At 33.6% G+C, this 72,089-nt stretch overlaps 5 protein-coding genes across 13 annotated transcripts in view; 3 read left to right on the plus strand and 2 right to left on the minus strand.

Annotated features, from left to right (window-relative positions):
* EMB25 (DEAD/DEAH box helicase) overlaps positions 1 to 3,045 on the plus strand; it is an 8,435-nt gene extending 5,390 nt beyond the window's left edge. Inside the window, exons 7-8 of the mRNA XM_088209499.1 lie at positions 173 to 350; positions 469 to 3,045. Of these exons, the coding sequence (XP_088065625.1) occupies positions 173 to 350; positions 469 to 2,715 (2,425 nt within the window). The 3' untranslated portion in view covers positions 2,716 to 3,045. The remainder of the gene's footprint in view (positions 1 to 172; positions 351 to 468) is intronic.
* A 4,927-nt stretch (positions 3,046 to 7,972) lies between these two features.
* Positions 7,973 to 18,173, minus strand: SNL4 (SIN3-like 4). 4 transcript variants are annotated; one of them, XM_088208935.1, is made up of 24 exons: positions 17,760 to 18,173; positions 17,490 to 17,614; positions 16,747 to 16,911; positions 16,444 to 16,630; positions 16,265 to 16,363; positions 15,962 to 16,129; positions 15,509 to 15,857; positions 14,814 to 14,950; positions 14,574 to 14,649; positions 14,471 to 14,500; positions 13,648 to 13,910; positions 13,387 to 13,541; positions 13,027 to 13,154; positions 12,590 to 12,844; positions 11,308 to 12,003; positions 11,124 to 11,215; positions 9,884 to 10,537; positions 9,693 to 9,793; positions 9,473 to 9,611; positions 9,223 to 9,375; positions 8,958 to 9,121; positions 8,770 to 8,881; positions 8,461 to 8,655; positions 7,973 to 8,290 (listed from the first exon to the last, which is right to left on the minus strand). In XM_088208935.1, the coding sequence occupies exons 2-23, from the start codon at positions 17,561 to 17,563 to the stop codon at positions 8,488 to 8,490; spliced, it is 4,365 nt and encodes a 1,454-aa protein (XP_088065061.1). In that variant the 5' UTR covers positions 17,564 to 17,614; positions 17,760 to 18,173; the 3' UTR covers positions 7,973 to 8,290; positions 8,461 to 8,487. The 4 variants fall into 4 exon arrangements, with proteins under 4 accessions (XP_088065061.1, XP_088065059.1, XP_088065058.1 ...); XM_088208933.1 differs by having other exon boundaries at positions 7,973 to 8,250; positions 13,648 to 13,928; XM_088208932.1 differs by having other exon boundaries at positions 13,648 to 13,928.
* Positions 18,174 to 44,705: 26,532 nt separating this feature from the next.
* LOC110822794 (ARM repeat superfamily protein) lies at positions 44,706 to 48,836 on the plus strand. The gene is made up of 5 exons (XM_022053008.2): positions 44,706 to 45,630; positions 45,763 to 45,874; positions 46,236 to 46,795; positions 47,408 to 47,919; positions 48,413 to 48,836. The coding sequence occupies exons 1-5, from the start codon at positions 44,809 to 44,811 to the stop codon at positions 48,423 to 48,425; spliced, it is 2,019 nt and encodes a 672-aa protein (XP_021908700.2). The 5' UTR covers positions 44,706 to 44,808; the 3' UTR covers positions 48,426 to 48,836.
* A 5,153-nt stretch (positions 48,837 to 53,989) lies between these two features.
* Positions 53,990 to 56,376, plus strand: LOC110822837 (glycosyltransferase family protein (DUF23)). The gene has a single exon (XM_022053059.2). The coding sequence runs from the start codon at positions 54,330 to 54,332 to the stop codon at positions 56,169 to 56,171; it is 1,842 nt and encodes a 613-aa protein (XP_021908751.1). The 5' UTR covers positions 53,990 to 54,329; the 3' UTR covers positions 56,172 to 56,376.
* Positions 56,377 to 56,872: 496 nt separating this feature from the next.
* CCB4 (cofactor assembly of complex C) lies at positions 56,873 to 70,778 on the minus strand. 6 transcript variants are annotated; one of them, XM_088208900.1, is made up of 11 exons: positions 70,620 to 70,778; positions 70,316 to 70,488; positions 69,744 to 69,843; positions 69,519 to 69,592; positions 61,376 to 61,557; positions 61,199 to 61,269; positions 60,255 to 60,342; positions 60,088 to 60,167; positions 57,831 to 58,633; positions 57,303 to 57,637; positions 56,873 to 57,133 (listed from the first exon to the last, which is right to left on the minus strand). In XM_088208900.1, the coding sequence occupies exons 1-9, from the start codon at positions 70,731 to 70,733 to the stop codon at positions 58,547 to 58,549; spliced, it is 969 nt and encodes a 322-aa protein (XP_088065026.1). In that variant the 5' UTR covers positions 70,734 to 70,778; the 3' UTR covers positions 56,873 to 57,133; positions 57,303 to 57,637; positions 57,831 to 58,546. The 6 variants fall into 6 exon arrangements, with proteins under 6 accessions (XP_088065026.1, XP_088065030.1, XP_088065028.1 ...); XM_088208902.1 differs by lacking the exon at positions 56,873 to 57,133 and having other exon boundaries at positions 57,150 to 57,637; positions 57,831 to 57,900; positions 58,474 to 58,633; XM_088208904.1 differs by lacking the exon at positions 57,303 to 57,637 and having other exon boundaries at positions 58,474 to 58,633.
* Positions 70,779 to 72,089: the final 1,311 nt, after the last annotated feature.

The following is a 72,089-nucleotide window of genomic DNA, read 5'->3' on the forward strand; positions in this document are numbered from 1 at the left end:
TCTTCATAGCAACATTTTTTCACTGCTTATTTTGGTCAAGTCTAGAGACAATTGCAAGGTTATGATACAATACCATCTTGCTTTGGGCAATACTTTGATGTTTATTGTCCGTGTTTGCTTGTCTGTGTCTGTGACTAGTAAAATACATTGATGGACATTTTAATTGGAGCAGGAAGCTGTCTCTCAATTATCTTCAACTTTCTGCTTCAGAAGTTAGTTCTTATGAGCTTAATGGGTCTAAAAGGAGGACTTCAAGAAAACGTCGAGGAGATATGAGCTACAATAGTTTGATTAATATTCCTGGACAGTCTCTTTCCAAGAATGACATAAACAGAATTCGTCGTTCGCAGGTGTTAACTACTTTTTCTTGTGAATAAAGACCACTTATTTTTGGTTTTAATGTCTATTCGTAAAAATTCCTTTTGAATAAAAATTATTTAGTTACCTACCATAAATTATATTTTTCAGGTTCCTCAAGTTATTGACACATTATGGCACCTTAAGACACGGGATATGCTGCCTGCAATTTGGTTTATTTTTAACAGGAGAGGATGTGATGCAGCTGTGCAGTATGTTGAAAACTGTGATCTGTTAGATGACTGTGAGAAGAGTGAGGTCGAATTGGCCCTAAAGAGGTTCCGTATACAGTATCCTGATGCTGTCAGAGAAATAGCTGAGAAAGGGCTTTTGGAAGGGGTTGCTGCACACCATGCTGGCTGTTTGCCCTTGTGGAAATCATTTATTGAAGAGTTGTTCCAACGGGGACTCGTTAAGGTTGTCTTTGCAACGGAAACACTTGCTGCTGGAATCAATATGCCTGCTAGGACAGCTGTTATTTCATCTCTTATTAAAAAGGCTGGTAGTGAACGCATCCAGTTAAGCCCAAATGAACTGCTTCAAATGGCAGGGCGTGCTGGACGCAGGGGCATTGATAAAAGAGGCCATGTTGTACTGGTCCAGACTCCTTATGAAGGTGCAGAGGAGTGCTGCAAACTTCTATTTGCTGGAGTCCAACCTCTTGTATCACAGTTCACTGCTTCCTACGGAATGGTGCTGAATCTTCTAGCAGGTGCAAAAGTTACTCGTAGATCAAGCGAACCAGGTGAAAGTGTAGCTTTACAAGCAGGGCGAACTTTGGAAGAAGCTAGGAAGTTAGTTGAGCAAAGTTTTGGGAACTATGTGGGAAGCAATGTCATGCTTGCTGCAAAAGAGGAGCTTGCTAAAATAGAGGATAATATTGAAATGCTAACTTCAGAGATTACTGATGAAGCTATAGATAGAAAGAGCAGGAAACTTCTATCAGCAGCAGCATATAGGGAGATTGCAGATCTGCAGGAAGAACTAAAGGCAGAAAAATGCCTTCGAACAGAATTGCGAAGAAGAATGGAATTCAAGAGACTTGTTGCACTGAAACCGCTGTTAAAGAAGATGGAAGATGGACACTTGCCTTTTTTATGCTTACGTTATAAAGATTCTGAAGGAGTTGAAAACATAGTAGCTGCTGTTTATTTGGCAAATGTTGACTCACTCAATGGTTCAAAGCTGAAGAAAATGCTTTCTGACGATGATTTTTTTGCACTAAACGTAGCTGAGGCTAAGTTAATGGCTGATGAAACTCAAACTATTGAGCCATCTTATTACGTTGCTCTCGGTTCAGATAACTGTTGGTATTTGTTTACAGAAAAGTGGATTAAAACTGTTTATAGGAGTGGGTTTCCTAATGTTGCTTTAGCAGATGGTGATGCTTTACCTCGGGAAGCTATGAGCATACTTCTTGACAAGGAGGGAATGCAGTGGGACAAGCTTGCTGGCTCTGAATTTGGGGGTTTATGGTGTATGGAAGGATCTCTTGAAACATGGTCCTGGAGTTTAAATGTCCCTGTTTTAAGCAGTCTTTCTGAAAATGATGAAGTCTCACATATATCACAAGAATATAGTGATGCTATAGAACGTTACAAGGAACAACGGACTAAAGTTGCACGTTTGAAGAAAAAGATAGCCCGTACAGAAGGCTTTAAGGAATATAAGAAGATCATAGACATGAGAAAGTTAACAGAAGAAAAAATAAGACGGTTGAAGACTAGATCAAGTCGTCTAATAAGTCGACTAGAGCAAATTGAGCCATCAGGTTGGAAGGAGTTTTTGCAAATCAGCAATGTTATACATGAAAGTAGAGCGTTGGACATTAACACACAGTTAATATTCCCTCTTGGTGAAACTGCTGCTGCAATTCGTGGCGAAAATGAACTCTGGCTGGCAATGGTTCTTCGAAATAAAGTCTTGCTAGAGTTAAAGCCTGCACAACTTGCTGCTGTCTGTGCAAGTTTAGTTTCTGAAGGCATAAAGGTTCGTGCTTGGAAGGATAACAATTACATATATGAACCTTCGACTACCGTAATTAATGTTATTCATTTCTTGGAAGAACAAAGAAGCTCCCTTCTGCTACTTCAAGAAAAACACAGGGTAGAGATACCTTGTTGTTTGGATAGCCAATTTTCTGGTATGGTTGAAGCCTGGGCTTCTGGACTGAATTGGAGAGAGATGATGATGGACTGTGCAATGGATGAGGGCGATCTCGCTCGCCTCTTACGGCGTACAATTGATCTATTGGCTCAAATTCCTAAACTGCCTGATATTGATCCACAACTGCAACATAATGCAACATTAGCTGCAAATGTGATGGACCGTCCACCAATAAGCGAGTTAGCTGGATGAAACAACTGTGGCCATGATGATTTATTCTGTAAGGCTGTAGCTTATTCATTGCTATTTTTACATGAAAAGTTATACTAAAATATCTCTATATATCAAATTCTTTCATGTGCCAGCTGGAACACAATCCAGATAATGTGCTCCAGATCGGCCCATTACTCCTGAATCACAGATTTACTGTAGGGACTATTAGAAAGTTGTGACTTAAGGTTAAGAGAATTGTAAGTTCAATAGTATATGTGTAAGCACCACTCATACATTTATTACTCTCCCCTCATTATTTATGAATAGAACTTGGCAGAGAAAAGAAAGAAACTGCCAGACAAGTGTATATATTTTGTGTGCTTTGTTGCATAGGCTTATCTTAATAAACTTTTCTGAGAAGAGGTTCAAAATTAATAATTACTCGATGCTAATGATTCTTAACTATTGTCATCTTCTATTTTATGATTTGAAAAGGTCCTGGGACAACCATAATTTAGTTAAGTTATTATTTCTTTAAATCTCTCCAGGTGGACCTTATACACTTGAAATCTAAGCAATATCATGATTGACTAAAAATAAACTATTCAGCCAATGAAATTATTGCAAAAGATAGAGTCCTAATTTATTCTACTGAATATGAGATCAGGTGCAGTAATAAGACATTAGTTAAAAGTAGAGATTCAAGAATAACTAGGATGAGGAGGTGTTAGACACTGGTTCTAATGGTGTAAACTAATTATTCAAGACCTAATTTTCTTGCAATAGATTGTGTTCTAACTGTATGCGTGATTGTGCTATCCATCTATACATAAATCTATAAAATAAAGAGTAGAGAAAACACCAGTAAGCTGGGGAAAAGAACATCAACTACATCAAAATACAAATAATATAATAGCACTAACCTCCAAATTCTTGCTGGTTGGTGATGTTTCCTCAAGGCCCAAGCCAAATCATCATAACACCAAAAAAAAAAAAAAAAGAAAAAACGCGTGGAGAAAGAAAAGAGAAATATAGAAGTGAAACTTTTAAAGAATAAAGATAACCCAGACTTCTGCTTGTGATTTAGAGCTTCTCAACCCTTTTTTCTTCTTCTGTTACGGGCTGAATGAGAGAAGCGTTAACTCCAAACAGCCTCTGTTTGTCTGTTCTCTTATCTCTGTTCTTACCTCACACAGAAGTCATTCAGTCAACCCCCTCTTCCTCGGCTTTCTCTTCTTCTTCTTCCTTTCCAGCCAGAAGGCCATTACATTGATTAAACCATTATGAACTGAGTACGAAAGTATGTTCATGCCCTCTAATTAACTCTCATATTAGGTTTAAAGCTATGTTTGGAATGTAAAATTCATTTAAAAATTTAAACTTATCTTCACTATATAAGATATAAATTAATTCTAAATCAATAGAAATTGACATGCTGGACGATTTCAAACAGAATTGAGAAAGTACATTTAAAATTCCATGGTCAAAGTTGAGGTCCTGAATTCATGACTATGTTGCATAATGACTTCACTTGAAATTCTTTCTAATGACTTTAGATAATTATGCATGCATCTCCATCCAAAGATTCGAAGATACCAAATATATAATGTTGGGTTTTGGATTCATTCTTATGTGAAAAAACTCATCTTTTTTTCAACTCACTTATTTTTGGTCCATTAGGGTTATGAGGGTTTTTTTTTTTTGGTATACCATTTTAATTCTAAGGAATAGTATAAAAATAAGTTTTCAGTCACAAAAAAATAGAGAATAAAAAAAAATGAGAATGGTGGGTATTTAGAAAACTCGTTGTTCTTCATTCTGAACGATGGAAATCGATTTTGAACGGTTGAATTTTCAGTACTTTCAGTTCGAAGTTACTGTTCATGTTTTTCTTTCCTGCACCAATCAGTTTGACTTTCTCCAACGATCGGACGATCATTTGCGATCTGATGAGGCTGAAATTTGGTGAGCATGTTCAGGATAAGTTATTCTTTAATTTGAATGGTGAAAATTGGATTTCAACAATTAGAACGCATCTGTTTTGCATGAATAGTAGTTGTTTCGGTGATATTTCTCCATTCTCTTGTTTATCTCTTTTTGTTTGGTTGATTTGTTATTAAGTATTTGTTCGAGAATTATAGTAGTTACTTATTATTGCTGTAAATACTAATTTTTACAGTGGAGCTCTTTTTACTCGAATCAAAAGAGATTATGTGGTTTTTATCATTCGCATTGAAGGAGTTTTTTACGTTAAAAATTTTGGTATCTTTGTGTGATTGTGATTGAGCATTTTGGGACAGATTTTATCATATTTATTTAACTGAATTTTTACTTACATTTCGCTTCTCATAAATTCATTCAAGTACCTCCCTACAAGTGGTATCAGAACATCTCCACTTGAATTCATGACTATGTTACATAATAACTCCACTTGAAATTCTTTCTAGTGACTTTAAATAATTATACGCGAATCTCCATCCAAAGATTTGAAAATACCAAGTATATAATTTATACAACCCTTTGACGTTTATGTCTCTTAAAATTCTGTATGGAGCAGGAGTTACAAACAAATTATCATAAGCATCTATCATTGTACCATTTTTAGAAAATTGAGTCTCATTATGTCCCTTGTGACGATATGCGGATAATTATTTTACCAGGAACTTAAAGGAGGTTGTTGAGGTAGTCAGGTTGCTAAGTATATATGTTCTTTAGTTTTTAGTTTTTACTTGGTTGTTATCTATGAGTAAAGAATAAAGTTCTATAAAGCTATTAATTGCGGAGGATGGTGAAGGAGTTCGATTAATAACAGTGCTCTTTACTCTTGTCTTCTAATCTCTTCTCTTTTTTATCTCTGTCTAGCTTCCATCTCAAACCCTGAGAATTTTGGCATATACAAGTTCCTTGTATCATGTGGAGTTAGGGCCATTAACTATTGATGCACAAGAAGATCTTGATATTGGAATTCATTTTCTATTAAAGAAATTTTTTCTAGTTATTATGATTGAGTAACTTTAATTTATTTAGCTTGCACAAGTAGCTTTAAGTTATAAGAAACTTAACTATTTAGATAGATTTTTAGATTTTTTTACACTGATATTTTATTTATTGGGTGTAACTAATGCCTGTATAAAGGGTATTTGTCATTAATAAATAACATAGATAATGATGAATTAAGAATTTTTTTGTTAGGGCTTTATCCCCGCGTTTGTTCGTTTTTATTATTGTTCTGTCCAGTTTCTTTTGGTCTACTTTTGTTCTTCTGTTTTTCATCTAATTTTTTGTTATTTCTACATTTGTCTTAGAACAAGTTAGTAACACCAATACTTGTCTTGCATAAGTTAGTTTCTCACCTAATTATTGTCCTTGTCTTTTTGCCAAAATCTACAACATGAGAAGAAAAAATCAGTTTTTCACACCAAGAAGTCCAACAAAAAAAGAATCTTTCCCAAAAAAATTTCTTCTTAATAAAGAAAACCTTAACAGAAAGAAGATAAAGCGACACACCCATAATTTGCCACCATCAAAAGGTGGTTTACGCCACCCCCAACATCAGGTTTAGAGAGCTTCATCTGGTTATCTGGCTAATTTCAGCAATTGATTCAGTTGAAAAAAAATGGTTCACTCACCGTCAAATAGAGGACCAGAATTGCCCTGCAGATATCCTCCACCACAGACAGGAACGACAAACAATCCTGAATCCCTGTCACCAAATGAGCTGTCTCTAGAAGACCAACCCTCATAGGTGATTAGAGATTGGCATGGTTCTCACATGTCCCCGGTAGTGAGGGAGCATTGACTTAACCTGCTTTATTTTTACTTATTTTCTTGAGGTTTGATCAAACCGTTTTTTCTATACCTGTTCAGACTATTTTAGACCTGTTTTGCTTAAGTTCAAGCTGATTCTTGAAGTTTTCCATCTTGCTTCAACTATTTTTGAGGTTAGTTTCATCAGAGTTTGCACTCTATACTTTCTAGAGCAACCTGTAGTTAAAAGTGTGAGCGTGAAATCAACAAATCCTTAGCAATAATTCTTCATAGAACCTATAAGAATGCATCAATGTATTATCCTAAATCTTTTAGTCTGTTGTATAGATGCATGAAAGTATTGAGATACACTCACATAATTGGAATTTGTATCCTATACGCTGTCTGCTAAAATTCTTTACATGGTTCTTACATTTATGATATTTGTTGTTTATGAATATTGAGCATGTATTCGATCTATATGTGAAGGTGAAAGAATATGCAATGCCCTGCAAGAATATTGAACAGAGGGTAAAAACTTTTGAGGCTAAAATGTTAACAGACTTAGTTCTCTGACCCTCCTCGTGGCGCTAGTTGGTGGCGTTGAGGTCTAGTTTTTCAAATTTTTATTTTTTAATCTAATAAATTATTCACCTATCATCCTAATATTAATTTAAAATAATAAATATATATTATAATACAAATTATAAAATATTTATAATAAATTTATATATTTTTTAATTACTAGTTATTTATTATATTTAACACTTTTATCCAAATCTAGAACTATTTATTTTTTTCAATAAAAATTTATCTATTTTAAATCTCTATTTTTAATATAGCGAGTAGGATGAGATGTTTTGGCCTATCTTATTTGATGTATATTATATTAAGTCGAGCTTCTACTGTTTTAAAGAAATATATATATATTTTTTTTTTTTGGAAATCAAATACCAAAGATGTTGTTAAGTAAAACACAATCTAAAAATAGATATTTTGTGATAATGTATTTTTAAATTTATTTTCTATTAAATTATTAATTTAATATTTTAAAAATAAAAATATAGTGATAACTCTATATTTATTACGAATTATCTGAATAACTTTTATTTTTAAAATCAAAATTTTTATTTATATTGAAAAATCATTATAATAATTTAATTTAAACAAATAGTATATTATGATCAATATAACCCTCTTTCGATTCTACAAGATTTTAAGTAACCTTTTAGGATAATGCAATGTGATTAATTTCAATCCAATATAATTAATTTTCAAATTACATTATGTAGTATATTATGATCAATTACATAGTTCAAAAAAAAAAATGATATAAATGAATGATCATAATTTTAGCTGTAATTATTAAATCTACGAACAGTTAAAACAAATAATCTAATCAATGTTTATTACAAAATACTAAAGCTAAACCACCCAACAGAACAGTTTGTCTTTTGAAGAGAACAGAACAGACTGGGCATGTGCAGGCAGTGAAGTATTGAATAGATATTTAAGAGAAAACCAAAACAATTCCAAATCCAGCACAACATAAAAACGAAGACATTTCCAATTGAATAGATATTAAAAAAATATTGGATGAATAGAATTAAACATATCAGGGTTCTACATCACGACACCACCACCTCTATGTACACGATTGTGGTGGCTTCAAAATCCCCAACAAAATATAACGTACCTCCCCGAGCCATATTCTTTTCCCCCCCACATTCTTTTATTCCTTTGGTAAGACAGATTTGAGAAATACATGGAGATAATACCAGAGACCTCTCTTTCCTGTGGCCCTTTTTTCCGTCTGCTTGCCTCCGCCTATATAATGTCACAGAAGTCAACTGAAGAACAAGGATATCTGAAACACTAGAATCAAACATGTCATCTCTCTATCATCCAAAACTACTCAAACAAGATCGAAACATTCTATTCTTGCTAAAGCATTGGCATGTTTAATGTAACATTAGAATCTAAATCATATACGATATTAAAACATGTTATGATTCACTTCGTGAAATCAGTCTGTACCATGTCTTGTTTGGGATTGGCAAGTCATCATGTAGGAGCGCCATAAAACATCCTGTGAAACCGCTGTATTCTTTGTAGTCTACTTGAACAACCATTTGAAAGCTTTGCCTGGTCGTCGGATAAACTGTTTTGCTGCGTTATTTTCCTCTTTTTATTACGGAATAAAAAATCTTCTGTATCTAAAACGTAGGAAACCTACCAACAAATTTCCAAGAAAGTCCTTAGAAAATTCATAAAAACTGACTAAAAAGGCAGCAGATACCAGACATCTTGAAACTGTGTATGGAGACGGCATCTCAGTATACATACCTTTGATGAATTGCAAGCTATCTTACACTCCAGACCATTAATAACTTTGAGCCCTTCCAATGCTTGGCATGCAGCAGAAAATTCATCACCAGGAGAACATTTCCGCTTATTCCTGCAACCAGCATGCATGAATGACATGGCTACTTGATAAAATACAGTTATACAACATTACGCAACTCTATGTTTACCTCTTCAAAAAAATTCCAGCCTTCTCCTTTTCAGCAGGAACAACTGAGAGGAAGTCGTTTTGCAGATAAGCTGCAAAATTAGGGTCCATAGATACAGCAGTGATTTCAGGCTTATCATGCCCATAGTCCATAAGCTGAATGGACAGACAGGTGGGTGCTGATGACTGTACTCACAACAAAACACAAGACATTCATGTCAATGCTTTCCTACAACAAGTCCTGTAAACAAACTGCCAATTTATGGTTTTAACAACTAGAGACCTACACATTCAATGCGGTATATATTTTCATCATGAAGGAGAATGCGGGCATTTTCATAATAAACTATGTCAACAAATCTTCCAGGTTTCCTGGATTTCTCATATGCATATAGTTGGAGAAGTTTGTTGTCCATCTCATCAGTTGCAACTGCTTGAAGCTGAGGCCAAAAAAAAGCTGTGAATGTCTAAACATGGGAAAAGAAAGAGAACATAAGATAAAAAACAAAAAGTACCATGAAACCAACGGCATCTTACATGCTTTACAAACTTATATATTAGTTTGTCCAATGTAAATAGGACATAAGACTGTGTCCCAATAATAGCCCTACAATCATCTTCGAACTTAGCATTATCAGAGGAACCATCGAGAAGATTGTAAAGGGCACTCATGAACCTGCATCATAGAAAGCTCTTAAATTAGTATACACCAATCACTTGCTAGTTGCTCATAAATGCCAGCCAAAAAGTTAACCACCTGGCATAGGAATCCGTAGGGGTAGTATCATTTGAAGCCCTCCATTTTCTTTCTGCAGATGATGAATTAATCTTTGCTGACCGTATTCTCTCATACAGTATCTGTTGAATGAGGAACAAAGGGTGTGAATCATATTCCATAGTCTATCAAAGAAATGTGAAATGATATTCCAGAGAGAAAATGACCCTTACTTGGTGAAGCCTAAAGAGCACATAAAATGAATCGTTGCCATAAAAGACTCGAGAACCCTTCTTACAACCCTTCTCTTTATCATTCAATACAGTAGGCACTTTTTTTGCAAGAGGTTTCACAGTTAGTAGAAAGCGCTCTGAAAATGGCAAGATTGTCCCATCTCCTTCAATATCATGTGCATCAGCAGTCCCCTCAGCCTCCCCTTCACTTTCAGCCTTATTGTCATGGTCATCATGGTCTATATCTTCTTCATGCTCTTCAGGGGAGATGTCTTCACCATCCCCAGACTCGGTTCCAGAAACATCACCATTCTCAGAAGCATTCTCACTGTCATCAGATGATCTTTGAGCACTTTCCTCACCTTCGTCATCAGCATCATTTTCTGCCCCTGCCTCTCCACAACATATTTCCTCTTCATGCCTTGTTTGATATGGCCTGCTTCCAGCACTATCCTTCACTGTATGTACAGCCTCTGCACCCGCTTCTCCATAAACTGCAAAATTATCTTCTTCAAAATCTCCATTTGGAGATAATTCACCCTCTTCTCTTTCAACTTTAAATTGTCCAACAGATTCTTCATTATATCTGTGACTCTTGAAGCCATCTACAATCACCTCATTTGTAGATATAACTGCTCTGGAACAATCACCGCCCTGGGGCAACAACAAAGAACATAACTATGTTTTTTTAAGCAAAGAACACAATCATCTCTAAGTACAGTCTTTAAATTAATAAAACCATGGAAAGCTCAAGTGAAACTAAATTGTTAACCACAAAAAACTTTGAACAGAAAACTGATGCCAGAACATACACATTCAATGTAAGACATTCAACTACTAATCACATATTATCAAGAATTGGACTAACAGACAGTTGCATTAGGAAGTTAGACAGAAACGCAATGCAAGTTATTTGAAACCAGAACAGGAGGGAATGAGTTGTATGAAAATATAAGAAACAGCTTGGGAGGCTGTCTTTTTGGCACACAGACTAAATAGAATCATAACTATAATGTCCATAACCAACTAAATCTACTGATGGATATGTTAATTGTCTTAGAATGACCATTCAAAAGTACATTCTCTCTTGTTACAGCAGAAGCCAAGCATACTATTCACTTATAATTTCTACTAAGCTCTCAAAAAGCATCAAAATGAAGTCAAAACATAATGGAGGCAAAATTTCCTACTTGAGAATCAATTAACATGTGTATCCTACATCTGTTCGGAATTACATTACCTCTGTTGAGGGAATATTTTCATTAATTGACTTCAAGTCCAGCCCAACTTGAGTACCAACATTACAGGGTCGGGAAGAACTAGCAGTAAGCCCTTGTAACAAAAAATGTGTCTCAGTTCAGCCATGATTTGAACATGAAAACCCTCAATAATATGCTCAAATGAGTTTAAAAACATCAATATACCTGCTATATTTTCAGCACCAGTTCTGGCATTACTTTGCTCCACTGCAGAAGTAACTGCCGTGTTTGAACTAATCAACTGTTCATTTGAACTAGCTTGCTTGGTGACCCCTGATATTTCATCAGTGGTAGCTGCATTATTCTGCACCTTATCCTGTTGCATAATATCACAGAAGGTGCCATTCTTACGAGCAGTAGCTTCTCTATCCGCAGAACCATCTTCTTTGACCACATTATCTCCATTCAGCATACGGGCCCTGCAAACACTTGATTGATCTAGTAGAGTACTTTCATCACCATTCCTAGAAGGATTTAAATGTTTGGAGTTTATAATAGTGGCACCGCCACCAGGACTACCCTCACTCTCGCCAACACTTGCAGCACCATTTCTAACAGGGTTGTTCTTAGATTTCACAACATCTTCAGTATCCTCAGCACCTTGAGGCCGAGAAGGTACGCCAAACATGGGTTCCAAGAAGGTTGTCCATATTTTCATTACCTTGTCCAACTGTTCGGTTGTACACATCTCGCCACATGAATATTTGATTAGCTGATAAAGGTCTTCATGAATATCAGGATCCGAATACTCAAATTCCAAATTTGGAATTATTGGTCGCCTACTTCCAGCAGCAATGGCAAGAAGCACATCATCTTCTTTACGCTTTTTCTCACTTATCTCTTTGATCTCTGCCAGTAAGGCTGTAAAAAGGGCATGAAAAAATAGTCAATGAGAAAGTGAAAGCAATACATGCATTCCCAATAATCAATGAGAAAGTTGAATTTACTTAACATAGTTTTCTACTCGGTATAATTCTGCATTTCCTCTCACATCCAGAATTCTCTTTTTTTTTTCCTCCAAAGTTTATAGTTTTTCCTCTAAAAGTCTTAAAATAAATTGTACTATTCTTTGGTTATAAATACCCTAAAGAATAGGAATGATATTTGCAGCAAATTTATTAGCTGCCAGGCATGAAGCAGCTAAGTTATACAACAAGTTCAAAGCAGTGTTATGAAGAAAATACTTGCTAAAATTTTTCTTACCAAAATAAGCAAGTAAAAAGGTAAAAGAAATTATCAAAACAATGCCTGGTCCCTTTGCTTACATGAGAGTCTGAGAATACAAGATCATAACAGAGACGTATTTATTCACTAATTTGTTACTTAAGGTAGCTTATTCAAGACTATATTTATAGTACCACAATCATTATGATTACTGAGAGAGAAAATTTGTTGTTCACTATGATTTTAATAAAGATAGGTACAAAAAATACAAAGCTGTAGATACCTTTAGTGCCCAGGTTCTTTGAATCCTGCTGCTTGAAATAGAAACTGCGATGATCTAGCGATTTATGATAGTTCTTAGCGTAAATATCAGCCCAAACTTTATTGAAGTCAGAACGACACCTAGCCCACTCTTCTTGTTTCTGCTTCAAACGAGTTAGTATTACTGGTAAAGCAAGAGGAGCATTCTTCCTCAACACATCCATCACATCAAGTCCATGGTCACCATACAAGCGCTCTATACACCTTAGATTCAGAGCTACAAACAGATACATTTGAGTATATCCATCAGAAAATGGAAAAAAACAAATAGAAGAAATAGGAGAAGCAACTCGATATATAAATGGACGACAAGAAAAGGAGTATTCTTGGAGGTGGGAAAAAACATTTGTAATGGCTACATAGTAATTAATTTCATTAATCATCAATTATCATATAAACCTGTGAAGTGGTCCTCGATACGAATAGGACTCTCTGTTTTGATTGTATTGTTGGTAATCTTCTCTAATAGTTCTTCTACACGCTTGGTTGTTACATTCACAGACTCCAACAACATGTCCAGCTCAAACCTGATCGTATAGGATGTCATCCAATTCAAATAAATATTGTCAACACTCAAAATGTTGGAAATTATTTCAAAGAGTAGGCACAATAAAAGAAAGGGAAACCTCTAAAGTAAACAAGAAGTAGCATTCACAAAAATATTGCAGGAAAAATAGCAATCAGTTATAATTCTTATCACTTGTATGTTTAGAAAAAAACTAATAAGCATATAATATTTAGTCCAAGACAGGATCCAACCTGTCATCTTCACATCGAAAAAGGCTTTCTTCATACTGGTTTTTGCGCATATGTTTGAAAGAGTAATCCTCACTCCCTGAAGTGACAGACACCCAGTGATCATTAAGTACCTCAGCACCAAGCTCTGTTCTCTGGCTTGCTAAAGGTATTGGGTACTGTGTGAAACAAAGACAACAACCATGTGAATTCAAATAAGAGAAAAAGAAATGAGCCTACCAATAAAACACTCAGTTCACTAAATGTAAGACCATAACCACATACATTCTTTGGTAGAAGTCGATAGCTTGGAGTGCATCTTTCACAGTTAGAGAGATCAAGTTCATTAATGGGTTTTGCCAGATACTTGTCCTTGCTAGGGAATATAGACATCTTGTGATTTCCCACATCTTTATTGCCGAAAGCAACATTTTTGTCAAGTCTATCCCTCTCACGATTTTCACGGTCCCTATCTTTCACTCCATCAACCCTTTCACGATCTCGATCTCTATCCCTATCCTCTATCTTCACAGATTTTGGTAGGTGTCCTTCATTCCACAAAAATTCTGCAACCAATTAGCAACTTGGTAATTACAAACAAAGCAAGACGTAAATAGGGCTGAAACATGACTGAGGTTCTTGATGCATCACTTACAACATACCTATTCTTTTTCTCAAAAAAAATGGCTGAGGTTAGATTGGTTTGTAGAACTAAACAGGTCTAAATACACACCAAATTGAATTGAATGACTACCAAATACAGCCCTTTCAAATTGCTTTGATTCTTAGAATAGGAAATTTTAATTGTAATTTTCGCAATATATTGTAGAAAATACAAACTGCAAAGTTATGGCAGTTAACTTCAACCTCTCAGTTCAGTATGAAGCCAACTTTTGCTGATTCTTTGAAACTAAAATGGAACAGGGCATAACACCAAATTTCAGCTACAACTCAGTAAGGTTGGTACTTGAGTTGCCAGTTCCATCTGAACTGTTTTCCACTTTGTTTTGAATATCATAATCCCCAAAACCTCTCTCTATCTCAGATATTGAGCAGGGAGAAAAATCTAACCTAAAGATAAGTGTAAAATAAAGATGGTTCAACTTACTTTTACTCACAAATTCAGCAAGTAGTCCATCTGCAGAACAGGAGTCATATTAGATTTTGCAAATTTATAGAAGGCACCATAAGCATTTGATTGAAATTATTACCATGCTTTTCACAATATGCCAGGAACTCATTGAAGGCCTCCATATCATCTGGATATCTTCCAAGCAAATCACTTACCTGACACAAGCATAATGTTAGGTGAAATCCCTCCATCAAGCTTATCCAAAATAGAAAATAAAAATGGGCAAGCTAACAATTGTAGATTTCACAAACAGGTTAGGTATTTTTTTCTGAAAAAGAAAATTGGAAAGTTTACTAAGAAGTATATTTTTTAACCATACCAAAGCTTGCAACTCTGATCGTGTGATTATTTCTTTTGTATATAGATGAAGGCATCTCAAAAACTCCTGATAATCATCACCACTACATAACTTCTCTTTTACTCTCTCGAAAAAAGTAAACTCTTGGCTATACATACCTGTCACAGCACTGAATAAGTTAGGGAAGTAATTGAGGAGCAAAAAATTGTAGGGGTGGAGGATTAAGAACACCTCAAAAACCAAACTGCTGAAGTAAAAAGTAATGGTAAAAAGGTCAATCATCAGAAATACATGTGAGCAAGAGAAATATGTGCTGAAATATAAAAACTTGAAACACATGACATTCAACATGAGAGGAACCTAGAGAATTAATGGTTTTCATATGGTTGATATATAGTATATGACACTCTGGCGTCATTCCATGATTCTCAAGCCTTCCTCATTGTGATTAAAAACAAGATATCCAGGAAAGCATCTCATCAATCAAATGAAGTTCATTTAAGAAACTGCTGCCGCCGAAGAATTTAAAACAGAAAAAATACATGATCAATTAATAAAACCATTTCTAACTTTGCACTAAGGGAGCGTTTAAACTTTCAATTGCATGTGATTCATTCATTTATAGACAATAATGCAATTTCCATCAAGAGAACCAGGTTTTGTTTAGATGTAAAGAACAAAACAAAAAAAAAACAACAGAAAAGCTAAGAACTCACTCTTCACAGCATTTTTGTCATCATAAGAAGATGAAGTGGGACGTGTTCCAAAGTTTTCGTCACCTTCTCCACCTTGATGTGAATGTTCAGCAGGTGAGTCTTCCACCCTGCGAGCAGATTTCCGTTTGTGGGGAAACCGTTGCATATTCAAGTCTCTATTGCCATCATGGTCAAAATCTCTATCATCCCGTTCCCGGTCTCTTCTATCTCTATCATCCCTCCTATCCTTCTCTTTGTCACTACGCCTACGTTGTTCTTTATCTCCTTTCATCAGAGATCTATCATGGTCTTGATCCGGACGATCAACACTGAGATCACGATCAGCGAGTGGAGTGATAGTCCTTTCTTTCTGCTAACAAGCAGGATGTCAGCCTAATGACTGATCAAATAGAGGGAGTAAAAGAATGAAACAGGTAACATAAATTAAAGGGAGAAAAATACGAAGGCAATCACCTTATCAACATGCAGTTGCCGCATGGTAGGCATTGCAGAGCTCCTATCCCGGAGTATGGAATTTCTTACCGAAGAAGCAAAATGAGTAGATGCTGTGCCAGTGTGATCAGGTAGAAAATGAGTAAACTCATCAAGCAGATCCTCATGATCCCGGAAAAGTGCAGAAACCTGCAAGAAAGAAAACTCTGATAATTGTAAATGCCATCCAACAGATAAAACAATAAGAAACATAGAGCAACAGAGAAAGAGAGAGAGGGAGAGAGAGAGAGAGGAGAATTTCAAGAGATGAATTATGAAACTAACCTCATTGTATACCTCCCGAATGGACTTGTTTTCCTTTCTGTACATGTTCAAAATGTCTAAAAATGATTTATAAACATGGTCATCACCCTGAAACCTCGTCTGTGAAAATAACTTAGAAGATTAGAAACAAGATAAGTAAATCTGCCTCACGAATTCCAGCTATACAATAATACTTGTACCTTAATCTTGTTGACAAAATTTATAGCTTCTTCAAACTCAACAGGTTTCTTTGGTGGAGGTTGTTCATCCTCAAGTGGGAGGGTGATTTCATACCCCTTTGGTAAGAAGGTATTGAAACCCAAAATTAGGTCCCTATGCCCCTTGAACAGCTCCTTAACCCTTGCTATTACGCCAGCAGTGTCGATTCTACATGATATCAGCATGAATGAGATATAAGTTCATGTGACGTTATCTGAAATAAAAAATCAGACGGCACAAATAGGGGAAGGAAGGAGTAAAGTTCTCAAAAATCAAGACTGCACCTTTGGGCTTTAAAGTCTTTCATTACTTCAAGAAAATCATCATATTTTTCTCTTTTGTCTTGAAATATGTCCTTCACAGCCTTGAGATATGCTAGAGCGTCGTTTGTGGTTAGCTTTTGGGCGCCACCACCACCTCCTCCTCCTATAATTTGAGGTTGCCCAGAGCTTCATTGCCCAAAAATGTATCTCAAATCAATTTAACATGTTATGGGATTCAAACACACTTCTAATACATCAATGCCTAGACTATCTTCAAGTAAAATTAAATCCCTATCTAAAGAGATTAATTTTCCACCAACAAGATATGAGTAACTAATCGCGTAAAGAAGAAGGAATGGTGCATTTAGCTGTGTCTCTTTCTCTATCCACATAAAATAGAAACTCCCAGCAGAATTTTGCAACAGAAACTTGCAAGAAAGATCGGGGTACCCGATCTTTCTTAAAAGGTCAAATATTGAGAGGAAAAAAATTTCAGCGAATCAACACGCATAAACAAGAAACCAAATAGGCTTATGCATAGCTCGGCCAAGGAAGTAAACATGAGGAAGATCAAAATATGAACCCCACCCACAAATCAAGAAAAACGCTTCACGAATAAACGCAGCCCCAGGAAAATTGGGAAGAAAGAAAGAACAAGATTATCGGAGACTTCACTCTCATTGTTAATAATATGAACTTAAATAACCAAATACATACCAAAAAGTAAAACAAAATTGAAGATAAAAAACAACAGATAAGCTTACGTTTCTCCTCGAGAAGAAACCACAGGTCTTTTAAGTTGAGCGCCCATGTAAACCTCGTCTCTAGACCTCTTCATCTCTCAACCGAACTCTTTTGTTTTCTTTAACAACAAATCATGCTTCGAACTCTGATAATCACCAGAAAATCATACAATCGAAAGTTCAAAACTCACTCATTTAAACAAAACCTAGAAACCTAAAGCAGATCTAACAAAGAGAAACTTCATATAATCCCATAACAAGAAAAAACCAAGTAAAGAATTTAATCCTTACCTCTCAACGGATCACCCTCCAATATGGACCAAGAAAATTTTCAAGTAATTCACATTACTTAGATATAAAGGTACCTCAGCGAATTCCAAAGCAAAATTGAAATACCCAAAAGCGAAAATTATAAATAAGATAAAAGATCGTTAGTCGCCGAATTTGAGCACACGCACCCAAAAAAAAAAAAAAACAAGTCTTCAAAAAACAAGCTTTGATTTTCAGAACTGGAAACAGCTAAACAGAGTTCTGTTGAGATGTGTTTCGGAGGACTAGGTGGATTAGAGAAATCGTTTGAATGGAGGGAATAATTGAAAATTAAACTCTTCTTCTCTGTGGAGAAGAAACAGAGGCAGAGGAACGCAATGTTGAAGAGAAAAAAGAGACCGAAAGTTTAGAACGTGATATATATTGAGATATAAATATTAAAAAAGAAAAAACACTCTTAAGGCGAGAGGCAAAAATAAAAGAGAGAAGGAGAACAGGGGCGCGGAGACGGTCATTTTGGGACGGCTGATAGCCGGTTGCATTGGGTTAGTTACAGGTTATAGACGGTCAGCACAGTCCTCTGCGTGCCTATTTAGGGCACAATTAGGGCACGGTTTTAGTCTATTTTTTAAGATTAGTCGAATTAAGCGTGTGTGGAAGTGGCAAATTTCGAAATTAAGTAAATAACGGAGGGGTAAATTAGGGATTACATAAAAGGGTAATATCGTAAAATAAAATTATAAATAATTTAAGGGCGAAGATTTTACATTTTACAATTCGTGTTTTTACGGGGTTTAGGGCATTTTTTTTTCTTTTTCCTTTTCTTCACCTGTTTTTAGGGTTAGGGTTGATTTTCAGCTTTCTCATCATGCGATTGGTTAGGCAATATTATTAATATTATTATTGGTATTATTATGAGGTCGTTGATATATAAAAAAAACCAAAAAAAAAAAAAAAAGGATTATTTTTATGGGTGATAATTATAAAATTAGGCACAAGGAGAGGCAAAATAGTAATTTTAATATAATATAATATATGTAAGTGTGTATATATTGGAAATCGAAGGGATTCGAATATATCTAAATTAATAATAATAATAATAATAATAATACGACTGGCGCATAGGCAAGATGTGTGAGAGTAATTTATTCCCTTTTATATTAAAAAATAATAATAATTAATGTAGCAGTAAAATGGAGTGGGTAGTCCAAGCCCAATTAGATAATTTAAAATATGGCAGCCCACTAAATCTTAAGGCCCAAAAACCCTTTTAATGGGCTCGACAAGAGCCCATTCATCCTTTCATAAAATTAAAAATTTTGTGATAGTAATAATTATAATAATAGCTAAACTATTTTTCTGTAAATATAAATTCTGAAATTATACTAAATAAGTTCTCCATATAATATAGATCTTATCTTTCATTTTTCGACATGTCAAATTATCATTTAAAAGAAAATTCTTGTCAATGTGACTATTCATAGTAAACTCTATGTTGCAATATTTAAACACATTAAAAAAAAAAAAAATCATACCTATATGTACTTTATTTTTCCGATTTTCAACGCTTATAAAGTCATAATTTTTCAGTAGTTTTTATAAAAAAAAATTTACTATAATTATATGACACGCTGATATATCAAAATTAGTAATTTTGTTAAGCGAATGAATATTAAAAATAATTTAAAACAATAAAATATTTAAAATTTTATAAAAACACGTTTGAGGCATAATAATATTTAAGAAGTTGTTCGTCAAATTATCTTGTCTTATATATCTTATCTCTTTACCTTTTTTTTCTTTATTGAGTATTTAGCTGCAATATTTGAAGATCTAATTATTAAGATTGCATTATTTTGTAATCTGATTTTTTTAGATTAAAAAATAATAATAATAATAATACATCTATTGGTTAGCCAATTCGGATCAACCATTATTACAAATATTAAAATAGAATTACAGTGCAAAATTTCTAAAGGTACGTTTATAATGTACTTGGCAATAAGGTAATTAAGGGCCGAATTTGTTAAATAGTATGATCAGGTGTTAAATTTTATGCGAACATGGGATATTTAGATTTCTTAATTCACGTGAATGAGTTATTTTATTTAAAATATTTTAAAAATATTATAAGAATAGATTAACCTACTATATATTTAATGAGATTTTTAATATACATAAAGTCCAAGACATTGATTATTAATTTTCTAATTTTTTTCTTCTAATGCCAACTCCAAGCCCTCAAAAACTTCAAATGATTTTGCTATGTTGGGACAACTTGGCCAAAATTAGCTATTATTACATTAAATATAAATTTCGTGTAAATTTATATTTATTTCTATTATAAAAATATACATAAAAATATATTTAAAATAAATTATTTTTTTATAGTACAAAATTTTATATGAAATCAAAATAATATACATAAATTTTAATATAATTGTATATTTTACATAAAATTTCTTATGGACTACTTTTGTTCTTTTATAAAATATTACCATAATTTAATTAAGGGTGATTTGTAAATAAATTTTATGAAATTTATAGATTTATTTTAAAATAGCCTTAAATTATCGGTGGACTTAAATAATTTATATACATTAGGTGTCATGATAGTAAGTACTAATTATTTAATAATAAAATATTAATATTTAAATAATATGAGATGTCGAATAGTAAAAACAAAATGATATGAATTGTAAACTATATACTTTTGAAGTTATTATAATAATTGTTTATCTATGTGAATTAAAAAATTCAAATATTATAATTAATCATCATGCAAATATTTTTGTTATTTTTTATTTAAAGCAAAAGATCACAAATTTCGTGTTTAATTAAATATTACAATAAATATTATTTTTAATTAATTCAAATTTAGTTAATAATGTCACGAGTTACGCATTTATTATTGTTGATATAAATATGAAATTAATTGAGTAGTTAAGCAAAATTAGCTGGTTTATCATATATAGTAGTATTTTTCTTAATTAATATAATGTTTAACTTAATTTAGTATATAAAAATTTTATATAAAATGTTAAAATGTTATAAACTGTTTACCATGTACGTTAAATATTATTATATGTATCTCACACTTAAGTAGCTAAGGTACGTGAATAATACAAACTTATTATAAGTTGTATTTATGGAAAAGTATTTTAAATATTTGGTTGATCAACATAAACTTTAAAACATTTGAACAATTAATAAGAAAATTAAATTAAATACTTACTAAAATATAATTACCGGTTAGTTAGGGATGGTAACTAGGCTAATAATACTTCAATGAGTTTCACCAAACTTGAACCCAACTTACTTATAATAAACTCGAATGTACCCAAATTTGAAGAGTGGAGTTTTAATTTTTCTTTTCTAATTCTTCATACGGATTTACAATTTATCCGATCATATCTGATTTGATCATTAATAAAATTAATATATTTGTATTTATATTGATAAATATATATATAAACACATATGAAACAGATCGTATTCGGACAAATTTCAATACATCAAACTCGAACTTTCTACGTTATGATATAGTTTTCTTGACAATGCGAGCTCAATGCTTGTTGAAAAAAATGTTGTGGGTCGGATTGGCAGAACAAGTTGAATTTGTTTGCATTAAAAATATCATATATCCTATCAGTGCTGCTAATAACAAGCATCAAAGTATGTAATTAGAAATTAATTAACCATAAGGTTGGTGTTAGAGCTAATGAAAGTTAGGCTTGGGGGAACATATATTTTACTTGGGCCCTAAATCAATCCCGATGAATACATATAGTTGGTCTTGTATTACTGGTTCTTTTGGGCCTGCCCTAATGGAGATTAAGAAGGCCGTGCCCAAAAAATTAGGTCTGGCCCAGTACTTTTCTATTTAGTATATTTATTATTTAAAATGCAGACGGATATAAATTTTGAAATTTATATTGATTTATTTATAGGAATCGTAATGGGTTAAGGCCAGTCTAATCCATATGAATTAAAGCTGGAGCACTATAATTAAAATATGGTCTATTATTTTTTTAAAAATAATTATCTATATTTATTGTATTAAAATAATTGTCAATTAAGTTAAATTTTTAATAAATGTTGAACGATGGCTTAATGTGTTACATGTCAGTCACATGATTGTCAAATAAAATACAAGTTTATAAATAAATAATTTTTTTTAAAGAAATACAAATAATTATATTTGTAACTAATGTGATATAGAAAATAACAATAAGAATGTAAGACGAACATGTAGTAAGTGCAAGTATTTATCATAAATTTTTTAATTATTTCAACGGAAAAATAATTAAATGACTAGGAAATTAAAAATTTAAATTGTAAATAAATCTATATTTAATTATATATGCAATGTATGACAATATCTTAATAAAAGATATCATAGTGATGATATAATTTACAACTATGTCTATTTTATTTTCTCCATTATGCGAGGAGTTAGAAAAAAATTCATCATTTTATTAGAGACAAATATTCATATAAATTTATGTTATAGAAGTATGTCACTTACGTATTTACAACAGCTAAATTTAGGACAAAATATTTTGTAAAAAGTGATATAAATATAATAAGATAATTTTTTGAAGGAGATTCATATATTTTATTAATTAAATAATAATTATAAATTAATAATGTCACAATATTACTTAATATAATTTTTTGAAAATACTATATATAACATAACTTTTTAATAGAAAACACATGACTCACAGCTCACATTGAATCCGTATTATAATATCCTACACCCAAACACCATCAGTACAACAATAATCTTAAAAATTTAACTTTAAATTATCAGTAACGTGTGATTTAAATTTTTATAAAAAATTTAATAATTATATATATTTTTTAATGTAAAATTGACATATCACAATCTCTACTATTCAAAATCTTAATGTCTTCGTTAAAATCACAATTCAATAGCATACAAGGTGTAAGATCGTAATAGTTAAAATCACCAAATTATCATGGGTTTAAGATCATACCAGCTGAAATCACCAAACCAGTACATGTTTTAATACGATCTATAATATTTCGAACACAAATGTCACTAGATCAATAACTTTTCAGATTTAAATTCTGATTTTTAATAAATTAAACGCAAATTATTAATTCTGATTTTTAAAAATATGTAATTCAAGAATCACCTATCTTTTTTGTGTGAGATTGAAGTATAATATATAGTTTTATAAAAATTAGTGTAAATACTTACAATTTGATAAAAAAAAATTAGTTAATAATAAAGTACCGACATCGTAACATTTGTAGTTGTTAAATTTATATGAAACTTCTTGATTTTTCTCTGACCAAGCTACTTATGAATTATATTATAACCTTACTCCTTTTGAGTAAGTTAAACATATGATAGATTAATTATTGTTTTTCTTAAAGCTCACTTGCCACTCCTAACACTTCCTTTGATCCCCCTTTGCATATTAAGAATCTCAAAATTGACTTTGATCCTTGAAGAATTATTACAGTATCTCACTTAACCATTTCTGTTTAATATGCAAAAAATATGATGCATGGAATCCACACAGCATCACCTTTGCGGTTGAAATCTACCCTATTTTGGTTCAATATAGAATTTGCATATATGAAACAGTAATTCACTGCAAAGACATATAAACATATATATATACAGGCACAGAAAAGCACTGTCCTATTTTATATTATGCCTGCTCAATGAAGTTTTCAAGTAGGTATATGAGCATGTGTATGTATATATATATATACGTATCAACCCATGTCAATCCAAGAAGGTAAAGAGAAAAAAGAAGGTCTCAATCATCCATGCACACCCACAAACACACAAAATAAACATATGTATAAATTAATTATAAGTTGGTAAGCTCTGGCTTCCCACCTAATTACCAACTGTTCAATAAGCAAATTAAGCATCATAATATATATATATATATTTTCTTTGATCGCAATCTTTCTCTTAACTGGGGATGAATAATTGACCTAAAAGTTTTCTACTTATAAATTTAATTTATTTTCAGAGAATTATTAAAGGGTTTTAAAATGCTGATACATGGCATTGATTAGGTGTGATATGGGAAGATACTTGAAAATGAAGGTGAGAAAGAAGAAAGGTGATACGATAGAAAATGGTTGTTCGGATACAAGAGGAAGCCAAAACCAGGTGATGATTAATGTCAGGTTCCATGTGTAGTGCTCCTAATTTTTTATATGTAATATGGTAAGAGAGTCCCCACAGCAGCCGCTCCTAAGAACCATGGAACTATCACTTAAGGGCAGTGCCCCACAGCTACACCAAAGGTCCACCACAAAACAATTTTGAAAAAGAAGAAAAAGAAAATGAGGATAGACAGGAGCTACCAATAATGTTTATCTTTATATAATATATATTATACTGGAGTAAGTATAATGATTTTTATGTCTCAATAAAGTAGTGATTTAGAGAATCAAATACACTTTATTTTATTTTATTTTTCTCTTAATTGTTTCGCTATGTTGGATAAGTTTGATAAAAATAAAACAGTTCATTAAGATAAGGTATGATATTAGTAATAATAGTAATAACATAATAAGAAAATGAATAAAATTGTATACAGAGATCATCATTTTTTTCTTAAGCTATATTAATAATAATAGTTAGTAACTATCATCTTTATTATTTTCTTGTATTCACGGAGACTACCCCCTCGACTTGTGCCTCTAATAACAATATGAATAGATTAAATAAAGATTTTATTTGAGGTTTTATGACTAATGTAATAAAAATAACTATTATAAGATAAGGTGTGTTAACCTAAAAAGATTACTAAACTTGAGATTTATGAGATAAAAGATACTAATGAGGTATTTTTTACGAAACTCGAGTTCATATTGATTAAAAAGTTGTCTAGCAGCTAAGTGTATGCCCTTAAAAGTCAAATATTTCTTAACAATGATGCTCTAAATCTTGTTGGATTCTCCATAAGAGATATAAGATATATGTTTCTTCAAAAACTTCTGACATAAGAGTTAGAATAATTGATATAGAAGCACTCAAATGATAAAAATTTTGGTTATATTTGTCTATAATATTCTGAATATTATAACCCATATTAGTAATAATAAATAATAAAATACCATTTACATACTTTTGTTTATAAAAAATCTAAAATATTTTGTTTACCTTTAACCTTGAATTGACTTTTCTGTAACAAGATAAAGAAGAGAAAATATTTGACCGTAGACGATTTAAGCCTTGGGTGTAAGTTTGAGGATGAATTCATTTTGCATGATTTTTTAGGTTGTTAGCTCTTCAAAATAAGTATAAATTGATCTTATTAATCTTATTTTGCTATTAAGTCTTTTCGTATTTTTTTTAAACTAAACAATTCATTAGAACGTGAAAATCAATTTTACCTTGAACGATATTAGAAATTAAGGACTATCTGTCTTATAACTATTTGGATTTTGTGAAAGAAAATGAATGAGTTCATTCATGGTAGATGATTACTGTGTAATTTTCTTTTCGTTCTAATCTCATTCGAACTATCTTGTAACTATATGAAGCTCATGTAAGATCTAATATGAAGGATAACTGTCATATAAGATCTAATATGAATGGTAACTTTAACATTTCGGATATATACCATCTTGATTCAGTATATGACACTTTTAATACAGTTGATTCAAAGTTAACATTCATAACTCTGTTTGGGATAATCTAAACATTGTTGCTGCTAAACAATTAATTTATGATAATAAAAGGAATTTCATTACAAGTCTTGTGTCAACCATTAAAACTAATTCTTCCATCACATTTAAGGTATATGACATCTTGGATAATTTGGTACTTACTTGAGTAAAAAATATTTAAAATCTGATTCTTGTTGTTATTCCTTGTACATGAAGAATACCTTATATCGAATGGTAAGTTTGTACAATTTAATCCCTTTTATTGAAATCCATAATCATGTCTTCCTCTACTATAATTAGGGAGCTATATTTTTCAACATAAATAGAGGTAAATTCCTACATGGATCATTTTGTTTAATAGTTACCATATACATGACCACTTATTTGGCAGTACTACTCTTAATCTCCCCCTTATGCTCTTTAGCACTAGTCTTCAATTTGATGTTAATGATCTTGTTTAGTTTCACTTAATCTTGATATAATTTGTCTTTTTTTTTGCGTTTGTTAAATAATAATATTGATTGTATTGGTTCTAATTGTAAAGACCTAGAACTTACATGGAAATAAGGTCATACATTAAATGCGGAAGCGTATAATAACGTTAGGGTTTACATTCCTTACGTATAAATTAACATACCCAATAGGGCTACAGAAACATACTTTTCACAGTGGTTCATAAAATAAAAAATGTAATAACATATGAAATAGTAAATAAAGTTATAGTGAGGTTAACCTCCACTAGCTATTGATAAGATCTATGAGGATACTTACTCATAACTCTCTTGCTAATTAGGATCTAAATCTTGGTCTTCTTGATCTGAATTAGCTAATAGGGGAGGGGATGAACTATACTAACCCAATAAAAATATCACACTACTTACCGATATAGAAATTGAATGTTGGTAAAAATCATAAAAATAACCAATGGAGCTCTTAATTTAAGTAAATTCATTTATTATAAGGAAAATTATTTATTGCATGTTTACCGTTGCGATATTTTTAAAATTGACCTATAGAGACAATAAATCAAATAACATTATGATCTCATATTCAAGTGAGTAAAGACAACTACTTTTCATTTTTATTTTGCTTACTGATATCCTTAGGGATCCGTAGGGGTGTCCCACTACGCGTTAACCTAATATTTAAACTTGTCAACTAATTGACCGTCTCCATACCCTGTCCAGTATGAGCACCAAAAATATCATCCCTCGATACCCCGTCTGGTATAAGGGTGAATCGGGTCGTCTCCATACCTCGTCTGGTATGAGCACCAAAATATCATCCCTCGATACCCTGTTCGGTACGAAGTAACGTTCATAGTAGAGTTCTCTATGTAATCAATCCATCCACCATCTTTCAGGATATTCAGTAAAACAATCATTCATTAATTCACATAACCAAGCAATTTTTTATTTGCATATTAATTTCAAATTTCACAAATCAACTGTAAATCACACAAGACAAGCAATATATGCATCAAGAAAACACAACTGAATCATTTAACCATTCCAATATATTATCATGTATTTAAAGCTGTAAATTCAAATAATAAATTAAACAGGACAAATAAATAACTAACCAGTTCCGCCTTCATTAGTGACTTGCAATTCTTCTCAAATTTTCTTTAAATTTCACAAAATACCATATTATTGATTATTTAGCTTCAATTCTATAACAAGGAATAGGGTAAGAGATTCTTACCTAAATTGCTGTCTGAAACACCAAAATTTTTACGGCACCTACTGACAGTCTCTAGGTTTTCTGAATTTTTTTATGGAGATTAAAATATGCTTCACGTACCTAAAAATATCCAAAAATAAAAAATCAGTGTCAAAATCCTTTCTGGCCAATTTTGGAGTACCGGCACGGTGGCACCGTCGTGCTCCAGCGATGGCACCGCCCCAACGGTTACGGTTTTCCTCGGTCTGGCCAGTTTCGGCCAGTTTTTGCCAGTTTCGACCGCCTTTATACATATCTCTGCGAAAAAATATGTTAGGGGACCTCGGTTGGCAAAAAAAAAAATCAGAAAACTTACCAGATTGGGTGTTCTGGGTGCGGCACCTCCGCCGAATCACCTTCACCGCTGAAATTTTCTCTTCGGTTAACTTATAGAAAACAGAACGGTGAACACAAGGTGAAAAAATCGTATGAAACAGAAAATAAAAAGGGGCTCATAGGAGGAGGTTATGTGTTTTTCCCGCGGCAGTTCCCCCGGATTTTGCCCACAGTTTTCGGCTCACCCACCGTTCGTTTTGCTCTGAAATGGCCACATGAGTGCTCGGAATCGAATTTCGAGCGGGTAAAAAAATATATACATTTTTTGGCAGTCGGAGGTGGCTTCAGTGCGACGACTGTTGGCAGTTGGCTCCCTTCTCTAGCGACTGGTTCTTCCTCTCTGGCGGGAGGCTCGTAGGTGGGGTTCAGGTCCAGGTTCAGTGTGATACGAAATATTTATACTCATCTCACGTTAATCCTGTAACACCCAAATTTATTATTTTTATTTTTTAATTTATTTTAATTTCTATTAGAATTTTAGTTTAATTTTTCAATATTTAATTTATAAGGTTTTAATTTAATTTAATTTAATTTAATAAAAATAAAAATAATAATAATGATAAAATATGGTAAAATTATTTTTGAAATTTAATTGAAATCGATTTTGGGAAAAAGGAGTAAAAATTTGGATAGTGGAGGTGTTTTTGAAAAGAAAATCGGAAACCAGAGGTCAAAACGCAATTTATAAAAGTTATGCCACGTCAGCAGCCCAGTCAGTAGTCCCGGCCAACCAGAACAGGCCGCGTGGCAAGGAAGTTGACGCGAGACGGAGCCACGATCCTCGTGCACGCGATCGAACGGTCCAGATCTTACGCGTGCGGACGGCTCAGATCTCACGCGCACGGACGGCCCAAATCTCATCGCGATGGACGGTCCAAATTTATTTCCATTTTAATCTCGATCAGACGGTTCAGATTAAATCATGATGGATAGTTGAGATTAAAAGGGGAAAGTTATAAATAACCTCACCCACACCTGACCCTAAACCCTAGCCGCCAGTACCCTCGCCGGAGAAGAAGAACCAGTCACCGGAGGAGCCAGCCGCCGCCACCCGCCGTCGCACCAGAGGGTTTTTTGACTGCCAAACGAGGTAAAGTTTCTCCCCTTGGCTCGTTTTTCGATGTTGAATCCGTCTATGGCCAAATCGGAGCCAAACCACCGGCCAATCGACCGAAAAATACCGTCGAAGTCCAGCGGCGCCGCCGTGACTTCCCTCAGTTTTTGCCTCCGATGAGGCCCTTTTCGGTTCCCAATGCAATTTTTACACCACTGTGATCACCGTCATTTTCTCTACAGGTTGACTAGAGCAAAACATCAAATCGCGACTAGTGCTGGAGAAACCGCCGCACCCAAGAGCTCCGCCGCCGGTAAGTCTCAGTTTTTCGTGATTTTTTGGGCCACCGAGGGCCCTAGAGTTGTTTTATCACAGGAACCAATGCAAGTTTGGCCGAATTCGGTCGAAAACGGCCAACCCGAGGAGGATCGCCGCCGTGGGCGGCGGTGCCGTCACTGGAGCACGGCGGAGTCGCCGTGCTAAAATTCCAATATTGGCCGAAAAGGGACTCTGAGTCTAATTTGGGATTTTTTGGGACACGTGCAGGTACTGGTAGTGCGTTTCAGTTTCCCGAAAAAAATTCAGAGAATTTAGAGACTGCCTGTAGGCGCATTGTAGAGCCGATTTCAGATCCTGAAACAAGTAAGGATCTCTCACCCTATTTTCTATCACGGTATTAAAGGTTAATGAATGATAAAACGGTATTTTATGAGTTAATAGATATGTATAATTAATTAAGACTGCTAATGGAGCCCGAATCTGATGTATATTTTGGTCAGGTGTTGTTTGAATTATTTTACAGTTTTGAATGCAGTATGGTGCCTGATGTGTTTATTTTATAGTTTCGTATGCATGAATCATGGTTTCATTTATTATAGTTTAAATTATGGTGAACCCGATGTTGTGTTGTTTGTTTGGTGTTCATGACTGGTTTACGTGTTTATGTTTGATTGGATAACTAAGACCAAGAAAAATAGGAAAAAGGTTATGTGAATTGATAAATGGATAATGTGGACAACTTGACTAGATATTATGGGAGATGGTGGACGGACCGGGTCCATAGGAAACCCTACCGGGAACATGGTCTCTCACACCGGACGGGGTATGGAGACTTTATGATTTGGCACCCATACCGGACGGGGTATTGAGGTTCATGACTTTTAGGTGCCCATACCGGACGGGGTATGGGGACGGCCCTGGAATTAAGTTATTAATGTTAATGGTTCACGTGTAGCGGGGACCCCTTATGGATCCCCATGGATACTAGTAGGCTGGTAAAAGAGGAAATTTATTGTCTGATTATTGAAGTACAAAAGTATAACATGTGTTACGTTAAAAAGTGTATATGATTTTATGATGGTTATAATGTTATCATTTTCATATGTTATTTTCACGAATCTCACCAAGGTAAGTAGACAGTAAAGGTTTTTATTATTAATAAATGAGTTGGTTATAAATTATGCTCAATTGGTCGTTTTTGTTTTCTGCCAACATTTACTTCTGTGGCAGTGAGATAGTGTGATGTCTTTACTGGGCTAGTATAGCTCATTCCTTACTTAACCATTTCAGATCAGGAAGACGTGGTTCCCGAGTCTGTTCTGTAGGAAGACGGCGAGTTAGACAGCTAAAGATTTTATAGTTCTATTTATAGTTTTCATTTCGAGTATTTCTTTTAATTAGTTTATTCTTTCATAAGTTCAATATGTTTATGGTTATTGTGTAAGGGATGTAAATCATAATTTTTATTTCGCTTCCGCACTTAGAATTTTTAATACATACATCTTCATTTTTATTTCCGGGGTCATTATAAATCTGAACCATTCATCGCATTTGATCTCGACTGTTCGATCGTGCCTAAAGAAGAAATAAATCTAGATCGTTTATCGCGTTTGATTTCGACCGTCTAATCACGCCTAAGGGAGAAACAGATCCAGACCGTTCATACGCACGAGATCGCTTCTGGGTCATCCAATCGTAGGACACGCCGATCGCCAGCATGGCCTCCCGCGTGGCATCGATCAGCATGTCTTGCCACGCGGCGCACTCCGATTTGTCGAGGCTACTGACTGAGTAGTCCTACGTGACTAAATTTTTTTTATTTATATTCTAACCCTCCGTTTCTGATTTTTCTTTTAAAAACACCATCCGAACCCAATTTTTACCCATTTTTTTAAAAATTATTTTCAATCTCATCCCCAATTTATTTTTTCCCAAATATAACAAAAATTTTATTAAATTAAATTATAATACATATTTTTTTATACATCCCTAATTTAATAAAATTTATCCCGAAACAATTTCTCAGGCCCGGGTATTACAACTCTCCTTCTCTTTAAAAGAAATTTGATTTCTCAAATTTATCACTCTCATTTAATCAAACAGTTGGGAATACTGGCTCTGAAGTCTGATTTTAGCTCACATGTGGCCTCTCTCTGTATGTGATTATGCCATAAGATCATAATGAAGGGAATTTTCTGGTTGCAAAGTACTCTACTATTTCAGTCTACAATACCCACAAGTACCTTTTTATAGGACAGATCTTGCTAGAGTGAAAAGAGCTAGTGAGCCAAGATGTGATAGGGGTCGGAGTTGTACTTACGTAGTATGGACACATGAAACATATTATGGACTCTGGATAATTCTGAGGTAGTGCCAGTCTGTAAGCAGTGGTACTAATTCTGTTTAAGATCTCAAATAGCCCAATAAATTCGGAATTGAGTTTTTCCCTCTTGCCAAACCTACTGATTCCCTTAAAATGGGTGACTTTAGAAAATACTTGATCACCTTTCTCAAATTCCAAATCCCTCATCCGAGTATCCACATATCTCTTCTGCTTGCTGTGAGCCGTCTGAATGTTCTTTCTGATCTTAACTATTTTGGTTGTAGTCTCCTCTACAAGATCTGGGCCAAACAATTTTCTATCATCCATCTTTTTCCTAACAGATTGACGATCTGCATGAGCAGCCATATAACGCATTGTATGGCGTCATGTCGATACTTACTTAGCAACTGTTATTGTAAGGGAACTCTAATAAGGGTAAATGATCATCCCAATAGCCCCCAAAGCTAAGAACACAAGCTCAGAACATATTCTCTAGTATATGGATCGTACTTTATGGTTGTCCATCGGTCTGAGAGTGGAATCCAATAGTAAGAGACAGTTTCAATACCATGAATGTATGATAAACTTTAAGTTATGAGCCTCTGTCATAATGTCACTTTTTAGCTCACTGTCACATGGAACATACACTTTGTCCAAAAATCTGAGCAACCCATCGGCATATACTCGAAATTTTGAATTTACTACATGTTCTGCATCTTTCTTGAGAGCTGTTTGGGTGCAATCGGGCAATTGGGCATCCCTTATTCTCTGTATTAACTCAGGTTGAATAGTCAGATGAGCCAAGCATGTAACTCTCTTAAGGTCTTGAAGTCGTATTTGTTGTGCGGCCCTTATTACCCTGCATTCTGAAACCATTAGGTGAGCTAATATACTTGCACTTTTTCTGTTGAGTGCGTTAGTTACCACATTTTTCTTACCCATATGATACAAAATATTACAATCGTAGTCATTGAGGAATTCTATCCATTGTTTCTTACGCATATTGAGATTTTTTTGAGTGAATATGTGTTTTAAACTCTTATAGTTGGTATAGATATGAAAAGTATATTCACATAAGTAATAGCGCCAAGTCTTTAAGGTGTGAATAATCGCGGCAAGTTCTAAGTCGTGGGTTAGGTAGTTTTTCTCATTACTCTTCAACTGCCTGAACCCATAGGCTATGACATTCTCATGCTGCATCAGAATACAACCTAACCCTGGGTAGAAGCCATCACTATAAACTGTCTCCACCTATCCCACTCGGGAAGACCAACATAGGTTCAGTAGTCAACTACTTATTTAATTCTGAAAAACTCCTTTCATAGTTCTCGTTCCACTCAAACTTGACGTTCTTCTTTATGAGCCCGGTCAAAGGAGTAGCTAGGATAGAAAATCCTTCTACAAACCTATGGTAAAACCTATCATTCCTAAAAAGCTACGAATCTCCTTAACATATGTCAATTTCTCACAATCAAGCACTGCCTCAACTTATTCGGGGTTCATTGACACTCTATCGCTTGATATGATGTGCCCCAAAAAGGTAGTCTACTCGAGCCAGAACCCATACTTACTCAACTTTGCATACAACTTCTTTTCTCCGAAAACCTGTGAAACTTGAGTAAGATGGTGAGCGTGTTCTTCTCTACTTTTTGAATAAACTAGAATATTATCGATAAATACAATAACGAACTGATCTAGAAATTGTCTGAAAACCTCTTTTATCAAATCCATAAATATGACTGATGCGTTGGTTAATCCAAATGGTATGACCAGGAACTTATAGTGTCTATACCTCGTTCGAAAAGCTGTTTTGGGAATATCTTCTGCCTTGATCTTTACCTGATGGTAACTTAAACGCATGTTTATTTTGGAGAAGACCTGGGCACCCTGCAACTGATCAAAAAGGTCATCGATCCTGATGAGGGGGTACTTATTCTTGATCGTGACCTTGTTCAGTCCCCTGTAGTCAATATATAACCTTAACATCTCATCTCTTTTCTTTGTAAATGTGACTCCAGTACCCTAAGGGGACATACTATATCGGATGAACCCACTATCCTGTAATTCATTAATATGCTTCCTCAGCTCTTCCATCTCAACACGGCTCATGCGGTAAGGGGCTATCAAGATAGGCTGGGTATCTGGATGAAGATCTATGGTGAATTCAACTTCTCTGTCCACTAGTAGTCTGAGTAGTTTATCAGGAAACACATCCAGGAAGTTTCAGACTACCAAAATCTCTTGCATGAAAATTTATTTCTTATGGTTGCCATGTATAATGTCTGGGTTGGCTACTGCATCTTGCTGAGTAAGGTTATAAGTTCTACCCTGGATAGGAGGTTTAGTCTAGTTTTGATTCATCAGGTACTCTCTCGCGTAGTATTGGGCACTCTCACATTTACTATAAGTATTGTTGATGCGATAGCAGGGTCGATCCCCATGATCTTTACTAGAATGCTGGCAAGTCGTACCGCGTCCTATTACTAAGATCTGAGGAGGAGCCTGAATCACTGATCTTGGTATCTTGTTTTGCTGAACAAGTGCAGTGGGTGTTGGTCTGTGGTATGAAATTGGGGGGTTGAGGTTCCCCACTACTTGAGAAAAAATACAAAAGTTCCTCTCCACTAGTTGTGCCTTGGTCAGAACAGCTGAGTAAGTACTGAACTCGAACACATACAATTACTGTCAAATATCAGGATGGAGGCCTCACTCAAATTTCTTTACCTTTCTACCTTCGTCCATCATGCTCTCAGGCGAATACAGGCCAACCCTAGGAACTTTCGGGCATACTCTGACATAGTCATATCACCCTAGACTAGGTGCGCAAACTCTATTTTCTTCAGATGTTAGAGATGCTCTAGGAAGTACTCTGCATTGAAGGCTATTAGAAACTGTTTCCAAGTGACTGGAACGGACAGGGTGGCTTACTTGAGCTGCCACCAACGACCTACCTCTCCCACCAGTATGTAGGTGGCAAGTATAACTCTCTATTCGGGAACCATTCCAAGAATCATGAAAGTCTTCTCTGTCTCAGTAATCAGTACTCAACATCTTCAAAAGGAGGATGCCCCTGCAAAAATAGATGGGTTTAGTCTTTTGAACCTCTCAATGTAGTCTAGGTCCATCATCGGTAGAACTAGGTCCTGTGGAAGAGGGACTGGATTGTGCTGGGGAGGGACCGGATCACCCTATTGTGGTACTGTATGATACGGTAGAGGCACCGAATTGTACTGTAGTAGTATCGGGTTATGCAATGGGGGCACCAGACTATACTATTGTGGTGTTGGATGGTACTGTGGAGGAGTAGGATTGTACCGGGGTAGCTCAGGATTCTCCCGCTAAAAGAGTGGCTCAAATTGTGGCGATGGGAGGGTTAGATAGCTCCCTCCTTTCCTCCCAGGCCTGCTTGACAGCAATGTGTCTCTCTAGTATTTCAAATAGTCGGTCAACATCCTTTCGAAAACGAACCCTTCTAAGCTGCTCAGTTTAGTGGGAGTCTTCATCTTTTCATCTATCTGTACCTGCATTTCACAAGGAATGGTTGAGCAATAATTTTTTTTTTGTATTTCCTTAGGTCTTTGTGTAAGAAATGGTTCCGAGAAATACGGCTCTGATACCAACTGTAAAGACCCAGAACTTAAATAGAAACAATGTCATAAATTAAATGCGGAAGTGTATAATAATGTTATTAGCATATCTAATAAGGTTACAAAAATGTCCCTTTCACAGCAGTTCATAAAACAAAAAATGTAATAATATATGAAAATAATAAATAAATATTGTAGGGAGGTTAACCTCCACTAGCTCTTGATAGGATCCGAGAGGACACCTACTCATAGTTCTCCTGCTGATCAGGATCTGCATCTTTAACTTTTTGATATGAATTGGTTAATAGTGGAGGGGGTGAGTTACACTGACCCAATGAGAAGATCACATTACTCACCGATATAGAAACCGAAAGTTGGTAAAAATTATAAAAATAACCAATAGAGCTCTTAATTTAAGTAAATTCCTTTATTATAAAGAAAACCATTTATTTCATACTTACTATTGCGAGATTTTCAAAACTGACTTATAGAGACAATAATTCAAATAAAATTATGATCTGATATTCAAGTGAGTAAGAACAACTTCTTTCTGTTTTTTTTACTTATTGGTATCCCTAAAGGTCCATAGGAGTGTCCCACTACGAGTGAACCTAATATCTAAACTTGTCGACTAATCGATCGTCCCCATACCCCGTCCATTATGAGTGCAAAAAATATCATCCCTTGATACCCCGTCCTGTATGAGGGTGAATCGGGCCGTCCCCATACCCCGTCCGGTATGAACACTAAAAATACCATCCCTCGATACCCCGTATAGTATGAGGTAACTTCATGGTAGGATTCTCTATGCACCCAGTCCGTCCATCATCTCTCAGAATATTCAGAAAGACAATCATTCATTAATTCACATAACCAAGCAATTTTTCATTTGCATATTAATTTCAAATTTCACAAATCAACCGTAAATCACACAAAACAAGTGATATATGCATTAAAGAAGTACAACTGAATCATTTAACCATTCTAATATATTATCATGCATTTAAAGCTGTAAATTCAAATAATCAGTTAAACATGACAAATAAATAACTAACTAGTTCCATATCCATTAGTGACCTATAATTATTCTCAAAATTTTTATAAATTTCACAAAATACCATATTATTGATTATTAAGCTTCAATTCTATAACAAAGAATAGAGTGATGGATTCTTACCTAAATCGGTGTCCGAAATACCGAATTTTCTGCTGCACCTACTAGCGGTCCCCGAGTTTTTTAAATTTTTCTGTGAAGATTAAAATACGCTTCACGTACGTATAAATATCACAAAAATCCAAAATTGGTGTTAAAAATCTTTTTCGGCCAATTTTGGTGTTTCAGCACGGCGACACCACCGTGCTCTGGCGACATCACCATGCGGCAGTTTACCTCGGCTTGGCCATTTTCAATCGGTTTTGGCTAGTTTCGGCCGCTTTTATACATATTCCTGTGAAAAAATACATTAGTGGGCCTCGATTTACTAAAAAAATTAAAAAACAGAAACCTACCAGTGGTGGGGTTTTTCGGGTGCAGTGGCTCCACCAATTCACCTCGCAGCTGGAATTTTTTCTTCGATCAACCTATAAAAAATAGAACGAACACAACAGTGAAAAAATCACACGAAATAGGAAACGAGAAGTGGCTCATCAAAGGAGGTTGTGAGTTTTATCCGTGGCAGCTTTGCTGGGCTTTACCCGCAGTTTCCGGCTCACCCACTGTTGGTTTTACTCTGATATGGCCACAAGGGTGCTTGAAATCAAATTTCGAGTAGGTATGAGAATTTTTATTTTTTTTAGAGGTCAGAGGCGGCTCCGGTGCAACAGCGGTCGGTTGCCTTCTCCAGCGACTGGCTCTTCTTATCCGGCGAGAGGCTGGCGGCTAAGGTTTGAATTCAGTGAGATGCGAAATATTTATACTCATGTCGCGTTAATTTAGATTGTTCATTGCATTTGATCTCGACCATTCGATCGCACTTAAGGAAAAAATGAATTTGGATCGTTCATCTCATTTGATCTTGATTGTCCGATCGCACCTAAGGGGGGAACGGATCCAGACCGTCCACGCGCGCGAGTTCGCTTTTGGGTTGTCCGATCGCGGGGCACGTAGATTGCTAGTGTGGCCTCTCACATGGCACCGAGTCAGCATACCTTGCCACGCGGGGCGCTCCAATTCGTCAAGGTGCTGACTGGGTGGTCCTACGTGGCCAAATTTTTCTTATTTATATTCTAACCCCTAATTTTTTATTTTTCTTTCAAAAATACCATTCGAACCCAAATTTTCATCCATTTTTTTCAAAATTATTTTCAATCTCATCCCTAATTTATTTTTTTCCCAAATATAACAAAAATTTTATTAAATTAATTTGTAAAATATATTTTTTTATACATCTCTAAATTAACAAAATTTATCCCGGGCCAATTTTTCGGACCCGAGTATTACACTAATTGTAGTAATAACAACAATAACAACAATGATAAAATAAAGAGTTACAGTGATATAATAATAATCAATTTAAATAATAAAAGTTATGTTTATATAAAAGATAAAGTTACCACTTATATTTTGAAATAATGTATGTAATACCCGGGCCCATAATTTGCCTTGAGATTAATTTTAAAATTTAAAAAAAAATGTATAAAAATCTAAATTTAAAATTAATAAAATTTAATTTAATGTAAAATTACAAAAAAATAGGTTGAGGACAAAATTGAAAATAATTTTGGAAAAAATTAGTGAAAATTTGGGTTCAGATGGTGTTTTTGAAAGAAAAATTAGAAACTAGGGATAATAATGTAATTACAAAAATTGTGCCACGTAGGACCACCCAGTCAGTAGCCTCAACGAAGCAGAGCGCGCTGCGTGGCAAGGCACGCTGACTTGGTGCCATGCGGGAGGCCACGCTGGCGATTCACGTGTCTCGCAATCGGACGGTCCGAAAGCATTCCTGTGCACTTGGACGGTACATATCTATTCATTCCTCAGGCACGATCGAACGATTGCAATTAAACACGATGAACGATCCATATTCATTTCTTCTTTGAACGTGATCGGACAGTCGAGATTAAACGCGATGAACGGTCTAGATTTATGCAAAACGAGTATAAATATTTTGCATCACACTAAACCCAAACTCTACCCGCCAGCCTCTTGAATGAGAAGAAGAACCAATCGTCAGAGAAAGGAGCTGCCCGCTGCCCATCGTCGCGCCGGAGCCACCTCCGACTGCCAAAAAAGGTAAAAATTCTCTAATCCGCTCAGAATTTGATTCTAAGCATTTCCATGGCCAAGTAAAAGCAAAAGAAATTACGGATGAGTCGAAAATCGGGGGCAAAGTCCAACGGTGCCGCCGCGGACAAAACCCGCAGCCACCTTCAATGAGCTTCTTCCCATTTTCTGTTTCGTGTGATTTTTTCACCATTATGTTCACTGTTCTATTTTCTACAGGTTGACCGAAGAAAAACGTCCAACCGCGAAGGTAAGCCAGCAGAGCCGCTGCACCGAAAAATTCTACTGCTGGCAGGTTTCTATTTGTTGACTTTTTTTGGCCAACCAAGGCCCCCTAACATGTTTTCTCGCAGAAATATGTATAAAACAGGCTAAAAACATACATGCCAAGACAAACTGCCGTCGCTAGAGCATAGTGATGCCGCCATGTCGGAATTCTAAAATTTGTCAAAAAAATGTTTTTAACACCGATTTTGGATTTTTGGGGGTATTTTAGATACATGAAGCATGTTTTAATCTTTATAGAAAAATTCAAAAAATCCGGAGAACACTAGTAGGTGTCATAGAAAGTTTGGTATTTCGAACACCGATTCGGATAAGAATCTCTCACCTTATTCTCTGTTATAGAATTGAAACTTAATAATCTATAATATGATATTTTGTGTAATTTAAAAAATTTTGAGAATAATTACAGGTTACTAATAGAGTCAAAACTAGTTACTCATTTATTTATTTGTCATGTGTAACTGATTGTTGAATTTACTGTTTTAAATGCACAATGATATACTGGAATGATAGAATGATTCAGTTGTGCTTCTTTGATATATATATTGTTTGTCCTGCGTGATTTACAGTTGATTTGTAAAATTGGTAATTAATATGCACACGAGAAATTGTTTGGTCATGTGAATTAATGAATGGTAGTCTTTCTATATATTTTTGGATATGGTGGACGGACTGGGTACATAGAAAACTCTACCGTGAACATTGCCTCATACTAGAGGGGTATCGAGGAATGGTATTTTTGGCGTTCATACTGGACGGGGTATGGGGACGACTCGATTCTCCCTCATACTGGACGAGGTATTGAGAGATGATATTTTTGGCGTTCATATCGAATAGGGTATGGGAACGGCAGGTTAGTTAACAATGTTGGATATTGGTTCACGCGTAATGGGACATCCCTATGGGCACCCAAGGATACTAGTAGGTAAATAAAAAAAGAAAAAGTTATCGTTATAGCTCACTTAAAAATGAGATTGTAATGTTATTTGAGTTATTGTCTCTATAGGTCGATTTTGAAAATCTCACAACAGTAAATATATATAATAAATAGTTTTCCTTATGATAAATAAATATACTTAAATCAAGAGGTTCATTGATTGATTTATGATTTTTTACCAATCTTCAGTTTCTATATCGGTGAATAGTGTGATATTTTTATTAGACTAGTATAACTAACCTTTTTATTAAATATTTCAGATCAAGATGGTCAATACTCGGATTTCGATCGATAAGAGGGTTGTGAATAAGTCACCACTTGGACTCCCTTAAAAAGTTGGTGAAAGTCGTTGTAAAATAGTCAGTTTATTGTCTTTTGTTTATTTTTTTTAATTTTCGTTTATTTTTTTAAAATATTCATTTTCGTAATCCTATTAAGCAATATAAATTATTATGCAGATAATGTAAACCTTAAAATTTATTATTTCACTTTCGTACTTAATTTATGATTTATTTTTTAAATTTCGGATTTTTTCAATGTAAGTGGTAATTATTTATCTCCAAATATATATAATATATGTGGGAAGATATTGAATAAATGGTGACGTGGCAATGTGTGGTGGCCAATAAGAGAATGTTTGTGTGTGGGGGGATGGCTTTGGTTTTGAAGATATATACAAACAAACAAATAAAGTTTAGAGACAAAAAATAAATAATAATAATATGCAATGTGTTATGGGGAAGAAGATTAAGCCACATGTGAAAGTGTCGGGGTCAGACGCTAATTCCATGTTCCTACTCACTCATTTGGGCTGCTCGCCCATGTGAACAACCTCCATGCCTCTCGGTCAAACGGCATTCATTTATATTCAATGAATCTTTGCTAAATTCCTTAAATATTGGAAATCATTTAACCCAATTTCCAATATATCCTTTTTTTAAAAAAAATTTATAGTGAAAATAAATATTATTTTTTTAAAAAAAAAATGAATTGTTAAATTAATTTTCAAATGTTAATATTTATTATACATTTATTTTTAAAAAATTAAAATTAAAATTTGTTTTGAGACGTAATATTACAGCGTACAATTACACTTAATTTGATTAGCATGCCGATATTGTAGACTTAAATGGCACATGGGACCATACCAAATCTCCAAGACATACAGCTGAAATTTATTATTATTATTATTATTATTTTTTAAAAAAATAAATAAATAATTTGATTCAACACCATGTGCTACAAGAATTCACAATATATAATTATTAAATTTATAAACTTGATATGGACATCTTATTTTCATCTTTTCCCTAGGAGATATGATGTATTAAATTCAATACCTTGACCCCCACTATGCTCTAAATATAACCTTCATTTTTTTTTTTATTATAAAAATCATTTTCCATCTTTTTCCCTATTGATATCAATTATTAATTCTTTAATTGATTGAATTAATTGGCCAGGCACAGCTTATAATTATTTTGGTTCCATTCTACACTTTTTTTTTTTGTTTTAAAATTAATTTATATTTAAATAAATTTTTGTATTTTTTTTTTCAAAATTTTACATCGTCATATAAATATAGAAGTAATATAAATATACATTATTAATTGTGTATATTTATAACAGCTTAAACTCTTGTAATAATTGTTTTAATTAATTATTTAAGATGGTATCAAAATTAAAAATTAAATATACGAGTCATGGTAAATTTATTTCTGTTATTTAAAATTAACTCTGTTCAAATTGTTAGTTAAATAAATTTTTATGCCTAAAAGAATATGTTAAAATGTACTTAATTAGTTAAGTTTTTCTCTACCAATTTAAATATTTAGATAATGGATCAATTATTTAAAAGAGAAAAAACAAAATTTGCAAAATTAAATATATATATATATATATATGTAAAGATAGGAAATTAATATATGTATATGTATGTATTGTTAGACAGTCCAAGATTTAGTAGTTAAGTTTGGTTGGTTTGATACTAATTCAAGGTTGGCATTTTGGCATCAATCATAACTTGCAGCAATGATTGGAACTGTGTCTAAACAGATAATGAAATTCAATCTCTAATTCAATTTTCACTGTAGCTTCTTTTTTTTTTTTTTAATTTTATTTGAACGAGATAAAAAAAGTGAAAATTTCTTTTACCGTGGGTAAATTAATAATTCGAGGGCTTTGTTAAGGCATCTTTAATTAAAATAATAGAGGGTCTTATCTGAAGTTATTTTAACAGTGATTATAAATTAATTATTTAATGTAAGATGATTGAAGTGTGACCGCCCTAATCAAAATTATCCTCCAAAAGCTAATTTTACGTGTACCTTTTCCCCCCTAAGCATTTACTTCGTTCTATGCTAAAAGCATATTAAATTTTATTCCAAAGCAGTCTGTAATTATCGATTTAAAGTTATATTCATAATTTAATTTTAAATTTTTTAAATAATTTTTTGATAATTAAATGAATTATTATTTTTTAATAATATATTTTATTAAATATTATTTAAAAAAAAAAGAGAGAGAGCCGGGTTGGGTTGGTGCGACAATCTGATAACAACAACACAAGACCATAAGAAGCCAAAATATTTGTTATGAGATAAAAAGGGTCACATGGGCTCTAACTCATTTTGTGTCATCATCTTCTTCCTCCCTACAATTTAGGATTTCTCAAAATATAAAAATTTACTTTATCGGTGTAAGTTAATAGTTGTATTTATAGTTTGTTTACTTTTTAATTTATTATAAGTTGATTTTCACACACACACACACATATATATATATATATAAATGAGTAAAACTATAATACCTAACTATGAATTTACACCTCTCACATAATGGGAAATCAATTGATTTTCACCCAGTAGTTATTGATGTCCTTTTTTATGTTAAAAATTTAAAATTCAAACTCTTATATAAATATATATTATATCATGTTATAAAAAATATACAGTATTACTGAATTTTTTTTGAATAAAATGTTAGTTTAACAATAATAGAATACGTTATTATTTAGCTTTTTTCGAAAAATTATTTATCATAATTTTGGAAGTAAATGATAGGCTATGAATAAAACATAGATTTTTTTTTTATTTTCTTAAAATTTTTATAATTGTATGAAAAATTGAAATATAATTTGCTAATTAAATAAAAAAAAATACAAAAATGAACCTAAAATGTAGCCATGCTCACCGGGACGAGGGCATCTCAGTTTAAATCGTGGCAACGTCGTAGTTATAGGATGCTATTGAGTTAGATGGGTAGGGTAGAGTGTCCTCGAGAGGCCTACAATTGGGTGGGTCCCAATCACATGCAGCGCAATTTTCCATTTTTCACCAAAAGAGATCGTAAATGAGACGAGTAAAAATAATAAAAAAAAGTAAGACAATCGGACGGATGAGATTCAATGGGTTTCAACTTTAACAATGATCAATCGGATGGTTAGGAACTCGCTTTCTGTCGGATACACATGGAACATAAGAATAAAAAATTAAAAAGTGGGAGATTTCACTGATATCTCATCGGTCAAATCAGCGGATTTTTACGACTTTTTTAATATTTAAATTAAATGTTACTCCTTATTTTTAATAAATAAACTATTTCATTAAAAATTTAATTAATTAACCAAAACCCAGTCGGCAACCAAAATTATCAATGTGATGATATGATTTATCATAAATTAATATTTTAAATAATAGTATATTATTTATGTTAATTTTAATTATATTAAAAAAGTAAAATTATTTTTTAGTATGTATAAAATATATGTTAAGTTTGAAAATTCATGTCTTTTTTTTTTGTCTTTTATATTATTAAAATATTTTATTTTTATTTTTAATTAATTTAATTAGGTTAATCATTATCGTATTAAAAGATACGATTTGAAATTTTTTCTAACAACACAGTTTATATTAAAAGTCGGTGCTTGCATAATAGTTTTTATATTTTTCATTATTTAAATATTAAAATTTACAAATTCGTAATAAATTATTTAGATATTATTTAATATTTTAGAAATACGGGACGATAAGTTAAATTTATTTTAATTTAATTATTTACAACTAATTTTGTAATATAAATATCAGTGGAGGTAAAGCCCCATATTTTCTGGTCCCTTGTATTCTTCTGACTTGCAGGTAAAGTAAAAATTTTAGACCATGAAAAGAAAATTCAACTTGTTACTTTGACCATCCAAAGACTATACACAACCTCTCGGGAACCTTTTCGCCAAATTATTTTATATTTTAATGGAATATTTTTGAAAATATATAAATCGTGTTTTATTTTTTCATAAATATGAAAATTATTATTTTACCACTGAAAAAATAAGAGTAAAAAATTATTATTACAAGGTAATATAATAAAATAGCTCATTGAATATCCACCTTACTTGTCACGTGACTCACTTTTTACAATTCTCTCTCCCATTTCCCTTTCACATGCTCGCCATTTAAAATCTCCTCCCTCCCCCCTACCTTTTCCAATTAAATATTTGTATTACGTTTGGATAATTATTTACTTAATTTATATGGTTCGAATATAAGATTTTATTTTTTAATAAATGTAATTTTTTTTTTTTATGATTTTATTAAAATTTATAGGATTTAAACATAAATCATCATAATGTTCTTCCCTCCTCGTGTGCTAAATATTGGGGTGTTAAGTAATAAAAATTTACAAAATTATTTTTTCTTAAAAAAATTAGTCAACAATTTTATTTATAAAATAGAAACTTGAGCATTTATCGTTAATGAAAAAATTAATAAAACTTATCATTAGAATTATGCTGAGAGAGGTTTATACGTGAAATTCTGGACAGTTTGCATATTCCAATCACCAGCTCATTGGTTTAACTTATTATCATGTGTCGCATTAACTATTATTTTAGGCTTATTCTTGTAAAAGACCAAACAAACCCAATTTAAGCAACAAATTAGTCAAACCCAAATCAAGTTTAATCATTAATTATTTTCTTATGTGGAAAAATCCAATTTCGAGTTTACATATTTCATGTGATGAAACCATTGATTGCATTTAATATTATAAATATTTGTTTTTTGTTTTATCCTTAAATTATGGACTTAATTTACAAATTAAAACTGGACATAACGAATATTGGATTAATATTATAATAATTATTTCTTTTTTTTTTTTTTTTGGGATATCTTATTCTGTGTGCACTAATTCCATTTTGTTCAGGTTAAGCTACAATTTTTGGGTTTGACAAATAGATAATGTTTTTGTTTTGTAATGGAACTATAGCTGGCGTTTCTCTCAAGTTCTCCCATGTGAAGAAGACCCCCAAAATTTACGATAATTATTTATTGCAATTCTTATATCTCTATCTATTCCTCTTCCCCAAATCATTTTCCTCATAATTAAATATATATTCACAAATAAAAGTTGAAATGATTTTAAAATTAATTCCATTAATTAGTCCATAACTAGTTAACTACCACTTAAATTATTTTAATTTTAATTTTAGTTTTTTTTTTTTTTTTTTAAATTGACACTCCTGGCTAGACATTTAAAAGGCCATTTACAGCCAGCTCCACATTCCAATCCCATAACACACCGAAAAAGAAAAAGGGCGCCAGGAGTGTGGCACTGGGCAGTTGTGCTAACTGGTGTGCCAACTAACCACACAATGAGCCGATCTCCGGCGAGTCCGCCGACGTCGCAGCCGCAGGCGCCGTCGGCTCACGATCTCAAGCAGCGAGTTATTACCTATCTTAACAAGCTAGCCGACCGGGACACGCTAGCTATTGCCACCGCGGAGCTCGAGTCCATTGCTAGAAACCTCACGCAGGATTCTTTCTCACCTTTTCTCAACTGTATCCATAACACGGATGCTTCCTCCAAGTCGCCGGTGAGAAAGCAGTGCGTCAATCTTCTCTCTCTTCTCTGCCATTGCCATGGCAACTTCCTCTCCCCTCATCTCTCCAAAATGGTTTCCACTCTCCTACGTCGCATCAGGGACCCTGACTCCGCCGTGCGATCCGCCTGCGTCGTCGCTGCCGCCGCCATGTCCTCCTGCGTCACGAAGCCGTCCTTCTCCGTCCTCTCGAAGCCTCTCATTGATACGCTTACGCATGATCACGATACCAATGTGCAGATCGGGGCGGCTTTGTGCCTGGCGGCGGCTGTGGAGGCGGCGCCGGATCCGGAAGCGGAGCAGCTGAGGAAAGTACTTCCGAGATTGGGTAAGTTGCTGAGAAGCGAGGCTTTCAAGGCGAAGGCCGCACTGTTGGGGGCCATCGGGAGCATTGTGGGCGCTGGTGGTGCAGGGAGCAAAGTGGCCTTGGATTCTTTAGTACCGTGGGTTACAGAGTTTCTGAGTAGTGAAGACTGGGCGGCAAGGAAGGCGGCGGCCGAAGCCCTGGGAAAAGTGGTTCTAGCGGAGGAGGATTTGGCGCCTGAGTACAAGAAAGCGTGTTTAGCGGTTTTGGAAAGCAGGAGGTTTGATAAGGTACAAAACTTACTATTTTTGTTGATTGCTTTTAGATATCTTTTGGTTACTGAGAAAATGAAATATAGAAAATAATTGAGACATCGGAAGTTGGATAATTAGTTCTCATGTTTAATGAAATTGGTATTTTAGGTAAAGATTGTCAGGGAGACCATGAATCGGACATTGGATTTGTGGAAAGCGGTTCCCGGTGATTCTGAGGAGGTCTCATCATCTTCACCCCAATCTAAGTCCTCTCCAATAGGTAATGGAAAAAATTTATTATCTTCAATTTTCTAATGCTACCTATATATTGGAACACTGTTTGTACTTTAAGATAGATTTTTGTCTATATTCTTCTATATATATATATATTATATCTAAAATAAGCTTTTAATCATTTACATCGGAAAACAATTCACGATATATGGTTTGAAATTTAAGACATGCATCTGCTCTTTTCATAGATTTTGCTAAATGCATTTAAACTGACAAGCAATACTGGACCGATCTATCTTTTGTTATTAATGATTTTGAGACTTTTTCTTTGATTTGAATATGTATTACTTGATGCTTCTGATTCATCTTTTGCTATTAATGATTTTGTGGTCTTCTCATGGAGTCAGATAATGGTGTCGTTGGATGCTTCCCTCCGGTTAACAAGAGTACAAGTGATGCTGGTTTTAAGACCCCTAGACCCAAGAAAACAGTCCCCACAGACAGCAGGTCCCCTCCTCCATCTGATTCTTCAGTTGTGACCACTGCCAAGAAAGAAGGCTGCTTAAAGAACAATCAAAGAAATGTCGTGTCCTCCAGGCTTGACCGTGGCAGATCCTTTGGTAGCAGAGCTGGTATTGATGAACCGCGCCATGCCACTTCTGAGATTTCTTCTCATGAATCTCATACACAAAAAAGCGATATCACAGTTATGGAGGTGGGGGAAATTGGAAACTCCAGGCCGGAAGTGAAGCGTGTACTTTTTAATGAAAAAGTGCACAAATTTGGTGGTCTGAAATCTGGTTCTAGAGTGGTTCCATGCAATGATGATGAAATCTCTGATGCTGTTGTTCCCGGTGGTTCTGAAGAAGTTGATGAGAACCAGAAAGATGCAGAGGATTTGTCTTTGATCCGTGAACAGCTTGCTCAGATTGAAACCCAACAATCTGACCTATTAGACCTCCTCCAGGTATGCTATTGAAATTCCTTATAGTCTGTTTCTCCACTGAAATTATGTCAATGCCGGACTTTGTGGAGTGTCCTGGCTTTGTGTGGACGTCAATTTTCTGAACTCAGCATAGTGTTCCCTCCGTGTTCTTCAATTGAATCCTGATAACAAATAGATTGTGTAATTTGTTTGGCTCTATTCTTATATGGCTCCACTGGGCTTCTTCTTATGGTTTATAATGGGCTCTGACTTCTGATGCTCTAGGGAAACTAATGGGATTATAGTCCTTTTCCAAAATAATTATTGCATGCGTGTTTACTGGTTTTCATGATTTTCCATTTGGGATATTTGCTTGATTTTTTTTTTTTTTTTTTTTTTTTAGTTTAGGGATATTTGCTTGATAGAAACCTACTACTGCAATTCATTGGTGTTCTGCCATCCATCGCAGTTAATATTGGTCATGTTTGCTTTTGCACTTCCTACCCTCTTAAAGTATACGCTTCGTAAATCTCTGTCCTGTCATGTTCTCTTATATCCTCCATTAACATCAACTCATTTTAGTTGCAATATTTGCACTTAGATCTAAAAGGTACCGTGCTTATTGACTTTTACTTTTACTCTGCTTGAATCTAGAGATTTATTGGGAGCTCACAGAGTGGGATTCATTCTCTGGAGTCACGTGTAAATGGTTTGGAGATGGCTTTGGATGAAATGTCATACGATCTGGGATTAACAAGTGGAAGAATTCAAAATGGTGATGGTGTAGAAAATACATGTTGTAAGTTGCCCGGAGCAGAATTCTTGAGTTCGAAGTTCTGGAGGAGAACAGAATGTCGGTTTTCTAATTCGAGGTTCTTCTCTTCTGTGCACATGCCGCCTGGTGCTGCATCCAACATGCTTAATAAAGATACCCATTCTGAAAGTTATAAAGCAGACAACCAAAGATTTCAGCAAGAAAGTAAGAATGCCCTTACCATAAACATGGCAGCTGATGTTTGCAGAGACCTTAGGGGGCATTCAGGTTTCTACACAAGTAGGAAATCAAAAAATGTGCCAGATACGGAGAATCTCCAAGTTTACAGTGCTGGCAGGCTTGATGGAGCTTCATCTGCTACATATATGGCGTCTATGAACCTGAGCGGCAGGTAATTGAACATTCCAATTGTAGAACTTGTATAGCATGTATTTCCTATTCTACAACTGTCCCATAGTATATTTTGGATTCATCATGTCTTGAATGCTAGAGAATCTCTGAGACTTAATTAATGAATGTATCAAGTAGTCACTCTCAAATAAACTTTATTTCCCTAGTCTTAAGATTTTTCTTTGTTTGGAATTTATAATTTCAAAACTTTTGATCTTATTATATCATATAATTTAAGTGAAATGTCAACCATGTAAAGGTTATATATTATTAAGATTAGTGGGTCAAAGGTGGAAAAGAAAAAATAGGCCCATCCAGATTGATCCTCATGTCCTGGCATCATCATCATTTTAATCTTCATCGTGTTTCTAGGACCAGGGATTCTTCTTCTCCTAATATCTTTAGTCATCTTTTTGGCATTTTACCCGGGACGGTCTACGGCTAGAAATGGTTCTGATGAGGATAGTTTTTCTGCTTTTTTGTTTGTTTATCAGATTCTCTGCTTGAAATGAAGCTTACATTTCTACTGGTTGAGAGACAACATGTGGGTCATCAAAACTGGAACATGGCATCAAACCATAATATCTAATGACTCGTGAAAATGAAACCGGCTGCAGAATCACTGATGAAGAAGAGCTACCTTTGGCTTGTTAAACAGGACGATAGGTTCCTTTTTCTAATTTATAATTTATAAATTTTCATGCTCTGGCATCATTTCGCTGGTTAAAGAAATATGGAGCAAGTCTTTGCACATTTGAGAGTATAGAATAGCTCGTTTCTGTGTACATAGAAATTTTCATGCACCTATTTTTCCAAGTTGGCTTAAGTTATTCCAATTTTGCAATTAGGCATGTAGCGTGTTGTTTGTTGGAGTTATGTGTTTTGTGGATGAATCAATTGTTACTTTGAAGGGTAAAATATCTTATAATTTCTCAAAAATTATTAATTAATTAGTCAATAAATAATAATAATAATAATAATAAATGAGATGAAATTATTGTTTAATGAAGTTTAGTTCTTATTTGTCCAATTAGTTTAATAAGTTGTTATTACCTGACAAGAGCAGAAAAAGGTTTTCTTCACAAACTTCAAACTCTCCCGAGCCAATAGCAAAACCAAATCTCCTGTGATAAAAGTAAGTTGGATCTTCAAAGGACTTCAACTTAAATTTTGTTAAAGTAATGGAATCTTCTTTTGCAACCAAATCTTTTTAGGAGTCAAAGAATTGGCTTCAGCCATTAGGGAATCAAGAATCTCACAAGCACAATTTTAAAAGACTCAGAAATAATAAACTATAACTTACTGATTGGTAACCATTAAAATTAAATTCTATTCAAAAATTCAAAATCAATCATATTTGAGTCAAGAACATATTAAAGAACAAACACATAGAACCTTGCACCATCTTTCCTGAAACATATGTAAACAATTTTTGTTTATTTATTCCTAGGCATGAATATACATCAATATTTATTAAAAAAAAAAAAATTCAACAGTTACATACTAACTATAGCATTTAATTATTTAATCTCCATATTTTATAATAATTACCATAAACATAAAAAATGAAGGTTAAAATTTCTTAAATTAGATTAGTTTTGAAGAGTATACAAATACTTTGCAGTGAAGTGCAACATAACTTCTTTTTTTTAACACCGGTTAATATTTACATGGCATGTTACGTTATAAAAAGAAAAGAAAAAATTTACCTTTTAACATTTAGATTAACAGCATCGATAGCAATAGAGGAACAAATTTACTTTTAAGATAATAAAGTAAGTATCAAAATTTACAGTAAGATATCATCGATTCTTACATTCTTTAACTAAATACCTGAATCCCCTCTCGGGCAAACACCATTCCTAATGTTGAGATTTTCAAAATTAAAATAACCCGAAAATAATATAAAAACAATCGAGTCAGATTTAAAGAAACAATGTTACCCCGTGGGCCCAATTATTTTGGCCCAGATAGTACCCGTGCAAAATATACTTTAATTAGTACATTTTAAAAAATAATTTGCTCAAGTGTTCGCTTAATACAAGTTTATAATTTTTATTTATTTATTAAACATGTAATTTATAAGTTGTGCTTCTATTAAAAAATAGCCAAAAAATAATTAAAAAAAAAAACAAAAGAAAATATTTTTTTTTTTACTTTCAATAAACAAAAAAAAAAAAAAAAAAAAATTAGAATGCATTTTTTCTTATAGACTCAAATATCTATATTTTTAATATAAATAAATAGAAATTTAGAAATAAAATATTAATTTTGATTTATTTTTTATTTTATTTCTATACTTAATCCATTTAATTTGACTTAATTATCATATTAATAATAATAAGAAAAAAGATATATTATTTAAGAAAGTAAAAGTATTAATTATTAATTAATTGAAAAAGTGGATTGAAAAAGAAAAAGATAATAAGATACCGTGATTTGTATAAATTATTAATGAATGACTTAATATTTTGACATTTACCGTTAATAATTGTTTTTTTATATAAGAAAGTTGTAAGTTGTTGAATGTGTCGTAAATTTTATTACACATATATTATATTGATATCACAGTAAGGGTACGCGTATGAGGCATAATCTATTAATTAATTTATAATATCTCATGAGGTAATGAAATTAGTTTAGTGAAATATATATATATATTTTTAATAAAAAAATATATTTCTTAATCAATGACAACTGTAATATTATGATTGTAGCATATTATTAAGTGTAAAATTAAAAGTTTTGATTATTTTGGAATTTTATAAAAGTATTTGAGAGAGCAAAATGTATGAATAATCGTACAATCCACAACTCTCAAAACTAACGGTGTAGATTCAATGAATTTGATACCCCCCCTTTAGGCGTTTTATTGCTTTGATTGATGTGTTGAACCACGTTTTTCATTTTACAAAATGTGAAAAACTACATGCTATTTGCAAGTACAAGCATAATAGTAGGTGACATATGATTACGCATAATGACAAGTTTAATAGAATAGGCAACTTACATACATACGTATACACACATATATGTATATATATATATAGACACACACACACACACACACACACACACACATAATATGTAGAGGACAGCTTCATAGATGCTTTACAGGTTATGTACACACACACATACATACGATGTATTATATATATATATATATATATATATATATATATATATATATATGAATGCGTGTTTATTACACAAGCTATGTTGCCAGCTATATCTTAGAATATTTACTATATCAATTGGTATGTTTAATTTCGGAATATATACTCTTATTCTTCATTCTTATTATTATTATAATTATTAATTATTAATTTCTTTTTTTTTTTTTTTGGGAAAGGTTCACACAGCTCCAATCCTAATTCTTTGAAGTTTGTCGTATTAAACCATTATAATTACAGAATTATTATATATTGACAAATTATTGCATTAGTTTTGGAATAATTATTTACAATTATATGTTGTATATATGTGTGTAGTGGTACTGAAACTAGTCCATAATTGGAAAGTTCATGTTTCAGTTAATTAAATAGAATGGTGGATTGTAAAGCAATACATATATATATATATATATCTGTAGAGAGAGAGAGAGAGAGAGAGAGAGAGATAAATAAAATGGTTACGTATATATATATGTATATGTATATATAGGTAGCTAGCGAGGAATCAGTGACTATAAATATTAAGGGACCAACTGTTATCTATCTGTGTTGTTCATGTCGATAAAACTCGAAGACAAAATTCAAGTGATGATAATTTAATATTTAAAAGAAGATAACTTCGAACAGAGGGAAAGAAAAACAAAAAACAAAAGAAGCAAGGGATGTTGGATAAGCTTCCAACCCACGGCATCTCATCAAATATATTCTCTAATTATTAGTTAAATAAAAATAATAATAACTAATTTTTTTAATAAATAAAATTATTTTTGGATTAGCTTTTATAACTCGACTAAATTTCTTCCACTCTAATTATTACATTTATCCAATTTTGAAGCTAATGTTGAGTGCTAATGCTTAACATTACATATGGCGTTTGCAGATTGTATAAGCATCGATGTAATTGTTTAGTAATTAAAAAATAATTTCAAAAATTTCTCTCTATATATTGTGCACTTATAACCAACATGTTAGAATCAGGCTAAGGATTATTTTATTCATGCTCATTTGAATTGCAATTTAATGCATAACTTGCCCAGATACTAAAAAAATTAATCACACGATATTTGTGTTTTTCTTGTATCATCCTTGATTTTTTGAAAATAAAAAAAAAATAATGCACTATTTTTTTTTTGTTATGTAGAGATCGGATATCAGACAATGATCACATTTGCTGTGAGATAACATGAGTGTGATAGTAATTATCTGATTTGAAAATTAAATATTCACAAACTGTCATCATGTATTATTATAACAGAGTTACAATAAATCTTTTTTTTTTTTTTTTTTTATAAAAAAACTAAACACATAAAGTTAGATTATCATTTGATCTATGAAAATATTGGAAATAAAAGCATTCTTACCCGTTAGCAGATATAATAAGTTGTTGATATTCTCGCCAAACCTCTCCCAAGTACTCTCATTCATTCCTACATGTTTTAGATGAGAGTAGAAAATGTTTACTCTCCATCTTAGGGGAGGGGGTGTCAAATTGGGCACATCCGTTGAGTCGTGGTGGCATGTGATGCGGGTAGAGGTGCACCGTAGTCGGTCCATGTTTGTTATGTATGTATGGTGTTTAGGTTAAACGAAGAAGCGTGTGTGTATATGTGGAGCATAATTGTCTTCTTTTCCTCCTCCTTTCGTATACATTTTTCCTCTCTCAGCAATATAATAAGAAAGATAGATAGATAATCTCAAATCGTTCATCTTCCTCTTTTGTTCTCTGTCTCTCGCTTATCAAAGATCCGTTTGAATATTTGTTTCTTTTCATACAAATTTTTCTTCTACAAATTTCAATTACAGGGGAGATTAACTTGTAGCACTTTCAAACATAGTTAAACTAGTAAAAATATATATACATCCAAAATCTCTCCTTCTGGTTGTTTTTGTTCTTGGGTAAGTTAGAAAATAGTAAGTATTCTTTATTTTTTTTTAAAGTTTATTTTGATATAAAAATAGAAGTAACTTTAAAAAGAATTTCAATATTAAAACTTAAAAAGAGAGAGTTAAATATTTGTAAAAAAACAAATTTAAATTGAAATAAACGAGTGAACGAAATGAAAGCAAGAGACAAAAATCGCAGAGAGTTTTATCATCGAGGCCACCCGTGTTTTGAAAGTCTCCGTTTGAAGTATTGCGGCCATTCCTTCCTCAGTCTATTATTGTAAATTGCTTAAATAAATAATACTAAAAACATATAGTCAAAAGACAACTGTCTCCTTCCATCCCAGTCCAATATATCAGTCTATACATGTAAGTCACATTTTTTTTGACTTAATACATGCACCTCACATTTATTCATGCATACTTCATATGTACAAATGTAAATATAGTTTTGTTATTAAATAAGTAATCCAGTATTTTTAATATGATTTCCTTATTTTCTCAATAAGATTATTATTATTATTTTTAATTCTGATAAACAACCACTAATACAAAATTATGGTTGAAAAAAGCAAGTACATTTTTTCCATTTCAAATTATTCGAATTTAATTTTTTAAAAATATTGTTAAATTAGAACGTTAACGGGTAATGCATCTAAAAATTGTTCAAAAACAAATTTAGTATTAATGTGAAATGTAAAATTAACACCGTGTATTTTTAATGTTAACTTTTTCAAGAAATCACCATTCATGATTGGAAATCGGTGTATAGAATATTTCTTAAAAAATAACAAGTGATTTTTATTTATTTGTTTTATCTAGCTGGAAAGTTTCTAATTTTTTAATAGAAAAAATAAAATAATAATAATAATAATAATAATAATAATAATGGCAAATTAAAAAGAACAAAAAGAAAAAGTAGGAAGTAAGTTAAAGAGAGGAAGTCCAGCATATTTGAAAGAAACACTGGGCATCAACCTAATTATATTCCTTTTTTTTTTTTTTTTTTTTTTTTTCTTTTCCTCAGCTTCTAATTAACTTCCAAATACCGAGTAAATACACTCCATCATCAACCACAATCACCGGCAACGCCATTCCTTTTAAGCTCAGTCCTTTTACGGCAGCCACAAACGCCTACTCCATTTCCACTGCCAGTCCACCATTTTCCATATAACACGACCGAATTGTAATACAAAACCAACAATCAGATTATCCGACCACCGGCAATTCTCGCTGCTAGATCTGCACATCCTCATATTATTCAATCCCCACTCAAAGCCTCACCCAGATCCAGAAAAACTCCTTAAATCTTCTTTCTTCTACTTTCACCGTCGAAACTGACCGGAGGAGAGACATGGATTCTGAGCAACGGCGGAAAAGAAAGAGAAACTACAGACCATACTCGCGAGCACAGTACTTGTCAGTAAGGTCTCTAGTCTTGTGCTTGTCCTTCTTCGTGTTTCTCTTATTCTTGTCGTCGTCGGATCGGTTTTCAATTCCAATTCGAACGGTGTCGTTCAAGCCGGTTATTAGAGTGCCGGCTTTATCCGTTTTGTCCTTATCTTCGCTTGAAGATTCTTTGCGTGAGGGATTGTCACCTTTGAGAATACAAGATCGGGTACAGTTCCCTGATCATTTGTTATTGGTTGTATCGGGTAAAATTAACCAAAATGAAAAGGTGGATTGCCTTTATTACAGAATTCTAACTACTGGAGATAAGAGAAAAGATGTTGTAATCAAACCACTAATTTCAGTCGATAGTTACGATGGAGTTAGGTCCTTAGCTAGATGCCCTGTTGCGCCCATGAATTACTCGGCTGCTGTTGAACTGCGGAGGCATGGCGATTTTAGAGATTATATGTTGCCTTCGCGGCATAACCTCAGTGTTCATTCATGGGAGAAGCTGGTTTATGCTGCGGTGTTGGATGGGGACACTGCGGTTGTGTTTGTCAAAGGTTTGAATCTTCGGCCGCATAAAGAATCTAATCCCTCCTATTTCCGGTGTCAGTTTGGTTTAGGGAATTGGGAGAAAGATGAAGGATTTACCTTCATGACTCCAGCTGTTAGTGCTGCACAAGAAGTTGTTAGGTGTCAATTGCCAAGGAGTATAAGCAAAAACCCAGACAAGGCTCAGGGGATTCGAGTAACGGTAGTTCATAGCAACGTCCCTGAAAGAGCTCCATTCGATCATGAGCCAATGCCTTCTGTTTCTAAATCTTACAATTCCAGGTCTTATTGGCAGAGGAGAACACAGAGAAGATACAGAGAGCAGGTACCTATGCCTACTGTGGCTAGAATTTACAATTCCAAGTCATTTGAGAAGAAGAGGAATAATGGGAAGTACGAGCTCTGTGTGTGTACAATGTTGTGGAACCAGGCATCTTCTCTTAAAGAATGGATAATATATCATGCTTGGCTTGGGGTTGAACGCTGGTTCATCTATGATAACAATAGCGATGATGGGATTCAGGAAGTTGTTGAAGAACTTGAAATGCAAAACTATAATGTTAGCAGGCATAGCTGGCCCTGGATTAAAACTCAAGAAGCTGGATTTTCACATTGTGCTTTGAGGGCAAGAAATGAGTGCAAGTGGGTAGGATTCTTTGATGTTGATGAGTTCTTCTACTTCCCTCATGACCACTGGCCTGGTTTGCTTGGCCAAAATTCGCTGAGGACTCTGGTTGCAAATTTCTCATCTTCAAGGACAATTGCAGAGATTAGAACAGCTTGTCACAGCTTTGGCCCATCTGGGTTGAGCTCACCACCCTCAAAAGGAGTAACTGTTGGCTACACTTGCCGGCTTCAGAGTCCTGAAAGGCACAAGTCAATTGTGCGCCCGGATTTGCTAAACGATACCCTTCTCAATGTGGTGCACCACTTTCAGCTGAGGGAGGGATTTGAGTACCTAAACGTGCCTGAAAGCATAAGTATTATAAACCACTACAAGTATCAGGTCTGGGAGGCATTTAGAGCAAAGTTTTATAGAAGAGTTGCTACTTATGTTGTTGACTGGCAAGAACACCAAAACCAAGGATCAAAAGACAGAGCGCCTGGATTGGGAACTGAAGCCATTGAACCACCCAATTGGCGGCTACAGTTCTGTGAGGTCTGGGACACCGGTCTCAGGGACTTTATTTTGTCTAATTTTGGTGACCTGGCAACAGGATACCTACCTTGGGAGAGGGCTAAGCAGTAGATCATTCAAGTGTGCTTGCTACTTGGTCAATGTAACAGTCTACAGGGTAACCATACAAGGAGCCACATTCTTTTCATTGTATTATTTTTGGCCTTTTTTGGAATCTTATTTTTGCTTCCAAAAGATTTGCAATTAATTGATTACAGGGTTATTACACAGATGTAAATTGGTAACACCAAGAAATGATTCTTTCCCTTTCTGACGATTCAAGGTTTTTTTTTTTCCTTTGTACATTGTTCAATGCTGTGGATTTTCAAATTCTGTAAAGATGTTGTGAGCTGCAATACAGCTTCTAATGTTTGATGATAGATAATTCATAGTTTTATTTTTTTTGAAGAGCTGGCTCTTGGTGTAAGTAAATGGGATCAACCGCCTATTATTAGTGGGATGAAGTGTTATCAGAGCCAAAGGCTCTTAGCCTGTTTATTCATGGTTAGCATATGAAATTGACCTAGATTTAGTTGACAAGCTAAAATAACAGATCGTGATCACTAAATAACCATAGAGCTGCAGATTAGCAGATACAGTTGTAAATAAAATATGATGTCCCTTTGTCACCCAAGCTTTGTGATAGAACATGGCAATATTGTGAGATAGGGTATTGTTGGAGCCACAAGTAACATGTCTAATAAAAAGCTCCAGAACAAGATAAGCAAAGAAGTTAGGGTGGTTCGTACTTAATTGAAAGAATGCAAAATCAATAATTGCAAAACACTTTCTTTTCATCTTGGTCCTTTTTCCTTCTTGATTGAGAAGGGGACATGGTCACATAAACACGTTCATAGCAAAACTGTGTTACCTAAATTATTGACAAGCACATCAACGTACTTTAATTGAATGGAAAATGAGGGACATTTTCAACAGCAAAATAAGAAAGGTGATACAAGTTGACATACAAAATTGCAGATTGGTATTCTTTGAGATTCTACCTTTCTCAGTTCAAATTTTGCCACCAGAGAAACCTATTAAAAACATAAATTTAGTAAAAACCAGCTTCCTAAAATGAATTGTGTGAATTAATGTCTTGACATAGAAAAAAGTACATAGTTATCAAAAGGTGCAAAAAGAAAATTACAGAAACGAAATGAACTAAAAACGTATAACACAACTATATAACACAAGTATCCACACCTAGTGAGGGATCTAATAGTGAACGTTGATGATAGATGACCAACTCTGCCCGTGGAGAAGATTTACAACAATTAAGAGCGTACAGAAAGCACTAAGAAGGGATAGCTAAGGTCAAAGATAGTTATTTGAATGGGAAGAAGGATTTGTGCTGGTAACAACATAAAATTACTTTCCCCTAGTTCAGGATGAAAGGTTTGGGAGGAATTCCCTCTGTCAACCCTTATCGTGATAAAGTCAGGACGCAGAATATAGGAGGCTAGAATATAACCAGCGCTTGCAAGGAATCCAAGACTTCCAAGAACTCAAGAAAGCAATGGGCCAAGCTTGATCAAAACCTGTCATGAGAGACAGATCTTATTAAAATGGCCTAGCATAGTAAGAGATATTGAGGAAAAGTTCATTCAAACATGGAGTTCAAAAGTCAGGTTACTAATATAAAGGATAAGCACATAGTGATCCACAAAGAAAGAGAGATGGGCTGCAGTGTCATTTTGACCAGCATCAAATGAGACAAGAAGGTCAGCTCACCCAAGAAAGAGAGAATTGCCCAGCTAAGATGCCTCAAGCTTCAGCCTTTTCCACTTGAGAAGTTTCCAGTCTCAAAAATTGGTGGGTAGGAGAGATGGGAAGATGTTAAATTTATATTCAGTGAATAAACATTGAAAATCAACTGGTCAATAGTAAAAGCATACTTCCAGTCCTTACATTTCTATTCAAGCTAACAAAAGCAAGCAATGCTGTCATTCTAAGAATAACTCTTTGGAAGAATTTTTAATTTGAACAACAATTTAAGAACAGCTGCAAGATAGCCCTATGGACAATTCAAAAAAAAAAAAAACGAAGGAAGAAAGGCTTTATAAAATTTAATTGTGAGCAGTTGGAAACTGCAATATCCTCTGCCATACATCAGTGCCATGCTATCATGTAATCAGCCCTTTTTTTTCTTGAAAAGCTTGTCCTCAAGAGAACACATCTTAGAGATTGTTAAGAATGTTTAGGTCATGAAATCACTTCTCACAACGGAATAGAGGATTAGAATGCATTATCCCGCTATATAAAAGTAGTTATATGCAAATAATTTCCAACTTTAGAGGATAATATTTTTGTTCTTTTAAAAGAAAAATATGAAATTTTATTACTAAATGCAGTTAAGATAATAATAAAACATTACCTCGATGAAAGACCTCATAATGTGATATGCCGAAATGAGATCAATATACTCTACAATCTGGTCATGATTAGTTTCAAATTTTATCTTGCACCACAGAGGAATTAGTAATATACTTTTCTAGCGTTGCGTCCAGCTTCTCCCCAATTAATGTAATCCATGCCTGAAGAAAAATTGTTTTTAGAAAAAAGAAAAAGTTCCCTGCTTCAGCACAAGAATTATCAAAAAGAAATCAACCATCTAATCAACTGACAAGGTTCTGCCACCAATCAACAAGACATAACCAATAAGTAATAGAAATCTTTCATGCCACTAAGTATTACAATTGAATATAATCATTAGGTCAACCCGAAGTTAAATGGAAGCTCCTATAAAAATGAGTTGGATGGTTTTCTGCTTGGTAAGGGAATGACTAATTTCAACAGAAAAAGAAAAGGAAGGAGATACAAATGCATCCAGAGGAGACAAAGAGGCTTCACAAACTTGGAACAACAGAACCAATCAAAACTGGCTTGAAGAGTTAAGGCCTAAAACTTGGTGGATCTTTCTCTTCAGGAGCCAAAAAAGTGTGGATCTTGGTTATAATCAGGGTCCAAACTACTTCTACTAGTAGTAAATATCTACTACAGACAATAAATACAAGATCATGTGAGAAGAGAAGGAAGCTCATTATTCAAGCATCTCGTTTTGTCTCAATCTTTCTATTTTCTTTCTCATTTTCCTTGAGTGGGAAAGAGAATCTACCAAGGATATGGATAAAATTTCAGACCTCACTCATTCAAATCTTTGATTTTGCACCTACTCTTTTTATTTTGTTTCTCATTTTCCTTGAGGAGGGGAAAGAACTGTCAAGACCCAATTAATTATAGAGTTTGTTAGAAATAATTAGTTGAGTTGTTGGGATTAATGAAAATTAAGGAAGAATTAGTTTTGATTAATTTGTTTCAGCTATAAAAGGTAGGTTAAGAATTGATTTGTATCCAGAAAATATGAATGAAATTCAAATTTCTCTCCACAGTAATTCCTCTTTTCTCTTCGTCTTCCTTACTCTTTCTTCTCCCTAAATTCTAATTCTGCACTTATCTTCTTTTAAATTCTTTTCTGTTTCTGCTGCAATTCTTCTTCTACCTTTATTTCTTCACAAATCTGGACAGGTTCTTGACAAGAACCTATCAAGGATATGAACTAGTTTCAGATCTCAGTCACAGGCAATAAATACAAGATTATGGGAAAACTAATCATTAAAATCTTTGGTTCTATACCTATCTGTCTCTTATCTTTCTCCTGGATATGAATATAATTTCAGACCTCAATCACAGGCAATAAACACAAGTTCATATGTGAGAGTTCTTTGTTTTGGCATCTGTCTTTCTCTTTTCTTTCTCATTTTCCTTGAGGGGAAAAAACCAATCAAGGATATGAATGGAATTTCAGACCTCAATTGGGCAATAAATACAAGATTATGTGAGAGAACAGGGAAAACTAATTATTTAGATAATTGGTTTTGCACATATCTTTCACTTATCTTTCTCATGGCTATGAAAAAAATTTTAGACCTCAATTTAAATGATTAACTTATTCTCCCAAAAAAGATGGAAACTTAAAATAAAGAAGCACCTGGTCAGAATTTGTGAAACCCCTGATTGTGTCACCACCAATTACTGCAATTCCTTTATCTCCAAGTGGCTGCAAGATCACTGCCTAGCAAAATAAAGAATGAATAAGCGGTCCCGTATGAACCCTCTCTTTCCATGTAATACAGCATTACTTTTAATGAGACGAACATCTAAAAATTTTCCTCACAGGAAACTTCATAAAGATGCACAATTTTGAAAGAGCAAGAGAAGGTGATGGTACTAAGGACATTACCAACTGCAGAAACAGAAACACAGTGGAATTTTCATTAGGATGAATAGAAATCCATTTGGTAATCCCAATACATGAAAAGGATTTGCGATATCAGCATAAACAGTTTCACATGTTTATGAAGAATTAAATAACTCCTGCCTGCTTGTCTCACCCTCAAAACCAACTTAATTCCTTAAGTTAATATTCGGGCATGTAAAGGTGAAGAGTACGAGAACAAATGTGGTAAGGCATGGATAGTTAAACCCCAAACTAAACTTCATGAAGAGAAAAAGTATTTTTGAAACCGTAGACAACTAAGGAGACAAACAAAAGAATTCCACCGAATAGGACCTTTGTACGTTGGGAATAGAAATACTTTGTACAGATTCCACTCCTGAAAGTAATATTTTACAATTCAGAGAACAAATAGAATTCTTTCTTTGGGGTCAAGTCATGAAGAGTATACAGTAATTTCTCTCCCATTAAAACTCAAGTAGGTATCCCTGAAAAATGTTTTTATAGAGCTTGCATCGTAGAGGAATACAAATCCTTCAAAATTTTTAGTGAGGGTTTTGCTCAAACAGATCAAAACAAAAAACTTGAGAGAGAGAAGGCATTACATTTTTTTTTGTGCTGTTCATTTTTTATTTTTTCCGTTACAAGCCATTCTTGTTCTTTCCTTAACACGGTCCTTAAATATATTAGACTTATCTAAAAATGCAGTTTTCATGTTATGAGTTTGAAGAAAATAGTTTGTAAGTTTCTTATGGGTAACAAATCAAAACAAACAATAAATATACTACAGTTGCTGAAGAGATTATTTGCTCCAGCAGGATTTGGAAAGAATGTTATCTCATGTGGGGAAACTAAGTGTCAACACCTGTGTGTTTGAGGGCAAAAATGGCAGCTCAGACCTTCCTGGATAAAGAGAGAGATTGGCTAGGTAGCTTTCTGCATTGATGGCATTGAGAGACAGTAATATCGTTAAACTTGTGTATTCAAAAGGCCTCTTGATAAAATTATCATATGGTAAAACAATTGAAAATGAAGAACTTACGAGCTCCAGATTTTATTACACCGTTATAAAGTGAACCTTGCACCAGTTTAGCAGCATCCACAGCTACCGATCCCCCACCATCTGAAGATTCAGCTGCAATGCCTATCTGAAGGATACAATCCTGATCATATACAATAACAAGAGATCTGCAGCACGTCACATCTGAAAGAGATTCCCATGCCCTGAGAATAAGCAATGAAAACAACTTTCAAAACAAATTATGAGACAACTGATAAGAAAACAAACTCTTCAAAGGAAAAAATCTTTGCTGAAAATCAAGAAGATGATTGTAAGGAAAACATCTTTGATGAAAATCAGGAGATTTATAAGAAAAAAATCTTTCCTAAAAATCAGAAGGAGAATCGTCATAGTCAAATCATCAATTCATGCCTAAAATTGAGGACATAATAATTGAGAAACTTAATGCTCTACTGTTTCTTACTCTGTTTTCTTTTGTGTGTGTGTGTATGATTACATTTGAGTTTAAATCATAGAGAAAAAGAATAAAACACATAAAAGTTTAAAGAGTTCTTCATGATATTATAGCTGTCAAACGTGGAAGTATAAATAGCTCAGTTCCTCCATTCCTTATCAATTTGCTACAGAAAAACCCAAGCTTACATTATAATCACTCTATCAATGTGCCAGTTTGGTATCAGTCAAACTAGGCACAAACAACTATCTCATGTGGCAATCATGGAACATTTATGGTTAACAGATAACAAATCTTTCATTGAATAGGAAGATCTTTTGAAAAACATGTTGATGACCATCAATAACAGATCTAAATCTACGTAAAAGAACTCAAATTAATTTGTAATAATCTTGCAGCCATCAAAATATGATGGCTTTTGTCTAGTATGGTAACTAAACCTCCTTACCAACATTTAGTTAATTTGTGCTTGCTATTCAGGGATATGAACAGACTCTAGCTGCTCAAAAATAAAAAAATTGAAGAGTTATATTGAACACAACCAAGCAGTTTTTACCAACATGGGCATGGTAGAACCAGTAGAGGAAATTGAGGAGGCTTTAATCCTAAAGATTAAGGTTTCAGTCCACCTGGTTGTTACAACACCACAAGTTCAAGTAAAATTAGTCTCATGAAAGAGGGAACAAAAGAAGCTAGACAACATCAAGAAAAGGGTGATAAACCAATCTGCCAGATTTGTGGAAATATGGATCATGTTGCCCTTGACTATTGGCATAGGTTTGTCTATTCCTATCACTTAGAAGACCTACCACAGGCCTTGGCAGCTCTCACCTTGAATAAAAATGGTCATTCTCGTCACACAGACTCTAGAGCAATGACACACATCATAGGTGATGCAGGTATGTTGTCTATTTAAAACCATATGAATGGAATGATGTCATTTGTAACACCCTGAAAACTTTCGCACTTAATTTGTAATGTGAATTCTTATTTATTCGAACCTTAAGGTTGTTTAAAACTCCTTAATATTTCGTATTTTTTTATTTTTCTGGATGGATATCATATTTTGTATTTTAATTTTATATTTTATTCGGTTAAATAATTTTCGAAATTAATTATTTTATTTTATCGTACGAAAATTATATTTTATTTATTATTTAAATAGATTTTAGGGAAAAAGAGAGAAAAAGGCAGGCTGGGGCCTCGTGCAGCACTCGCCGCACACTTGGGCACCGTGGGCTGCGTGCCACCACCAGCTTGGGCAGCACGCCGCCGTCGCTTGAGCGATGTGCCGTTGTTGTTTGGGTGACGTGCCTCCGGTTTTCACGCCGCCATCCCATCACATCGTCCATCCGTCAGTCACATCCGTCTGTCGTCACATCTCACGTTTCCCATTGACTTTCTCTTTCCTCACCAAGTTTCGCCACTTGACGCAAATACAACGATTCCCATTTTCTATAAATAAGGACACTCCCTTCACCATTTCCTCATCAGTTCTATTTCTATTCTTCTATTATCCAAGAACTTTAGGAAAAGAGAGAGTGATCTAGAGAGAGGAGGAGAGAAGAGGAAGAAAAGGCATAGGAAAATATCGAGATTTCAGTAAACAATTTATTATTTACTTCTAACATACTAAGGAGTATTTTTAGACAAAATTAACAAAGTTAAACTAAATATTTGCATGATTATTTTATATGTTTCAGTGAAATGATTTATGTTGTTAATTACTTGTTTTATGAACATATATGAACTAATTATTTTGCATGTGAAACTTAAATGATTTAATACTTGAGGTAAATATTAATATGTGATGCAATTGACGGTGAAAAAAAATGATTAACTATGAAACGATGTATAGATATGAGAAATAAGTATTGGTTTTAACATGCATAATTTACGAAGTGTTTCGTTAGTCTTTTTATCTCTGAGAGATTTCTGTTTCTCTCTCTATTTGATCTGAAAATACGTGAGACAACTGCTTCCTGTGGACGACGGCTTACCATCTAACGAAAGTGGTGACGCGATATGATTGTAGGGGTCACCTTTGGCGAAGTATGACCGCGGCCATAGTTAACATGTAGGACCACTGTGATTGGCACGGCATGGTCATAAATCGTGTCATAATTTGACAAGCCATAAATGTGTTGTTGGTTTGATAAGTTGCAAATTGTTATTATAAATGAAATGAATTAGTCATTTCACATAAATAGTCGGGAATCCGTATTACCTTTAGTAGATAGAAGTCGGAACGATTTCGCGTGAAGAATAAAATGAAAAATAGTGCATATCATGATTTATTTGATTTTCTCTATTTTCAGCATAATTGATTTAATTGATATGATATAACTATGATATGATGGTTATGATATTTTCTTTAATAAATTAAATTATTTTCATAATTAATAAAGAACTCTGACATGACTCTTGATGATAAATAATAATGTTGTTTTTAATTACTCCTAAATCTTATAATATTATTTAAACACTGTTTTTCTTACTGAGTATATGTAACTCACCCATTTCCATACTTCCCTTCAGATGAGGAAGATAGTGAGGAACCGATTGCTGACCTACCTCTTGAAGTATTTGAGAATCCCGTAGATTCATAAACTTTTATAAGTGCATGATTTGTCCCGCACTTTAATGAATCTATTTACATAATGATAGAAGTGACCATCTTTTATTTTGTTATTTTGTATTTTGTCGACACTTCTGACATCAAATATATATATAATTGGGAATTTATATATTTTGTAAGGGTTTTGAAACTTTATTGTTCCGCTGCATATATTTAACTATTATGCACTCGTAATCTGTTTTTGTATTTTACACCCTTATACCTTAATTAATATTTGGAATGTCACATCATTTATGTGGATAATGGAAACAAACTTGATTAACACATACAGGAAATGCATGTACTGGACAATTGAATTTAGAAGATATTCTTGTTCCTGAACTGAAAAAGAACTTGGTTTAAGTAAAATTACTGAAGATAACTTTTGCACTGTTGAATTCTAACAATATAACTTTGTTATTAAGGATGGAAACTAGAGAACAGTCAGGAAAGGGCATAATTAAAGACAACTCTATGCTTTGAATTCAAATTTTCAAGAAGCTTTATCAACAATAAAAGTTGGCAGCTCGTCCTTTGTGGTACCCCACCACTTTGGACACCCAAGTGCAAAGATTTTGTCCTTGTTAAAAGGAAAGAAAGTCATTGATGGCACTACATGGCAAAATGAGTCATCCATTTGTGCTAGTTGCCAATCTAGAAAGAATTGTAAACACCTTTCGACTTGACTAATAATATTTTCTAATGATCCTTTACAAAAATTGCACTGTGACTTTACCAACTTCCATTGCCTCAAAACAAACTTTTCGGTTTTATGCTATCTTTATAGATGACTTTTAAGGTTCACTTGGTCGTACCCTTTAAGAAAAAAATTTTGATTTTTACTCTTGCTCCATAAACTTCCAGAGACTTGTAGAAAATCAATTTGATAGGAAAATCAAAATGTTTCAATGTGGTGGAGGTAAAGAATTTAACTCCTTTGATTTCCTTAATCATATTGGTAATTTTGTAGTTATAAATTTCATGCCCTTAAACACATAATAAAATAGAGTGATTGAGGGTGATGCAGAACCCAGAATCAACCAATGTAATCAAAAGCCCCAACATACAATTTAGCACCAAACTTAATCCTTAAACAAATCTTTCTTATTTAATTTACAATCAACCTGTGATTGAGGTCTAAGGTAATTAATAAAATATCACGAGATTATCTCAATAAGTAGAACAAATTCTCCACTCAACAACATGGTTGATGATTTCTGTCAAAGAACACTCACAATAGCCGAATGCTAAAGCAAAAGAAACTTGTAATTTTATTGATTTAAATTGACGAGTTTACAACCAAATGAGCAAGACCTTTGTATAGGCATAAACTTTACTAATCTTATTAGAATTCGGAAATTAAATCCTAAGAAAACTCTAATTACATTCTTATTTAGAATTCTAATAAAAAATTAAATTAAAAACTCATAAATCAAAGTGAAGTAAAACTCTTTCTTGAACTTTGGTTGACTTAATCTTAGAGAATTCTTCTTGGATTTGGACTCTATTATTTTACTGATTTTTAGTGTTGAAGATAACTTAAGACGCAATCAAGTTGAGGTAGACAAGAACTCTTTTTCTTTGAGAAAATCAAGAACAATCGGCCATGAGGAGAAAATCAATGAGAACATCTAAGAGAAAATTTAGGAGAAAATCTAAGATTCTTTTACATACTTTTCCACCTCCTTTTGGGTCAGAAAACTGACCTAGGACTCTTGAAAGAAGGGTTGGACGGCTTCCATGTTTGTACAGATGAAAAACCCGAGAATCATTGATGGTGAAAATTCTTTTGGAGGTTGCTTATGATTAGAAAAATTAGGAGAAAATTTCTCTTGAGTGAGAAAATTTTTCATGTGCAAATCGAAACTGTCCATAATTATAAAGACTCCTTAATGATGAGTGGCTGAGAGTCCTTGAGCTGTAAAACTCTTTAGGGGCCAGTTTTGCCCTTATTGTAGGACAAGTTCTTGCTTGTCTCTTCTCTTGACTTGATGGGCTTGGCTTTCCCCTTTCAAGGCCTTTAAAGTTTGGCCCAAGTCCATCTTGACTCATGTCCAAGTCTTATTTTTCTTGTGGGACTTTATGTGAGGGCGATTTAGGATCCAAACTGCAAGGATCAAGTGTTGAACAACCTTACCCGAGACTTGGATGAATGGAATGATCTCTTGAATATTCCATGCCATCTAGGATCACATCAGAGAGATAGCATATGCACATTATTGACACAAGGTTTAACCATGTTATTTCATGACAATCTACCATTCTTCCTATGAATTGACGTTTTCTTGCAGCTGCCTATTTAATTAACAAGCTGCCAAGATTCTTCAGTTTTACACAACCAGGCCCTATATTCTAAACTATATCACAAGGAACCGGATTATACAAGCTTGCAAGTGTAAGGATGCTTATGCTTTCCTTCTCTAAGACATCAAGGAGCAAACAAATTTGTTAAAAAAACTTATTAATATGTGTTCATTGGTTACAGCCTAATTCATGAGGGATATCTGTGCTATGAGCCTCAGCCAAAGAGAGTTTACACATCAAGATACGTTGTCTTTGATTAAGGTAAATTTCTCTACAATCCATCTCTCCATGAATCAACCCCTATACTACTGGAGCTTGCTGAATTCTCTAACCTATGATGAATTCTAAAATCACCCATGAAACTGATGATACAATAGTACAATAAAAAACACAGTCAGCAATACAACTATTTATTGTGAATAATAACATTTTTTTTGATGAAAGCAACGGTAAATGTCTTGCAATCTTGACAGTCTAGCCTTTGCATCTGATAATGGAGTATTTTCTAATATTAAAGTACCTCAAGAAGAAGAACCATTAGTCACAACGGAACCAACAGTGTGCAAGTCGTGAAATTGCATGAAACATGCCTGATCATATTGTTGATACCAATATCGATGATAATGTAGCAACACTTACGTTCATCTTCAACGCAATAGCCAATATCCAAAGACATTTGCAGTCTTAAAAATGCTATCTATAGCAGGTGACATACTTGTTGAACCTACAAATCACAATATTGCATTAAAGGATACCCAGAGGGTAGTGGCCATGGAAGAGGAATTAAAGGCTCTTCATTCAAACCAGACCTGGTCAGTAATTTTCGTAACCACGAAATGTGAATGTTGTCAATCAAATGAATTTATCATATTAAGCAACATAAGAATGACTCTGTTGGAAGATTCAAGGCTTGCCTTATTGCCCATGGTTTACCCAAGTTTTAGGTATTGATTTCAATAAAGGTTACAGCACAGTCATTCATCACACTATAATTCGCCTTGTCATAGCCCTTCCACTTTGCTAAGCTGGTGCATGAGACAACTTGATGTGAAGAACTTTTTTCTTTTTGCATGGAAATCTCAAGGAGACTGTGTATATGGAGCAACCTCCGGGTTTTTTAGATCTACACAAACCTGACTAGGTATGCCTTCTTCACAAGTCTATTTATGACTTAAAACAAGCTCCTCGAATTTGGTTTAATCGCTTATCTTGATTTCTTCTCCACCTTGGGTTCTATAGAAGCAAGCAGATTCTTCCTTATCTCTTTACCGCCACAAACCAGTAACAATACTATTTTTTATTTATGTATATGACATACGGGTGATTGAACACAATGACTTTTTCATGCCTCACCTAATTCAGCAATTGAGCTCAGAATTCGCTTATGGCATCTTGAGTCTCTAACTTTCTTTTAGGTGTTGAAGTGAAACACTTTATTGGAGGAGTTATTCTCTCTCAAGGCAAGTATATTAAGGATCTACTTAACTGCATTGGTATGGATGATTGTGCTCCTAATGCCACTCCTACGGTCCTCAACGACAAGTCCCACGACTCAAACACAAACTTGTAAGATGCAACTTATTGTAGAAGTATCGTTGGCACTCTTCAATACCTCACATTCACTCAACTAAACATTCAATATGCAGTAAATAAAGTTTGTCAATCTTTGTCAATCTTTCATCACTCCAACAGAATTACATCTCAGAGCAGTCAAGCAAATTCTTTGCTATTTTAAAGGGACAGAAGACTATGGCTTACAGTTTATATCTCTAAGTTCTCTCTCCTTATATGCTTCTTCAGATGCCGACATGGGCAGGATCCTCTCTTAAATGATGAAGCACAATCAGTTATTGTATCCTTTTAGGTGCAAACTCTGTCTCATGGTATTCTAAATAGCAACTATCTTTGCTTAATTGAGCTCAGAAGTAGAATACAGGTTCATGGCTTCCATCACCATTGAAATAGTCTGGCTCTCATTCTTGTTACACAACATTGGCATTACTTTATCTCATCATCATCAATTATTTAGCAAAAATCTTAGTGCTCTGCACATGTCCAAATCCACACTCTTTCACACTCTGACAAAGCATATTGAAGTAGACTACTATTTTGTCCAAAAAAAAGGTAGCCATGGGTAATATCATTACAAGATTTGTGCCATCTTCACATCAGATAGCAGACATCCTAATCAAGCCTTAGCCAAGGGCATCATTTCTTTTCCTTTGCAGCAAGATGAGACTTCATTTGCATTTAGTCTCCACCTTGAGGAGGGCTGATAAGGTAACAGACTATAAACGAAATTTTTTTTGCTAAAAATCAAGAAGAGGAGTTAAGGAAAAAATGCTTAATGAAATCAGGATAAGGATTAAGGAAAAAATCTTTACTAAAAATCAGAAGGAGAATCGTCAAAGTCAAATCACCAACTCGTGCTTAAAATCAAGGACGTAATAATTCAGAAATTAATGCTCTTACTATTTCTTACCCTGTCTCCTTGTATATATGTGTGTAGTGCATTTGAATTCAAATCATAGAGAAAAAGAATAAAACATTTATCGAATTCAACAACTCCATTGCTGGATTACTCCTCAAATGATTTTCACCAACTACTTTCTTTCACATGGACAAGTAAAATGGACAGGACAGGGAATTGTGCTGTCAACGGAACACCTTATGCCCAACTAGTTGTATTCTTTTCTATTCAGGGGTGTTAACAATTGCCTAAAAAAGGGGGCATCTTAGAACAAATTTAAAAAGGTCCAGAAATGACTATTAATCAGAAAAACAATTACCATAATAACTCGGAAGCTACGTAAGAAGGAACATGAGAACGTATCATCTGACATTCCACTCCTTGAGGGTTCACCTGAAATCAAATCAAGAATTACATATAATATTTTTCCATATCCAGAAAAAGTGTAATAAACTAATAAACTGGTCTCTTACTTAATCCAAGTCTATAATGTTAATCATCCATGTGACAGGTAGCGAAATAGAGAAGCAATTGTGGCTCTCACCGGAGTCATAATCTTTGGCCGGATTGACAACCACACTAAACCAGTCAATATATTGGTCACGGCCAAACCAAGTGCTAAGAGATCCGCTCTAGATTGTGAACTGCAGAGCAAGAAAACTCGGTATTAAATCCTCATAAATTTTTTGATCAGCAAAGAAAAAAGAAATAATTCCAACGAGTCTCTTGATCATATTGCAGGGACACCAAAACAAATAGCAAAACATATTTTAGCTCGCATAACCAAAAATCTTTAAGAGTTGAACAAGTAAAGGCTATGCAAGGCAAATCATTAATTTCAAGATATCATAGCAGTCTCAAAAATTGTCCGGCATGCAATTAGTTTAAGTTAGAAAACCGCCATTAGAAGCAATTTTTACAGACAAATAAAGCACAAAGGATAAGAACGTACAAAGTAACGATTGCCACACATCATTGTCAATAAAATTTGCAATTGAGCGGACAATGTCATAAAGATAATCGACATCAAGAGCAAATCCAATCAGGATGAGCATAGAGACAGCATTGTGCCCAAAAATAGGGAAATAAGAGAGAAGAAGAATAGCAACGGATTACCTGCTGGCGTCGGCAACAGGAGCAATACCAGAAAGGGTGCGGTTGAAGAGAACAGCCAAGAGAGAGAAACCTCCAACGTAGATTGGCAAACTCCGAACAGTGTCGTCGTTGTTGGAGACCCAATCGGCCACCAAATTCTGGCTCGGCTTTGGTCCTCTGTAACCCCACTTTTTCTATAATTCCATAACAAAAATAGCTTTAAGAAGAAGAAGAAGAAGAAGAGGAGGAGGAGGAGGAAACTGGACAGGTGAAAATTACTGCGATTTGGGGATAAAGAAGACAGAAGAAGAATGGAGCGGAGCACCTGTGAATTAGAAGAAGCTGTTATAAAGCGCGGGAAAATAACGGAAGGAGGAGGGCGTCGATGGCGTTTGAGGTTCCATGGAAGAGCAGTGTGGAGGATAATACCCGCTTCCATCGCAAATCATAAATGACATAAGCAATCTAAAATGAAAATATATTAATAAAGAAATGGGTATATTGGTGGATTAAGATGCAATTTACAGTGCCCCCCATCATGGGCTTGATACATCTGTTGTACTTATTGGGTCGGAGATCTTCAATTTTATTTTTTTCTCTTTATTATTAATTAACTTATATAAATTTGTAAAATAAATATATTATACATTTAAGAGAAAATCTAAAGAAAAACAATTTCAATTATTTAAAAAATTTACACATATTTTCAAACAAAAATGACTCTTACATGTTTTATCGTTTCATTTGTCCAGAATGCTATTTATTCATTGATATTTTTTATTTACTTTAAATATATAATTTTATTTCATTTTTTAACAAAAAATTAAAGTAATTGTATCAGAAGACTTTGAAATATAAATTAAAAAAAATTATTTTAACTAATTAACTAGAATAATATAATAATTATTTATTTAAAATTATTTTTTAAATTAATTTTTGAAGTATTCAAATACTTTTTAATTATTTTATATTAAAACTAAAAATATAAAAAATAGATGAAAAATATTAAAAATTAAATTATAACCAAAAAAAAATATTAGATATCACTTTATAATAAATATCAAATTTTATATATTATATTTAATAATTTGCTCTTTAGATTTAGTCCTTTTTTAAAATTGAAATATTTGATGGATAGAGCGATAATTATATGAATTTTAATAATTTAAATCTAAATAATCAACTAAAAATCAAAGCAAAAATACAATTAAGATTCTGTTTTTGTGGTCAAGGATTCTATAAAGTCAGAAAGGAATTTGTTCATATTATGTGGAAAAAAAAAACATATAATATATATATATACACACACGCATATATGGTACTGGATGAGATTTTCACATCTTCATCAGTTCCAATCGCAAGTCAAACTAGTCTATTTTCACTCGCGTTGTCTCCGTTGACTAATCGAATTATCATAATTTCTTATTTTGCCACTTCTGAGAAATATACATTTTATTTCCCAATAGAATATATCTAATTTTTTTATTTACTTCCATGTATGACTTCACGATATTGTATTATCATGCGTGCATGACACCTTTTTTCTTAAAAAAAAAATATATAGGAATTTTTTATATGCTAGATTTTGTTAGAAAGTTTAATTGTTTTGTACATAAAGAAATAGGCTTTCTTTTAGGACAAATATATATTCTATATTTCATTTTATTTTTATATTTTAACAATGTAATACATAACATATTATATTTTATGCATATTTTAATGAATAATTAATTAGTTTGTTTATATATAAATGTCATAACAATAATATATATTCTCAATATCAGAAAGATAAATA

Source organism: Carica papaya, chromosome 8 (assembly GCF_054855325.1).
Source record: "Carica papaya isolate Zhongbai chromosome 8, ASM5485532v1, whole genome shotgun sequence".
NCBI lineage: Eukaryota > Viridiplantae > Streptophyta > Magnoliopsida > Brassicales > Caricaceae > Carica > Carica papaya.

Bases quoted from the DNA above. Each gene is read 5' to 3' on its own strand.
- SNL4 (XM_088208933.1), bottom strand. From the start codon at position 17,563: ATGAAGAGGTCTAGAGACGAGGTTTACATGGGCGCTCAACTTAAAAGA. The intron at 13,542-13,647 runs GTATGTGGTTAT...TGTTTCACACAG, and splicing joins ATCGACTTCTACCAAAGAAT to TACCCAATACCTTTAGCAAG. The intron at 9,612-9,692 runs GTGGTTAACTTT...TCTATGATGCAG, and splicing joins CCTACGGATTCCTATGCCAG to GTTCATGAGTGCCCTTTACA.
- LOC110822794 (XM_022053008.2), top strand. From the start codon at position 44,809: ATGAGCCGATCTCCGGCGAGTCCGCCGACGTCGCAGCCGCAGGCGCCG. The intron at 45,875-46,235 runs GTAATGGAAAAA...TCATGGAGTCAG, and splicing joins ATCTAAGTCCTCTCCAATAG to ATAATGGTGTCGTTGGATGC. The intron at 46,796-47,407 runs GTATGCTATTGA...GCTTGAATCTAG, and splicing joins ACCTATTAGACCTCCTCCAG to AGATTTATTGGGAGCTCACA.
- LOC110822837 (XM_022053059.2), top strand. From the start codon at position 54,330: ATGGATTCTGAGCAACGGCGGAAAAGAAAGAGAAACTACAGACCATAC.
- CCB4 (XM_088208904.1), bottom strand. From the start codon at position 70,733: ATGGAAGCGGGTATTATCCTCCACACTGCTCTTCCATGGAACCTCAAA. The intron at 61,270-61,375 runs GTAAGTTCTTCA...CCATCAATGCAG, and splicing joins TGTAATAAAATCTGGAGCTC to AAAGCTACCTAGCCAATCTC. The intron at 60,168-60,254 runs GTTCGTCTCATT...TTTGCTAGGCAG, and splicing joins TGTGAGGAAAATTTTTAGAT to TGATCTTGCAGCCACTTGGA.